The sequence below is a fragment of the Sphaerodactylus townsendi genome, linkage group LG02 (genome assembly GCF_021028975.2).
Source record: "Sphaerodactylus townsendi isolate TG3544 linkage group LG02, MPM_Stown_v2.3, whole genome shotgun sequence".
NCBI classification, from domain to species: Eukaryota; Metazoa; Chordata; class Lepidosauria; order Squamata; family Sphaerodactylidae; genus Sphaerodactylus; species Sphaerodactylus townsendi.
This window is the reverse complement of record NC_059426.1, coordinates 16,684,323-16,745,270: the sequence shown is the minus strand read 5'-3', so window position 1 is coordinate 16,745,270 and position 60,948 is coordinate 16,684,323. Positions and strand designations below refer to the sequence as shown.

Below are 60,948 nucleotides of genomic sequence, written 5' to 3'. Positions count from 1 at the left end.
TGGATTTAGATCCCCCCTTTCTCTCCTGCAGGAGACTCAAAGGGGTTTACAATCTCCTTGCCCTTCCCCCCTCACAACAAACACCCTGTGAGGTGGGTGAGGCTGAGAGAGCTCCGAAAAGTTGTGACTAGCCCAAGGTCACCCAGCTGGCGCATGTGGGAGTGCACAGGCTAATCTGAATTCCCCAGATAAGCCTCCACAACTCAAGTGGCAGAGCGGGGAATCAAACCCGGTTCCTCCAGATCTGAATGCACCTGCTCTTAGCCACTGCTCTTAGCCACTACACCACTGCTGCTTTAGTAACAGGTTCCCATGGGGGTGGGATTCAAACTGTGGCGTAGCGCCAATGGGGCTGGGCAGGGCACAACTGGGGCGGGGCAATCCTGGGCGGGGCTGTGGCAAGGACGCAGCCGCTGCGGCGGTCCTAGGACGGGAAACGAATGCACGCAGGCGCAGGCTGTCATGCACGCCGGTGCACCTCCTGCTACTTCAAGTTCTGCACGCTACTGCTGAGAGGAGGGCGTAACTAAGGCAAAAATCACGTGGCAAAATCACCAATTAGTAACCCCCTCTCGGCATACACAAATAATTAGTAACCTACTCTCGGGAACCTGTGAGAACCTGCTGGATCCCACCTCTGAATGAATGGCATTTGCCAACTTGTTTTTGGCTGTTGTCACCTTTCCTCATCCCCAGCAGGTGCCATATCGCCCATGACTGCCAACAGCAGAGAAACAACCGCTGAGATAAGCACACTCTTTTGTGTGTCTGAGCCTTAGGGAGGAGGACCAGATTGCCTTTCTGCTCGGCTTCTTCCACAGTTTGAAGACCTCCCTTCTGTAAACTATATGAAATACTGCCTCCGTTTCCTCAGTCCAGATGTAGGCTGCAGGCAGATGGTGTTGAAATCTTGGGCCAAGTTCTGCACAGAAGTCCTTTTTGCTTCTCCAGTTTTTATATTGCAGCAAAATCAGTTGTTTTGGGCTCAGAATCTGTTCCTTAGAAGGGTTTCATGAGCAGAGGTCAACGCCCCTTACTGATTGGTTCCCTACCCTGGGAAATGGACAATATATACCCCAAACATTCCCTTCTCTCTGGCACACAGTTTGTAACAGACTTCCCTCTGTGATACACCCCTGAAGATGCCAGCCACAGATGCAGGCGAAATGTTAGGAACAAGATCCACCAGACCACGGCCGCACAGCCCGGAAAACCCACCACAACCTGTTAACATCATGCTTTTCTTTGTTGTTCAGCCCCTTCTCGCTAGGTTTACAACAGACTGACTCCCCTTTTTAAAATGTACCTCCCATTTAAAGGCACACACATAACGTTTTAAATCACTTAAAAGATGTGAAATCCCTTGCTGCATGGGATTCCGCATCAAGGCAATGGGAGCAGTTTCCTGTTTCAGACAGCTGGGCACCTCTTAATTATTATTATTATTATTTTATTCGATTTTTATACCGCCCCATCCCCGGGGAGCATCACTAATCCAGTCCAGCCATTGATAACGGCAGCCTCAGGCCGATCCACCCAGAAGGAGCTATCAAGGGGACATTGACACTCATAATAGTATTCTCAAAAGACCCATCAGTGACCTCACTTTGGAATGTCCTGCTCTCCCCACCTAATTTTTATGGCAGTTACCTTCGAACTGCCCAGTCAAATCTGAGCTTCATATTTTGGACCAATTAGGCTCCTGGGAAAGTGGGTCCCCGTGTCTAACTATGGGGGGCTTCCCCATGAAAAGACCACCCCTGGTCCATGAAGAGTGTTGTGGGCTTCTCCCACGACTTGGACACCCCCACAAATTGCTCTCATTTCTCGTTTTGCTGCTGCTCCACCAACGCTGCAATTCCCAGCTCCTCCCCCAAACTGGATCCAATGGCATTATCCACTTCCCTTCCCCTGTTTTACTTCTTTCCCTCATCCCTTTCCCCCATTCTCCATTGTATGCGCAGGCTTGAGTGTGTAGAATCAGGTTTCAGGCACTTATTATAGGTTCTGTACATATCTGTTTCTTTTCCTTTTTGGAACTTATACCCTGCCCTATACGGAGGTCTCAGGCTGGCTTATAAAAGTTTGCTCTTTTTTTTCCTCCAACCAAGTTACAATCACAATCTCTATCTCTCTTATTTTGGGATACCCCTACCAAGTTCTATCCTGATATAGACGGACTGCAAGGTTTTGCATTATTCCTTCCTCAAATTGAACCCTTTTAGTTAATTTTCCCTTCTGTGGGTCTAGTTTGGGGGTAATGGATGCATATGGCAGGCTGCAGATCACTTTCTTTTCATATTCTTAGAAACAAAGGGCTAGGACAGTGGTGGTGAACCTATGGCACGGGTGCCAGAGGTGGCACTCAGAGCCTCTCTGTGGGCACGCACAGAGTTGCCCCCCCCCCCACATCTAGGCTGGCCTGGGCCGCTGGGCTTGATTATTAGCATTAAAACTAAGACCTAGTTTTGGGGAAGCAGTGTAGTTAACCCTGTTAAGTGCTGTTAAACCCCACTGATTTTCATGTGAAGAACTAAAGCACAATCCTTTACCTGGAAGTAAGCTTGGTTGCTGGCAGTGGGGCTTATTTCTGAGTAAACCATCCTAGGATCATGATTCACCCATTGGAAGAGTTGCGCAGTTGCTTCAAAGCAAAGCCACCGACTACCACCAAGCTTACTCCTGAGTAACGCATGCCTCCGAGCCCTTTTCTAAACTAAAACCTCAGTATTCAGGTTAAATTGCCGTGTTGGCACTTTGCGAAAATAAGTGGGTTTTGGGTTGCAATTTGGGCACTCAGACTTGAAAAGGTTCGCCATCACTGGGCTAGGACAATGAATTAAACATTGTCATAAAAATTATGCATTTTTATTCTGCGAGGTTCTGAAATTAGTGCAATTTCCTTGGAATCCCCTTCCTGACAGCATCATTCATTGCGTTGCTTCCTGGTGCGGGAGATTGATTTCTGAATATCATATCTTGCTCAGAAGAGATGCCATCTACAGGTGGAAGTAGTAAAGAGATAAGCAGTGAAGGGAATTGACAATAAGGAGTCCTTCAGTGTCGCACAAAATCTGGCATTCGCACCCTTATTTTTCCTCTCAAATGTGGTTGCTTTGAGAATGCCAGATTATTGGGTCCCCAGTGAGGTGGGATATCAATAAAGAAAACAAATACGTTAGTGGTACAGTGAATCTGCCAGCGATCCAGTGGCCTAAACTCTTTCTCTTGGCCCTGGTCATAGTATAACCGTCGTACTAATTCCAATGCAGGGGGTCAGGAATTGTGGAGCAAAGATTCTTTACCTGCTATTTATTTTGCATTTGTCATTTGAGCTGGGTTTAGCCATTCTGGTGGTCAGAGGGCCACTTCTCCTGTTGCCCAGCTTCTTCGCGCCGACATACGCAGTGGTTTGCAGAGTCTCTATGAACTGTTACCTGTTTCAGACAGCTGAACAGTCTGTGAATGGTGTGAATCGTACAGTTGGAAGAGACCCCAAGGGCCATCAAGTCCAACTCCCTGCAATGCAGGAACACACAATCAAAACACTCCCGACATATGTTCATCCAGCGTCTGTTTTAAAACCTCCGAAGAATGAGACTCCACAACTCTCTGAGGCAGTGAATTCCACTGTCGAACAGCCTGGACGGTCAAGAAGTTCTTCCTAATGTTTAGGTGGAATCTCTTTTCCTGCACCTTGTATCCATTACTCTGTGTCCTAGTCTGTGGCAGCAGAAAACAAGCTTGCTTCATCTTCGACATGGCACAATTACAGCCTGGTAGTCTCCTTGCGTTAGGGCACAGCGTTTTGGTTGGTGGGCCAGTATGATGCAGTGGTTAGAGCGTGAGATTAGGATCTGGGAGACCAAGGTAAGCTTGCTGGGTGAACTTGACCAGTTGCACCTGCTCTGCCTAACCTATACCACTGGGCTGTAGTGAGGATAAAATGGAGAAGGTGAGAACAATGAGAACGTAGTTACTTCATTTATACTCTGCTTTCTTCGTTGGGAAAGAAAGCAGGATATAAATGAATAAATAAAAAAGCACACCGGAAGGATGAGAGAAATGGCTGTGATGTCCAACAGGCTTCATTAAGGTACCCCAGTAGGGATAGGGGGCCTTTCAGGGACTTTTTCCAGGCAAGTTTCTTCAGATCCTGTCATAGCCTTCAACTCTCCTTAGCTTTCAAATCCTGCAGCCACCTACTTGAGATCAAGAGTTCCAAAGGAGGACAGGAGGAAACCACAATGTTGACTATCCAATAGCTGTCAAATTGGGGTGCTGTTGGTTTCTGGGCTGTATGGCCGTGTTCTAGCAGCATTCTCTCCTGACGTTTCGCCTGCATCTGTGGCTGGCATCTTCAGAGGATCTGATGGATGCTGCTAGAACACGGCCATACAGCCCGGAAACCACACAGCACCCCAGTGATTCCGGCCTTGAAAGCCTTCGACAATACAGCTGTCAAATTACTTTATATCACCTTGTTTTGGACAAGTCTGCAATAATAATCTTAGCTCAGGCATTTAACATTTCCCAGATTTGTTTCGCAAAATCCTGTTTAATTTTTACAAAAGCCAGCACAGATGTAGCTAGAGTCAGATCCCTTTCTCAAATGACCACACAGCGGCAAGAATCTTTGCAACAGGGGCCAAGTAAGCAGCATCGAGTTCTGATTATGACATCTTTCCCTTTGTGATGTTTGCCTTATTAGGCTCTGTTGGCACATTTAGAAAGCCTGTGAAGTGCACCATCAGTGCACCTTGTTAATTCAGGGACCCTTAAGTTAGTACTGGGGGGCCACTTAGCAGCACCCCAGGGACACCCTCATCCACACCCGTGGAAGGCTCAGTACTGGTACTGCTCCGACACAGAAGCCTACATGGACACAGATGAGGGTGTCCCTGGGGCAGAGCTAAATTTAGTTGGCTTCCAGTGCCACCTGTGCCTGGAATACGCCTTTTCAGGGTGCAGACATACGCCACCAAAAAGGATGGCATGAACTGTTGGCCTCAATGGGGCTTTTCACCAGCCAATGGGATTTTCTCAGCAGCTGTGCCACCAAACACCTCTTGGGAGGCAACATAGCAGTGCCGTGCCCAGGCACCGTGGATCTCTGCCCACCCTCCCTTGCGATTGGGTGGTGATCGGTATTTCATGATCAAGAATGAGCAGGAGCATACCAAGGTGATTCAAATGCAGCCACTGTCCTCAGTCACCTGTATAGCAGGATTACAAGATGTGCCCTCGGGAAACCTAACTGCAGAGGTAGGAGCTGGTTATGTCCCTGCTATCTTACCCTGTTCTCCTTATGGTATTATTACTTTGTTATGGGCTATTGCTGTTAACTTGCTGATTCGTTTTTGAGCTGCTGTAAGTGTTCATAATGTATCCTGAATGCCTGTTAGGCTGGGAGATGAAATAAACTATTTTAAATAAAAATCAGTTGTCCTCTTTATGGGTTCTTTCCCCTTCCCATATACACCACACCTAACTAGCATTAAATAACTGCATCAAAGACAACATTAAGAACATAAGAAGAAGCCAGCTGGATCAGACCAGAGTCTATCTAGTCCAGCTCTCTGCTACTCGCAATGGCCCACCAGGTGCCTTTGGGAGCTCACATGCAGGATGTGAAAGCAATGGCCTTCTGCGGCTGTTGCTCCTGATCACCTGGTCTGTTAAGGCATTTGCAATTTCAGATCAAAGAGTCTCAAGATTGGTATCCATAAAAGCATTGCTTTTAGTGGGATTGTTTAAGACATAGTTAGGATTGAAGTGCCAGTTGGTTTCCAGGAGTGTCCAACTCTAGTGCCTCCGATGTTGCTGCCCCAATCCCAATTGGCCATGCTGGCAGGGGCTGATGGGAATCGTAGTCCATTAACATCTGGGGCACCAGAGTTGGACAGTCCAAAACATAAGGTTAAAGCTATCTCCCTTCTCTACTGGGCAGTGTTCAATATGCAAATGACATTTTGTTTTAGTTTGCCTTGACTTTTTTATTGGTTTGGCCACCATAGCCAGTGAAGGTGACGTTAAGTCGACTATCGTCATCTTCATTGGGGAACAATGTTTTACAGCTACTCTATACTTTTAATTAACTTGGTTGATAATTTATTACCGTGAGTCACCAGCAGTTTGCTTAGCCCTCGTCTGTATCAAAATGGAAAGTATTTTCCCAGAAAATTTTAATGCGACTTTGGATTTGCCCTAGAGAAATGGTTGCTTTCCACAAGAAAAGGTAAACTCATAGAGGGATTTTGGTAAACTGAAAAGCGAACACTAAATCAAGCAGCTGTAGAATATTTTAGCGATCTCTCTTGGCTTTTAATAGTATTCAAAAGCTGTATGCACAGAGGAGATTCCGACACTATGCACCCGTGTCTCCTGCCTGAATTGGCACAGGGGCCTTCTCAGATGATGTAAATACAGCTAGGAGTGATCACAGAATCACCAGCCTTCTTCCCCCTCAAATAAGCATTTTGCATTTGTCTCTTTAGATATAGACCTAATTGTATGATGTACTAGTCTATGTATCTGCCAGATGCTTCACAACAGAACAGATGAAGTTAACCAGCACATAGACAAGAGCTTAATGGTGGCCATTTCCAACGTCCATAAATGAGAAATTTAAGGCTTTTTTCCTGCCCTGCAAAAACCAATCTTTAACTTTCAATTGTTCTTAAAACTTAATGCAGTTTCTGCCGTGCGACAGAATAAATCTTGGCGCTTCCAGCTTCTCCTAAACCGAGTTACATACTTCTAAGCCTGTTTCAGACTGCACTGTTAGAAAAAGTGTTGGGTTTTATACCCTGCTTTTCTCTCCTGTAAGGAGTCTCAAAGCGGCTTACAAACTCCTTCCCTTCTTCTCCCCACAGCAGACACCTTGTGAGGTAGGTGGGGTTGAGAGAGTTCGGAGAGAACTGTGACTGGCCCAGTAAAGGTGGTAAAACAAGCTGATTAACTCTCAACGGCCAGCGAGTCCACCGAAGTCAGTAAAGGTGGTAAAACAGGCAGAAAAGCCTGCTGAAAGTGACACCCCCACTTCTGTTGATGCCCAAGTCCTTCGTGTGTGGAAGGTTGAGGAAGACCTTAGCCAGGACTTTAGGGAGACGATTACTGTAAATGACAACACAGTAATGGGCTTAAGGGATACTGGGGCAGAGGTCACCCTTATCCAGAGGAAGTTAGTCAGGACTGACCAACTAGTGCCCAACATGACCTATCGAATTAAGGGGATACAAGGACCCCATTTTGTAGTACCCCTTGCTGAGATCCCCATAGCTTTCAGAGGCTATGAAGGAAGATGGAGGATGGGAGTACTAGATGAGCTAGAAGTGCCAGTGCTCACAGGCAATGACTTAGCCCAGGGGTAGGGAACCTGCGGCTCTCCAGATGTTCAGGAACTACAATTCCCATCAGCCTCTGTCAGCATGGCCAATTGGCCATGCTGGTAGGGGCTGATGGGAATTGTAGTTCCTGAACATCTGGAGAGCCGCAGGTTCCCTACCCCTGACTTAGCCCAACAGAGTAACACGGTGCAAATTGTGACTAGGAGCAGGGCACCAGCAGAAAGTGCAGCAGACAATTCATCTAATGCTGACTTGCCAGCTCAGGATGAAACTGCTGAGGACATGGTCCTCCAGTTAGGAGTCGTTCACGCCGAACAATTCCTGACTGAACAAAGGGTAGATGAAACCCTTTCGGAGCTATGGCAGTCATCCGGCCCAGCTGATTCCAGAACTACTGTGGAGGCGAAGACAGTTGCCAACGTCCTCCCAACGTGCCTTCATGTGGAGGAGAGGGGAAACACAACCTGGTTCTCTAGATTAGAGTCTGCCACTCCTACTACACCACGCTGGTATTGTCATTGTGAGAAGCCATTCAGTTGGGTTAATTCCACTGTTGCCTAGGGAACTAATATCAAGATATAAAGACATAGTTATTTTTTTCTGTGGTTTTGTTCTGCCGTGCTTTTTCCATTTCACATGCACTTTGCACTACTTCAGTAGAGTCAAGACAGGCTAGTTGAACTCTGAGGCAATACTTTTTCTTCACTATCGTTGATATTCCCAAAGAAATGTTAAATCTCTTGGGTGACTTACTGCTATAAGCTCATCAATGTCATACCACCCATGATGATAAAAGTTTACTCTCCTTTGTCCAGGGTTCTGACGAGATAACATGCAACAAAAAATCTTGCCGTACCGTTTCTATCCTCTAAGAGGCAGACTTTACATACAGCCAAACGTCACCATTACTTTCATTCATCACAATACATCCAAAATATTCCATACGTAAAACTTTTTAATTTTACATCATTTTTGTACTCCGTCAGTATACACAGCAAGTATGCATAGATGCCACAAATTGTGCTGAACATAATTATTAAACACACGCTAACCGTTGGCCTTAAATAAAGTTTATCGGCATTGATGTAGAAGGCATGAAGCCCAAAACCAACTACCACCAAGAGTGGGGGAGGGGAAATGGAAGAGAATCGCTCTTAAGTGCCTGGTGGTCTACAAGGCTTGATTCCTTAGCAGATGGACGGTTCTTCAATCGCCTTCGCCCCCTCTGTAACGGCTTTCACACATTTAGCCATCGTCTGTGATGCTCTGCTGATAGGATCTGTAAAGAGAAGAATTTATATGCAACTGTGAAAGTCACAGTCCAAGACTTGCTGTACAGCAACTTGACCAAACCCCAACTAGAAATGTGCTTCATGTGCCAGATTTAGTTAATGCCCTTGTACAGTGATGGCGAACCTTTTTGAGACTGAGTGCCTAAATCCCACTTATTTATCACAAAGTGCCAACACAGCAATTTAACCTGAATACTGAGGTTTTAAGAAAAAAAATGGTTGGCTCCCTCTTCCTCTGCCCCACCCGCTCGAGCCTCCAGCAGGTCCTGCAAGCACTGCTCTGTGCCTTTCTAGCATCTCTGCCTCCTCTGAGCCCCCCCTCCCTCGGGCAGCAGCCACCCAAAGCACAGGCACCAGGCCCGCCAGCCAAGTCTTCCCTGCTCACCGCAGTGCGCACACATCGTGCTCAGTGGCCCAGGGCAGCCTAGATGTGGGGGAGGGGGTGTGTGATTTTCCGCCCATCACATGACGAACTCTGTGTGCGTGTGCCCACAGAGAGGGTGCCACCTCTGGCACCCGTGCCATAGGTTCACCATCACTGCCCTTGTATCAAGGTACTGTTTAATAATGCACAAAATAGGACAAAGGCAGCGCTTAAAAATGAATAATTCTCATTTTCGTTTGGGACGGTCTCTAACCTCATATTACACATTCATGTGTTAAAAATACTACACATTTAAGTTTGCTTTAAACCGCATCAGTGATGACAGTACCTGTCATGTAGAAGTCTTTCACTGTGAGCTGGGGCGGAACAAGAGGATCAGTAAGAAGCTTCTGATTCACCACCTGCAATTGTAACAATGCACAATCACCTCTGGGGGAAAAAAAATCACTGTTTTTCACTCTCCACGTGGCACACTGTATTCTTTTCAGCACGCCACACGATCCCGTCTTCCAGCTGAGCCGGGCAAGTGCAGAGAACAGCGGAATGACGTCATACCTTGGACAGCTCATTGGCCTGGCTGAAGTAGTTGGCTCCTTCCACTTCATCGTATCGGACCAAGTTTGGAGAGACCTCTTCCAATCGGCTCCTTATTTGGTCCAGGCTGTCGTAGGGGAGGGTCATGCCAGCCAGCTAAAAAAAGGTAAAGCGGGCAGGGAGGGACAAACAGAAAAACATCAAGCTCTGATGCTGCTGCGATTTTAATGTTAGGGAGGATGGGTGGGTGGGTGGCCATCAAGTCATAGCTGACTTATGATGACCCCCCTTAGGGTTTTCCAAGCACATTCAGAGGTGGTTTGCCATTGAATGCCTCTGCACAGCAACCCTGGTACTCCTTGTAGGTTTCCCATTCAAATACTTACCAGGTTAAGGCTGAGAGTGTGTGACTGGCCCAATGTCACCCAGCAAGTTTTCATGGCACAGGTGGGGATTTAAACAGGGTTTCCCAGGTCCTAGTTCCGTGGTGGCGAACCTTTGGCACTCCATATGTTATGGACTACAATTCCCAACAGCCCCTGCCAGCATTGCCAATTGGCCATGTACTAATTCACTAATTCAACACCTTACCCACTACACCATGGGAGATCCAAAGTGACCAACATCATTCTCCCTTCTGCCATTTTATCCTCTCTGTGAAAGTTACCCAGTGAGCTCACGTGGTAGGGTGGTGACTCGAGCGTTTGTCTCCCAGGTTAGAGACTCAAATCCCCACACAAGCTGCTGGCTCATGCGGAGAATGGTCAACATTTGTAACTAGGTAGTCAAAAGGACTGTCACTTCAGGAGGGGGTTCACCGAAGTATTGCATTTGTGCTTAGAGCACGTGCAGTCAACAAGGTAACAGCTGGCAGGTCTGTTGTGCATAATGTCCCACTAAGATCGAGTTTGTCCCCAAGTGTTAATACAGTACGCGCTGTGTGCTTATTGTATCCTGCAAGCCAAAGCAGAATCCAGTCTGCCCCCTGGCTTTCCCAGGGAATCCTGAGGAAAGAACACACATTTCATCAGCTGCCTCACCCACTTCTTTTTAAACATTTTATTTACCAACAGAATTAGCATTCTATCTTCTTTGCACAATCAAGGCCACCAATATGCCTTAACCAGCGAGGTGCAGTGGTTAAGAGCAGGTGCGTTCTAATCTGGAGAACCAGGTTTGATTCCCCGCTCTGCCACTTGAGCTGTGGAGGCTTATCTGGGGAAACAGATTAGTTTGTGCACTCCAACACATGCCAGCTGGGTGACCTTGGGCTAGTCACAGTTCTTCGGAGCATTCTCAGCCCCACCCACCTCACAGGGTGCTTGTTGTAGGGGGGGGCAGGGAAAGGAGATTGTAAGCCCCTTACAGGGGAGAAAGGGGGGATATAAACCTAATCTGCTCTTAACAACTAAAAACAGAACATTATAAAACAGCCACGAAATTAATTTAATATGTTATAGATTTACGTGATCCCACGCTGATGCTGCAAGAAGATTCAAGTAAGCACTTTTTTTTGTATTGCAGCAGTATTCCTGCAAGCCCTGACTCATGCTCTGCGGCAGTTAATTTTCTGTACGCTCGCGGTACCTCAGAGATTGCTCTAATAATTCTCCAGTCCTCTCTGGCCATGCCAGGCGGCGTTACTGCAACTCTTGTTTGCTGAGCTCGGCCCTCGGTGTTTACGTAGGTTGCAGGTTTTTCTGTGTAAGCCGCTCCTGGGAGAATGACATCAGCCATAGGGGCTCCAACGTCCCCGTGGTGCCCTGAAACAAACAGGCATGGAAGCGGAATTAGCAGAGCCGGGAAACGCCACTGACCCAACCAGCCCCGTTCAGGCAAATGCACCCTCCTTTAACTAAAGAGAAGTCTGGATTATGTTCACAACTAAGTTCGCTTGTTCTTTCATTCCCAGGAGGAAAACACACTAACCCTCCCACCCCCTGCGTGACAAATACTTCATCGTTCTTACCCCAACATCACTATAGCCTTTGCGGCTGAAGTTTGCATTCCTGCCTCCTCCCATTTGATATCCATAATTGCCTTTCCGTAATTATACTCTTGATGAGCTTGTTAAACCACTACTAGCACACTGCTCAGGCTGTTCTTAGCAGATGTTAAGAGTTACGAAGCCTTTTAAACTACACATGAAACAGGAATCGCTGTGAAAGCTTTGAAGCCGAGTTGTCAATCAGAAACTTTCCCCAGTGAAAAGTAAGGTTCATTGGCTTCCGTGGGAATTCCCAGGCAGCGTGTGCTTAGTTGCACGTACTTGGGACGAAACCCTAAAGCACTCAAACACACTAAGGATGCTGAATTGCAAAAAGTGTCATCCATGTTTATTCACTATTAAACACTTTTGAACAGCGAAGAGTCTGTATGCTAACCTTCCTGTTAAGAGAAACACCCAAGAGTAGCACAAACCTACTCACATAGAGGGTAGCCATGAGGGTCTGCAGTAAAACAACTAGATTTGAGTCCAGTAGCACCTCAGATGTCTGCAAGATTTTTAGGATATCAGCTTTTGAGAGTCCAAACTCCCTTTGTCAGAAGGAAACCTGGACTCTTGAAAACTTATTCCCCCCCCCCCCCCAAAAAAAAATCCTGTTCGTTTCTCAGGTGTTACTGGACTCAAGTAACTCTACTCTCTGTTGAAACTGATGAGCCAATGCTGGAGTAAGCTCTGGATAGCAATCCACGGCAAAATTCCTTTATCAGACCTCACACCCAATGTCTGAGGTCGATTCCGCGACTTATGCTATCTAATCTAAGTTCGAAGCTTTGTTCGACGAGTTGTCAGGAATTGTTTTCCAGATGTTCTAGGAATCCATATTCCCATCAGCCTTTCACCAGCATGGCCAATTGGCCATGCTGACAGAGGCTGTTGGGAATTGTAGTTCCTGAACATCTGGAGAGTCAAGAGGTTCCTACCCCGAGAAGTGTTCGCACCACTGGGATCGACGTGGTTTTGTACCAGTCACTCCATGTAACCGCCAAATTTAATTCCAGTTGGGAACTACTACTTTCAGGAACCACGCCAACTCAGCCTCGATTCCAATAAAGCGGAAAGTCCCCATTCAGCCAATCATAGCTGAGTGTTTTGGGCATGACAGCTGGCCAATCAAAAAAACGCCACCTTCGCCCCTCCATTCCTGTGGCAGTTTTTTTTTAATAACGCGGTGTGGGGATAGACGGAACATGGCTGTAGAACAGTAGCCAATCGGAACAGAGCTAAGAGGCACAGGATGATTCTGGCCCGAAGTTGAGATCAAGCTGGTTGCAGTGGGGAACAACAATGGCTTCGACCTAGGTCACTACCCTTCTCAGGGAACTGGGTCGAACCTATTTTACTCATGTGCGGAATCGCCCTTACACGTGCTTGCCAGGAAGTAACTGAGTGAAAGCCTCATATTCCCCCCCCCCCAACTCATTTGTTTTTTATTTATTTTATTTATTTATTGTTTGAACTTTTATACCGCCCCATCCCCAAAGGGCTTGTTGAGATTTCTAGGAAGGCAAATAATGGACAGATCTTCATTGGAGATCTTCAGGAGGCATGTGCAGAGCAACACAGCTGGGATATGCAGAAATCAGGCTGCAATGTTCATGCTGCCCTAATTTTAATATCAATTTTAGCTTTAGATCAGCAGCTCCTGTCCTTTTTAAGTAAGAGCCCCCCCCCCCTTTTTTACATTACAAAATTTCGCACATTACCCTTAAAAGCTGTACTGTTAGCATCTGCTGATGGAGAAAATACATAATGACAAAAAAAGATCAAAACGCTTACTGCACATTGTGGTTTTGTGGGCCGTTTGGAGCCACTGCTTTAGTTCCTGAGTGCAGACGAATAATGTAAGAACTACACACCCGCCGCAGTTCCGCTTACCCTGATAGATGATAAAGCAATTCTTGGGCAAATCCTGACGACTAATGCAACCAGCGTCAGCCCCTAAGAGGTACAGTACTTTGGGAGGGTTCTTCCGGATTGCATCCACTCCTGGTTTGTAACCAAGGTCAAGAGCAGCTACTTGGCTGGCAACTCTGTATAGAAAAGATTACGATTTCACCCTATGTAATTTCTGGGATTGTCAAAAAGGCAAACCACAGGCCATTTCTGCCTTCCAACTGCAGAATCCCCCGCCCCAAGTTGTCCACTTATTCAATGTTTTGTGGAGATCAGTGTTCTGTAGGGGGAAGGCGGGCAAGTTCCCTTCCACTAATGGAAAACATAGCCGAGAGCACAGGTGTCAAACTCGCGGCCCTCCAGATATTACGGACTACAGTTCCCATCATCCCCTGCCAGCATGATGCTGGCAGGGGATGATAGGAACTGTAGTCCATAACATCTGGGGGGCAGTGAGTTTGACAGCTATGTCCTAGAGCTTGACCTCCATTTCTGTTAGTGGGAAATTTAGTCTGGCTCCAACCCTCTGCATCATGGGAACCATTCGCATCTGGATTTTCCTGGATACACATTGCTATGGTGCAGTGAGAGCACAATTTTGGGTACAACTCAAAATTCCCACAAGTTCTGTAGTTGCTCTGGGACGGCTGCAGCACACAGATCAGCACTGGGAATCTTTCATGCCCCTTCCGTGGGATCCCACAGAACAGCATCAAGCTCGAGCAAACCTATGAAGGATGTTCAGGACCTTCCACTCGGCACCAGCCCCGCTTTTGGTCCGAGCGTTTTGTGCGATGGCAGAAATGGCTGAATGAATAGCCGCTCCGTCCCCCCGCTGAAGTACGGCGCTGCCAACCACCACCATCGGTTTCTTAGCCTGATTTAAAATCTGAGTGGGAGAAGCAAGAGTGGAAAATCATTCCGGAGCTACGACGGGGCGACGACAAACCCATTTTCAAGACAATGATCTAAAAAGTCGGTTTCTGATTTGGTATGCAGCCAGCGGGCTTTGTGTTATTCTGTTTGCACAAGTGGGAACAGTGCAACACCAAGAGTTTATAGTGTGCCAGTCTGTGCAAAAAAATACCGAGACAGCAAGAATTAAGACCCTAGTGGCACTTTCCTAGAGAAGTTATTTTCAAACATTAATTGGTGACCTGCACATAGCACAGCAACTCCCTCCACCCCAAATAGGTTTGGGCCAAATTCTTCTCCAAACACTGGCAGACCAGTTTAGCTCTAGAAATGCATAAGGTAGAATAAATCTCACACAATGTATTGTTGAAGGCTTTCAATGTCGATTCAACTGGTTGTTCTAGTTTTCAAGAGGGAGCCTGTAGATCTTGTTCCTAACGTTCCTGCAGGCGAAACATTAGGAACAAGATCTACCAGACCACAGCCACAGAGTCCTGAAAGCCCACAACAACCACTCACACAGTGTATTTATTACACTTGACCCAATACATTTGTCTTGAATAGTACTACAATCACTCTGCACAGTGAATGACCTCAGCAAAAAAAACCTTGACGCGAAAAGATCCCTCGATTTGGGAGTTGTACAACCACTGTGGGTTCTGGGGTGTGTTTTGCATTTTTTAAAAATTAGAAGATACCTCGCTGAATGGATGTTTTCCCGAAGCAATATCCAGCAGGAGCTGTGGGGAATCTCCCAGATGGTCGTATGTGTAAGTCAAGTCAACCGGACTGCCCACAAGGGCGACTTGCAACTCATTGTGCAGCCAGCTGAAAATAGACCAAATGCAAGGTGCCGTTAAGACTCGGGTTTCTACAATGTATAAATACATCCATGCTTTCAGCAATTTCATTTTTGCAGGGGTTCTTATCCTGCAGGAGCTCCTTGTACCAAACTCACTGCACGGAAAGCAAGAGCCCTTAAGGTTTTACTAATGTAAGTTCTGATACAACCTTGCTTTGGATTCCCCTCTGCACTGCGGCTCCTTACCATGCATCAGAAGACAGTTTGGAAGCTGCTCAGATTTTAAGGAACAGACTGCTTATTTGTGTGTGTGTTTTGTTTGTTTTGTTTAGAGTACTTAGGAGGCTCACAAAATCCAAAACAATAATCCAATTGCAATAAAACACAATACAATAAAACCACACAGTACCATAGAAATGCACCTATGAAACCTGCTTGCTAAGATCTAGACTAGAACCTGCTTTCAGATTAGAATTCATTTCTATCAGCCCTTCTTGCATGGCCAATTGGCCATGCAGGAAGGGGCTGATGGGAATGGTAGTTCCTGAACATCTGGAGAGCCGCAGGTTCCCTACCCCTGATCTAGACCAATGATGGCGAACCTTTTCGAGACTGAGTGCCCAAATTGCAACCCAAAACCCACTTATTTTTCGCAAAGTGCCAACACGGCAATTTAACCTGAATACTGAGGTTTTTGTTTAGAAAAAACAGCTGGCTCCAAGGCGCATGTTACTTGGGAGTAAGCTTGGTGAAGCAATCGTGCAACGCTTCGAATGGGTGAATCACTACCCTAGGAGGGTTTACTCAGAAGCAAGCCCCATTGCCAGCAACCAAGCTTACTCCCAGGTCAAGGATCATGCCCAGGCCAGCCAAGGTGTATGTGTGGGGTGATTTTCTGCCGCCCCCCCCCCCCCCATGATGAACTCTGTGCACGCGTGCCCACAGAAAGGGCTCTGAGTGCCACCTCTGGCACCCGTGCCATAGGTTCGCCACCACTGATCTAGATATTAGACGCTGCCTGCAATAAAACCAGCTTCATTTGGTGACGGAAAGATAGCCAGGAAGGAGCACACCGGGCTTTCGTAGGAAGAGGGTTCCAGAGTTCCCAGGTCCCTAGTACTCGTGGGATGGAGAGATAGCCCTCCCCAGATAATCTTAATAAACAGGCAGGATAATGGGGGCGAAGGTGGTCCTTCAGGTAGCCTGGCCCAATGCAGTGAAGAGCGTGTTTGAGGAAGGAGACCTGAACACACATGAAGCTACCTCATCTCAAGCCAGGCCATTTGCCTATCAAGGTCAGGACTGTCTACTCTGACTGGCAGTGGCTCTCCAGGAACTCACCTGGAGGCCTTTCATGTCACCTACTGCCTGGTCCTCGTAATTGGAGATGCGCCAGTAACTGAACATGGAACTTTTCTGCAGGCAAAGCAGAACCACTGGCCCACGTCCCTACCCCAACTGTATGCACAAAGTTCAACGAATTGGATATTTGGCTTGGGGCTTGTATCTGCATTGTGCATTTCATGAAATTATGATACTTATACATTTTAAGCAACATGCACCGATTGGTCATTCTCACATTTATTCAAAAACGCTTAAGAACATAAGAACTAGCCTGCTGGATCAGACCAGAGTCCATCTAGTCCAGCACTCACTACTCGCAGTGGCCCACCAGGTGCCTTTGGGAGCTCACGTGGAGGATGTAAAAGCAATGGCCTTCTGCGGCTGCTGCTCCTGAGCACCTGGTCTGCTAAGGCATTTGCAATCTGAGATCAAGGAGGATCAAGGTTGGTAGCCAGAGATCGACTTCTCCTCCATAAATCTGTCCAAACCCCTTTTAAAGCTATCCAGGTTAGTGGCCATCACCACCTCCTGTGGCAGCATATTCCAAACACCAATCACACGTTGCGTGAAGAAGTGTTTCCTTTTATTAGTCCTAATTCTTCCCCCCAGCATTTTCAATGAATACCCCCTGGTTCTAGTATTGTGAGAAAGAGAGAAAAAATTATATCTGTCGACATTTTCTACCCCATGCATAATTTTATAGACTTCAATCATATCCCCCCTCAGCCGTCTCATCTCTAAACTGAAGAGTCCCAAACGCTTCTTTTTATCAGCGTCATGGCTGCAAAAGGCACGGTCCACTCAGTCTACCACAGCTGGGTAGGGTAAGGTAGCAATGTAATATCATTGCCATCAAGACATTTTACCCCAGAGTCAGCCTCTGGATTATGCTCATGGTTAGAAGAGACCAGCTGTCAACAACAGAAGCAAAAGGCAACTGGAACGGAGGGATTATAGGCACATGGTCTCCATCTGTTCTGATAAGATCGAGATGCCCTTCAAAGTTCTTATGAACCGACACAGATTTCCCAGGAGCCTTCTTTCCCTTTCTCAAACTTGCACTGGAAAGTAGGAGAGGCAAGCTCTTTCCCTGTTAGGATGTAAGGTTTTAAAACCTGAACACTGCGTAGCCTTAGGTACCAGGATCCTGGGATGCCAGCAAAAAGTCGTTCCTAGTAACTCTCCAAGCTTTTAGCCGGCACTCAACTTGCTGCCTCAGCAAGTCTGGGGAAGGGAGGGTGGTAAGAACTCCTTGGGGAGGAGCCGCTATTACAGTCCAATGATGTCAATGGGCCCAGAGGCTGAAGCAACTCAGAATGGATGCAATTTCAAAGCTAGGTTAATCTCCCGATATTCAAATCAATCCAATTATCTTGCCACGTCCAACATTCTATTTATAATGCTATCGCTCCACTAAACATCAAGATACCAAAAAGAAATTCGATACAAAAGTTTAGGACAGAATTCTGTGTTCAGTGGCGTTCGACCACAGTTCAACCCCTGCATGATTATCCAGTGGGAGCCAGGAAAGAAGGGGGGGGGCAGAAAGATTGCAAAATCCGCTGTAATGCAAAATCTGCTTTACAGAGGAGAGACATTGGAACAAAAACTTGTGTTTGGGTTCTCCCCCCTTGCCCTAGGAAACTTGAAACTATTCCAAGTTTCATTTTTAAAACAGAATGTGCCCCCCCACCCCCATTTTAAGAGTCTGCAGAAGGAATTATTATATCCTCGTATGACCAACCTCTTTCGAATTCTGGCATTGAATAGCGGCGCCTCAAAGCGAGGATTGGTGCCAACCAGAAGCAGGACATCGGCCTCTTCCACTCCAGCAATAGTGGTATTGAGAAGGTAGTTAGAGCGTAGATCTGTTCTGTAACAACATGCACAAGTCAATCATCTGTACTAACCAGGACGAAAAAGCTGAGCATGCAGTTCAGATGGGAAGGAATGAAATAGTATGGTAGAATCGCAGGATTTGAGAGTTAAAAGAAAACAGCAGGCTGAAATAGTATATTAGAAATTATAGGTTGCATTCCATGCATCAGAGGGACTACCCATCAGCCCCTGCCAGCATTGGCTGATGGGAATTGTAGTCCATAACATCTGGAGTGCCAAAGGTTCGCCACCACTGATATAGGATGTGACCAATACGATGTTTTATTTTAATTAGATGCATGAAAAAAAACCACACGCACTGCTCCACCATGCAGCATTTCTAGTTCTCCCATGGAAGTTCTAGCTCACAAAGCTCAGTCCAAGAATGCATTCTCAATCCTTCATTCAAGGGACAGCAGGTACAGAGGAGAGCAAAGAGGATGACTGGGGCCTGGAGACTAAGCCCTAGGACAGTGGTGGTGAACCTTTGGCACTCCAGATGTTATGGACTACAATTCCCATCAGCCCTTGCCAGCATGACCAATTGGCCATGCTGGCAGGGGCTGATGGGAATTGTAGTCCATAACATCTGGAGTGCCAAAGGTTCGCCACCACGGCCCTAGGAGGAAAGGCTGAGGGAATCTGGAAGGTTTAGCCGGGAGGAGCTGAGCGGGGACATAACTGCTCTCTTTAAGTATCTGAAAGGCTGCCACTTGGAGGACAGGGAGCAAAGGATGCGATTCACAACAAGAGGTATACATTATGGGTGGAAAGGTACCGGCTGGAAATTAGGAAAAAGAATTTTGCAGTCAGAGTAACTCAGCAGCGGAATCAACTGCCTAGGAAGGTGGTCAGCTCCCCTTCTCAGGCAGTCTTCAAGCAGCAGCTAGATCAGAGGTCTGCAACCTGCGGCTCTCCAGGTGTTCATGGACTACAAATACATCTGGAGAGCCGCAGGTTGCAGACCTCTGAGCTAGATGATGAAGGAGAGTTTGGATTTATACTCCCCTTTCTCTCCTGTAGGAGACTCAAAGGGGCTTATAATCTTCTTTCCCTCCCTCCCCCCACAACAAACACCCTGTGAGGTAGGTGGAACAGAGAGAGCTCCTTAGAGCTGTGACTAGCCCAAGGTCACGCAGCTGGCGTGTGATGCTCCTTCATGTGAACATTTGCCAAAGATGGTTTAGGCAAATCCTACACTGGGAGGCCCCTTCCTTCTATGAAACCCACCTGTTTCCATCGTCTTACCCAGCTCCTGCAGTAGGGAAAACTTCTTCAGTGCACAGATTGTCAGAGTTTACTCTGTTCAACAGATCTTTGAGAGCCACCAGCGCTTCGGCGTCCACCAGCCCTCCAGCAATGGCAGCTACCTCATTACCTTGGGAACCTTGGAGCTTTACAGACAAAACACAAGATGCCATGAGGTGAAATGTTAAGTTTGCCGGGGAAACATATATTAAGTTTTCTCCGAGAAATAAACCAACTGTCTTGGGCAAAAAACAAAAAAACAAAAATCCTGGGACTGGTCCACTGTTCCACTAGTGGAAGTATATCTTTCCTGACAGAATAGGTTTGTGGCACTGGACCCCTGACCTTTCACAAGACAGTAACAAAACTGAGAAGATGACAACATTGTTCTGATTGCACAACAGCGATATAGTAGCATACTGGTAAAACAGCATGATAGTTCGCATAGGAAAAAAAACCAGAATAAGCAGCCAACTGTAAAACCTGAAAAGCTATTTCATTTCAAAACCTTTTGTAAAAACTGAAGTGTGACATCACATTGCATCACATTTGCAGTGTCACATCACACTGCAAACAGCACCACCCGCCACTGGTCACAGGGTTCAGATGTACCATAAGAGGTCTACCCAACTAATGATGTCACAGGGTTCAGATGTACCATAAGAAGAAGAAGTGTTGGGTTTATAAAGAAACAGGACACAAAATGTAATTTTTATACTTTGTAATAGACCCTTATCAAATGATTGACTACCTTATGTTTAGCTGATCTACTGAAGAAGATTGTTTTTTGGAAAACATGGACTGATGTGGATCCCGTTTTAGACAGTCCGAGAGAAGAAGAAGAGTTGGATTTATATTCCCCCCTTTCTCTCCTGTAAGGAGACTCAAAGGGGCTTCCAAACTCCTTTGCCTTCCACCCTCACAACAAACACCCTGTGAGGTGGGTGGGGCTGAGAGCGCTCCAAAGAACTGTGACTAGCCCAAGGTCACCCAGCTGGCATGTGTTGGAGTGCACAAGCTAATCTAGTTCCCCAGATAAGCCTCCACAGCTCAATTGGCAGAGCAGGGAAATCAAACCCGGTTCTCCAAATTAGAGTACACCTGCTCTCAACCACTACACCATGCTGGCATAAGAAGTCTATCCAACTAGTTAGCTGTGTTTCACAGCCCGCTGTCAGAAGTAAACGGTCTTACTGCTCCGGCAACACGAGACAAGGCATCTTCCCAAGATGAGTAGGTGAACAGGCCGTCTTCGTTTCTGACCATTGGCTCGATGAGGCGCTGGCGTTTCAGACCATCGTAAGCGAATCTGCAGAGTTCAGATGAAGATCAGCAGCGGGCTGAAGGATTAACTCATTCATTAGCCATCTAACACCAGTGCACTTGGTTTATTTTGGGCTATGAAATATACTATGTTCGTAGCAAGTATACTACGATCGCAGAAACCGGGATATTTTCAGCACAGCTATCATACATAAAGCTGCTTTATACTGAATCAGTCCCCTGGTCTATCAAAGTGAATGATTGCTTAAATTGGCCTTGGCTATCCGGGGTCTTATGCACAGGTCTTTCACATCTGCTACAAGACTGTTTAATCTGGAGGTGTAGAGGAATTGTCATATTAGCTCAGCCAAAGTCATGAAGGTTGTGAGTTTTGGCATAGCAGTCCTCAGAAAATTGCTTGACTTAGCTTTTTCCTGATGCTTCCCACTTAACGCTGAAAAACAGTTAATTGAAGATCATGGACCAGCTGCATCAAGTTCTCTAACAAAGGATATGTTTGACACCCAATGAGATGATGAGTCATACTACCTTTTTGGGTTAATTGGTGCCAATCCCTGATTAGGTGATGTTTTCTATAACTGCCTCTTCAGGATGAGTTCAGTTTATCTGTTATTTCTGCTATCAACAGTTGTTTTGTAGTTATGTCCTTTTTATGCTTAGAGCTGGTATAGGATTTATTGCTTGCTTAAGGACTTAACGTCAGTATTTTTCAAGGATGTATTTTATGTCTGGGTTTTTAAATGCTGGCCCTTTGTGGACTGATTGTTTGCCAGCATTTTTGGTTTATTAAAAGGACTTTATAGTCAATAAACCCTTCAAAAATATTTTAAAGGATTTTCTGTCTCCGAGTTGTGAGTTTTCTCAAGGTCCTGACCTACGCAGAAAGGAGAGAAGTTATCTCTTCCTCTACAGGAGGTGTCAAGAATCGAACTGGAGACCTTCTCCGTGCAAAACAGATGCTCTACCGCTGAGCTATGGTCCCCACTTCTGGAAAATGACCAATATTACTTTAAATTAACCCATGTCAGTCAAAATAATAGTCCCCTGGCATCTTAAAAACTTTCAGTAAGATTCCATGAGCCAGAAAATGCTTCATCAGCTATGAAAAGATGATCAGTATCTCTAATTCTGAACAATGGCCTTCAGAGAGCAGATTTTAAAATCCATGTAAAAGGGTTATGTAGAGATAGAGGTTTTTGCTTTGCTTGTGTTTCTTGCAAATTCATTAATGACCCAGTGCTCTCCCAGGGGACTATCTCTTTAGGGTTTGGGATTTCTCTGAACAATAGGGGGGGGGGTTCACACACGGACCCAAACAAAGAATGCCATCTTAGATCTTACAAAATCTTGTAGGATCACAGTTGGCATTATAGGGTTGCTGAGCACTTGACCCTGGGTGTAGAAAATCCCAGCATGAATGCAGGTTGGAAGAAAGCGGGGGAGCTTTGAAAACAACCTGGGAGGAAGAAGGTGGGGAAAAACTTGGGAAAAGAGAGAAAACAGGGGCCAGTGCAGAGATTTCCTTCTGTGAATTTCATTGATAGACAACTCATTTCATTTATTCATCATTTACCATGACAGATTCGTGCTTACAGTATACTGGGCCTGTACAACCAGCACTCCAAGAGTCAATGACAGATAAGCTGACATATTAGTTCTTCAATTAAGTAGACACCTGCCAACTCTCTGGGTTTGTATCAAATTTAAAGAAACAGTTAGGACACACATCCTACTTAAATACCAGTGATTTCAAGATCCCCCATGGTTAAGGGATAAAAAGTAGATTAAAAGTTCTTTTTAACAATCTCTTTGCGTTAACCAAAAAATGTCAACATTAGTTTGCAAGAAGCTCTTGAAGAGGTTCTAAATTGTAAAAGAAAAAAGACTGAAAGAAGTTCCACAACCGACACCATTTGTACACTATCGAAGTTCACTTGACAAAATATTGATGTAGAGATACCTGGTTTTATCTGATATCCACTCCTCATTGATATCTTCATGCAATCTGGGCAAAATTCTCATCACCTCTCCCGTTCTAGTACTCACTACAATATTACTCCCTACTGCATCAAGGACATCGATGGACTCCGTCTTCCTGAGGGAAAAGCAGAAACCGCCATACAAATATGTTTCTGAAGACCTGAGATGTCGTAACTAAAACCCACGCAAGGCTTCCACGTTTCCAGCAATTCGTTCATTTATTTACTTAATTTATACCCCATTTTTCTCCTCAGCGGGGACCCAAAATGGCTTACATTGCAGAAGAAGAAGAAGAAGAAGAATTTGGATGTATATCCCCCCTTTCTCTCCTGTAGGAGACTCAAAGGGGCTTACAATCTCCTTGCCCTTCCCCCCTCACAACAAACACCCTGTGAGGTGGGTGGGGCTGAGAGAGCTCCGAGAAGCTGTGACTAGCCCCAGGTCACCCAGCTGGCGTGTGTGGGAGTGTACAGGCTAATCTGAATTCCCCAGATAAGCCTCCACAGCTCAGGCGGCAGAGCTGGGAATCAAACCCGGTTCCTCCAGATTAGAGACACGAGCTCTTAACCTCCTACACCACTGCTGCTCCTCCATTTTATTCCCACAACAATACTGCGAGGGAGTGGCTGTTGTGGGTTTTCCAGGCTGGTTGGCCGTGGCGTGGTCGTTTTTGCTCCCAATGTTTTGCCTGCGACTTGGCACCTTCAGAGGCACATCACAGTAAGATGCACCACTCTCTGCAGTACAGTCTGTGCGGAAGGTTAGGCTGCAATTATGTGATTGGCTCAAGGTCACCCAGAAGGCACCCATGGCACAAGTGGGGATTCAAGCCTGGTTCCCCGAATTCCTAGACCAACACTCTATCCACTACACCATATCAGCCCTCCAATTTAAACTATGCATGCTTAATTTTTTTTATTTTTCACAGTGCTGCCACCAGCAACCACAGGCAGAATCTGACAAGTGCCGCTAGAGGACTGGTTACAGTTTAATTATTACAAATCACAGACCACTCCTAATTGACTCCTCCCGTTCTTCTCCACCACCACCTTTAAAAAGGTTTGAACTGAATTAATTCAGCCTTTCTCCCTGATTGGGACCCAAAGAGGCTTATATCACTCTCCTCACCTCTATTTTATCCTCACAACCACCCTCTGAGGAAGGCAATGCCAAGTGTGAGTGACTGGCTCAATGTTACTTGGCGAGCTTGCAAGGCACAACTGGGGATTCGAATCCAGATCTCTCAAATACCAGTCCAACACTATTCACCACCACACCACTCAGGACGCAGAAATCTCCAAATCTGAATCTTCGCTTCTGAGTATAGCAAACGGTATTTAAAAAGTTTAAAGTGATACTGTGGAATACTCACCTTGTCTCCCAGGGACGAGAAGTAAAAGCGTACGGCTTGGAGGTCAGGGCGCCTACTGGGCAGATATCAATCACGTTGCCGGATAATTCAGACATGAACATTTTCTCAATGTAAGTGCCAACTTGCATCTCATTTCCTCTTCCTGTCGTTCCTAGATCATCAACCCCTGCAATTTCGCTGGCAAATCTAATGAAGGAAGAAGAAGAAGAGTTTGGATTTATACCCCACCTGTCTCTCCTATAAGGAGACTCAAGGTGGCTTACAAACTCCTTCCCCTTCCTCTCCCCACGAGGTAGGTGGGGCTGAGAGAGTTCTGAGAGAACTGTGACTGGCCAGGCTCACCCAGCAGGAATGTAGGAGTGTGGAAACACATCTGGTTCACCAGATAAGCCTCTGCCACTCAAGTGGAGAAGTGCAGAATCAAACCCAGTTCTCCAGATTAGAATTCACCTGCTCATAACCACTATACCATGCCGGCTCTCTATAACAAAGTAACACATTACATACCAAGTAAGCTTCCAGGCTTCCCCCCACCCCCTGACAATGCTGTTCACATCTGGTTCACCAGATAAGCCTCAGCCACTCAGGTGGAGGAGTGGGGAATCAAACCCAGTTCTCCAGATTAGAATTCACCTGCTCTTAACCACTACACCACTCTCTATAACGGACAAGTAACACATTACATACCAAGTAAGCTCCTGGGTTTCCCCACCACCACCACCCCCTGACAATGCTGTGTCTCCTAAGAAGCTTCTGACTGCATGGACTAAAAAATGAAAAGCAATCATAACAGCTCATCAGCATCCCTACTCTACATATTGTGTAAGGCTTTCACATCTGGAATCAACTGGCTGTTGTGGGCTTTCTGGCCCACGTGGCCATGGTCTGGTAGTTTTTACTCCTAACATTTCACCCACATGCTTCTGAAGATGCCACCCACAGATGCGTGAGAAATGTTAGGAGCAAAAACTACCAGACCACGCCCATACATCCTGGAAAACTCAGAACAGCCTACTCTGCATAGATTCGAGCCTGGAAGCACCTTAAGAGACCGAAGGTACGAGCTTCCGAGAAACAGAGCTCCTTTCATCAGACATCTGAATGAAGTGAGCTTTGATTCTTGAAAGCTCCCCCCCAAAAAAAATCTTGTTCACCTCTTAGACACTTCGACTCGAATTTACCTGCTCTATCACAGACCAACACAGCTACACTCTAAAATCAACTTTACACAGTTTCAGTTCTTATGAAAGGTCAACCAAGACAGTCCCATGCCTGGGCATCTAATTTGATTCACTGAACAGCTTCACGAAGATTAAAACAATAGAATTAACAAAATGAAGCTTCCGCTACCTATAACATACGTCACCAAATTAAAGTCACTCCAGGTCAGCTTATTCTCAGCTCTGAGAACGTACTCCAAACACCGGCTCGAAAAGTCACTGCATTTGTTACTGGCTGCCAAAAGACAGGCTACTACAGAAACGGTTAGGGTTTATTTAACTACGGTCTGAACTCATGCTTTGAACCTGGTTTGCTAATTTCAGTCGGTCCTGACTGGTATTGCATACGATACAAATGCGGACATTTCTAGCTTCATTCTGAACTGTTTCCTGGCACTTCTCCCATTGCAATGCCAGCTGGGTCTCTGCAGAAGAGGCAGAAAAAGAATACCCAAAATGGACTGAAAACTGCATTCGCCAAGCGAACCCAGATCTGACCGACTGGCTGTGAATGGAAGCCTGGTTTCCCAAACTAAGCCCTGTTTTGCACTCAGTTTAAACAAAGCCGTTAAGATCTGAACTGCTCACTGAAAACATGCAGGTATTTTGTTTACAAGGCTACTCTTTCCTTCTGACTTCATATCAGTTTTTGTACCAACGTGATTTACATCATGTAACAGCCATGACACCTTTATGTGAGAAATCGTCAGGAGACACCTTTACTGATTCTTGTAACAATCTCCACAAAGAATCCAGTAACCAAATTCAACTGGAGAAGGGAAATTCAAAAACACCCTCTACTTACGGCATCGGTGTATATTACATTTTGGTGGCAAAGGCAACAAGGGACTAGCTACCTGATGCATCGGGTACATTGTATGCAACGAGTCATGATCGTTTTCACTAGAGGACCAATATTCTTGTCTTCAACAGCACGTTTTCCTTCCAGAAATCTGCTCCTATCACTGCCAAACATCATCGATTGATCCTAAACAAAGACAGAAATAAAATGAACACATCTGTCAAGAAAACACAATTATGCTCGAGGTAACAAAAAAAGTCTCCAAGGAGTTATACCTGCAGGTCACACTCCCCGCCTTGATCACAGATTGGACAGTCCAGTGGATGATTGGCCAACAAGAATTCCATGACACCCTCTCTGTTGGGAGTCAGGAAGTAAAAAAATAAGAATCACTGTTTATACCTGCCATTTAACTCATGAAGCTTTATATTGCTTATACACAAAATACGCTAATTGATTTAATGTTTTAATCTTATTTCTTGTATTCTCTCCATTTAGAAAACTATTAAAGTAACTTATTAAAATTAAATCACTTTGTTTTGCCCACACACAAGCCCATTACTCCAATTCTGGAAAACAGAGTTAGATTCACAGCAGACTACAAAGAGGTTTGCAGAGGCACAGGGAGCTAGAAAAGAGAGAGAGAAACTCACTGATCACTGTGCATGCATCCTATGCAGCCCAATGGACTGAACCTGCCTATTTGGTGGCATGAGTCGATGCCAGTGAAAGGGAGCATTCCCAGACTGAAAGATGTCAGGAAGTTGATTAGAGTTGACTTTGCCCCTGGAAACAACCCCATAGATGCCGGTGCAGAATAGCATTTACGCCAACGATGGGGTTGTGCCGATTCCACAGCCATTCCCCCTCCCCCCCCACCAATTGCACTATAAGAGGAGATAAAACATATACCTTACCTTGCTTTACGGGACTTCTCAGAATTTGTCAGGATATTCCATCCCTTCATCACTGGCATGGCACAAGCAGCTACTGGCTACGAAACCCATTAGAAAGATGCATCTTTAATGACGATATCTCCGGGTACATTAATAAAATTCACTAGCCAACATTCATTTCATTGTACAACAGAGGTTGCACTCATGATAAAAGATTCTTGTACATTATTTTCAGTACTGCACAGCTTGCAAAACTGCGAGCAAAAAAGTTACATGTTTTTAGAAGACATGTAAGTAACAGTGCAATCCTAAGGACTTACTCCAGTCTAAATCCATTCAATTCAATGGGCTTAGGCTGGAGTCACTCTGCATAGGATTGCTCAGTATGTAGGTCCACAGAGCCTCACGTACACTATCACTGTAATCCAAGGGAACTGTGCTAATTTTTAGACACATACCACTCCCACTCCTGATTTAATTAACAGGGTGCTAGTAGTGGGTAATATACCACTGCCGTGCCAAAACTAACAACTGGTTCAACAAAGCTCACTTAAGAGAACTCGCTAACACGAACCAACTGAAGAACATGACTCAAAGTGAATGCCATGTTTGCACCAAAGACCACAAAACGCAGATGAACATTCACTTTGAGAGTCCATTGGATACAATCCTGTTGTTCATCTGGGGCAAGTCCGTAGGTAACTTGGCAACCATGGTTTGCAACAACAGAGCCAAAACCAGGTTTCCCCATGTCTAACCAACATGGTAAGATAGTTGGGGAAGACTGCATCTCGTCCAGAACACCATGAAACTATTGGCTGGCACTGATTTTATCATGCCAGTGCTTCAAGGTTTTCCTTAGATGCCTGTGTTCTTCCAAGTCATGGCACTGGTGTCATCCACTTAAAGCTATAGCAGCCATGAACCATGATATTTACTGCATCATGAAGACTGAGATCTTCTTCTAGGGCCCTATTGTGCAGTAACCTGCAGCTTATGCGATTCCCTCCCTGCAGCACCTGATAAACTAATATATTTGTTTTCTTATTCTCTTTAGACCCTTGAGCTGTGGAGTCTTATCTGGTGAACCAGATTAGCTTGTGCACTCCCAACACATGCCAGCTGGGTGACCTTGGGCTAGTCACGGTTCTTCAGTGCTCTCTCAGCCCCACTCACAGGGTGTTTGTTGTTTGGGGGGGAAAGGGAAAGGAGACTGTAAACCCGTTCGAGTCTCCTTACAGGAGAGAAAGGGGCGATATAAATCCAAACTCTTCCTCATTTAGCCCTCTAGTTTGAGGGCTTCTGCAATGTCTCAACACTTTGAATTAATAAACTAAATTAAATAATTCCCAACTTGTAGGGTTTACAGGGTGGGAATCCCTGCCTCAAGTGCTATACAGTATTGGATATGCAAATGGTACAAGTGTCTAGACCAGTATATTATGCGAAGTTTTTCAATGGATAACTGATAGGAAAGGCTGTTTGGGAGACACCCACAAATAAGAAGCAGTGCATATGTTCGCCCTAAAAGTTCTTCTGTGGTATACCACCTGCCTCTACCCTACCACTAGTGCTGGAAATCCATAGACACAACCAGTGGTGGGATCCCAAAATTTTAGTAACAGGTTCCCATGGTGGTGGGATTCAAACTGTGGCGTAGCGCCAATGGGGCTGGGTGGGGCACGACAGGGGCGTGACCGGGCATTCTGGGGGTGGGGCATTCCTGGGTGGGGCTGTGGCAAGGACGCAGCCGCTGCGCCAGTCCTTGGGCAGGAAACGAATGCACGTAGGCGCAGGCTGCCACGCACGCCGATGCACCTCCTGCTAGACTGCTTCAAGTTCTGCGCACTACTGCTGAGAGGAGGGGCATAACTAAGGCAAAAATCACGTGGCAAAATCACCAATTAGTTACCCCCTCTCGGCACACACAAATAATTAGTAACCTACTCTCGGGAACCTGTGAGAACCTGCTGGATCCCACCTCTGGACACAACTCACAAAACAGGTACAGTTCCCAGCCAAAATGGCTTTTCAAAGCAGGAAAAAGGAAATGAGCCAAAGAAAGAGAGAATGTTGGTAACTACAGAAATCGCAAGGTTCGACAGGCTGCAAGCAACACGTGGTTACCCCACGTTCTGTGGGATTAATATAAGCGCATGAAACACAAGTTGCAAACAGTTCCTTACAGAAGCCAACAAAATTTATCTGACATCAGCAGGCTCAACGTCAGTTTCTTTCTGAACAAAAGCCAGCATTTAGGATGACACAACATTATAGCTCGATTTCTATGTCTAGTTCAAGCTAGAGATAATTTCTGAAGAAGGTATATCCTGCAGCTATCAATTAAGCTTGACAGCTGCACTGTAAACTACTGTATTCAGAATAATGTCAAGAAGAAGCTGTTAGCAGCAGACATGTTATCATGGTTAACTGACACGCAAGCAATTTTGTTGCTAGGCATTCTGCAAAGGTCAAGCTTGCAGAACCCCACACCTTTAGCATAAAAACGTATTAATCACCTTGGGTGCTTTTTCTATCTCCACAAGACACATCCTACAATTTCCAGCCACGGACAGTCTGTCGTGATAGCAGAAGCGGGGAATCTGCATTCCAACCTTTTCACAAGCCTAGGAGGAGGGGAAAGACAAATATTTACTTTTTAAAAGGAAAACATAAACAAAGGCTTAGGAAAGTTTATCATCGGTTGTAAAAGGAGGGAGCCTGTAAAAGGAAAATGTCAATAGATTTTGAAGGAATATTTAAGCAAGCATTAATGAAAACGGTCAGTGTAGAAACCAAGAGGGGCTTCCCGATTAGGTCCTACATTCAGAAATTGAAAATGAACACAGGGGCATTTTAAAAAAAGAGGAAATAACTTCCACATAGGTGCTGGGCTTCCCTTGCTTGCAATCTCTGACGGCCTACTGCTCCTATACTAACTGGCTAAACAATGCTGTGAAACATACACGTGCAGTAATATAAGGTATTTAAACAGTGGCATTCTGTGAACTGTTGCCTTAGTATATGAGTCTGTTCAGACATAAAACATGTTTTATTTCAACTGTGGTGAACTTCCAGTTCATAGATGATCACCAAATCCTGGATTTTCTTGGCAACTCTTGGGTCCAACGCCCTCTCTCCGTTGCCCCAACAGAGACCAACCTAGTTTCCCAGTCTGTTTTGTTGTGCTCAACAAAGTTTTGCTAGGCCGTTAAGGTTGGCCTTATTTATTTGTATTATTTATTGTTAGGAAATTTTTTTGCCCACCCTAGACTCGAAGATCTCAGGGCGGGTGACAACTTAAGATAAAAGTTTTAAAAAATGGATGAACCTAAAAACAATTACAAACAATAGAACAGTAAAACTTATTAAAACCCATTTAAAACTATTAAAGCCTATCAAAATTCATGAAACTTATTAAAATTCATCAAAAACCTGTTCAAAGATTGATATTGCCAGAAGGGGGAAACCATCTCTTCAGACAATGGCCAGGGAAAATAGGTGTGTCTTTACTAGTTTTCTAAATGCTCATAAAAAGGATGCTTGACGCACCTCAAGGGGGAGATCGGTCCACAGTCTCGGGGCCACCACTGAAAAAGCCCTGCCCAAAGGCCTGCAGCAAAGCAAATTGTTTTATGCTCAATGTTGGACACCGCCCTGAGCCCCTTGGGGGAGGGCGGTATAAAAATGGAAGGAAGGAAGGAAGGAAGGAAGGAAGGAAGGAAGGAAGGAAGGAAGGAAGGAAGGAAGGAAGGAAGGAAGGAAGGAAGGAAGGAAGGAAGGAAGGAAGGAAGGAAGGAAGGAAGGAAGGAAGGAATGAAGGAAGGAAGGAAGGAAGGAAGGAAGGAAGGAAGGAAGGAAGGAAGGAAGGAAGGAAGGAAGGAAGGAAGGAAGGAAGGAAGGAAGGAAGGAAGGAAGGAAGGAAGGAAAGAAAGAAAGAAAGAAAGAAAGAAAGAAAGAAAGAAAGAAAGAAAGAAAGAAAGAAAGAAAGAAAGAAAGAAAGAAAGAAAGAAAGAAAGAAAGAAAGCACAGTCAATAAAGAAAGCCAAGATTCCTTGGGGGTTGCCCCAGGCATGAATGTCTGGAACATTTATTTACTTACTTATCTGATTTGTACCCACAATTTCCTGAAAAGGGCTCAGTGCGGGTAGCGACATGCGTAAACATTTATAGAATCAAACGCACCATTAAAACTGTAAAACCTGAAAATATCGACGGTACCTTAAATAGCTCTTATTCCCCACAACATCTAAGAGGGGAAAATATTCCACATGGTGCAAGGCCACCATGCCATATTGCTAGGACCTGCCCATTACCAGGCAGACTCTGACGTGAGGGCGAGGAGAGTCAGTCTGTCAGCGACAGCTGGTGAAAGCAAAAGTAGTTTTGATGTGCAATGCCCTGCCTCTCTATAGAAGAACCAGGCAACCAAGCAGGACTAAGTCAAAATGTCACACTGATAGGCAATGCAAAACTTTCATTAATAAACCACCTTCAGAGCCTGGTTTCAAAGGCGACAGCTAGCCACAGTTCGTACAGTGCCCTGCAGTTGGATTATATACTGTAGTTAGTTTAAACTAAACTATGGCTTTGCATTGTATCTGAACCAACAATAAATGATGACTTAGCATAAATTGCATCCAAACAGATAAAATGCAGCCTTTTAGAAATTACTGTTAGGCGAGGGTCTTCAAACCACACTCTTTGCACCCCTGTTCTCCGTGATAGTGCCATTCCGACCTTTGCCAAACCCAGTTCTGAAAATCTTGTATGCTACTGAGGAAAAGTTTCCTCTCTCCCTTCAGAGCAACAACTGCAGAAGTACTGCAAAAGCCAGAAAAAGAAAGATGATGTGCCCTGTTTTTCTTTTGGGAGGTCACACAAAAAATACTGTACTCAAAAAACAAATCTGAGTGGAAGACACACATACCCACCCAAAAAATCACACACCTTTATTTTAAATTGGTAGACCTAACTGTAACCTGAAGATGACTCCCTAATTTTTTTATGGCATATCTGAAAAAAAATAGTTTTGCATTTGAGTAAATAATGTATCTGTTCAGATATCTCTTTCAGTTACCTTAATAATATTCCAGGTAGAGGAGGGGGGGGGGCGGGGCGCTGTGGGGAGAAACAGGGACAATAATACAAATAGTTCTGGCAATCTGGAAATGCACACTAGTTCAATTCCATATAGTTGCTAGAACTAATTTACTTCTAATTTGCTGAGATGGGCAGGGGAAAGTGATACTTCCAAAGCAAAACAGAACAGGAACTCCGCACCACTTTAACGAACAACATTTATTCCAGCATAAGCTTTTCTGAGTGAAGAGATCACTTCATTAGAAAGAATACGCTAGAATAAATTTTGTTAGTCTTCAAGGTGCCACTGGAGCAGCAGTGGCGTAGGAGGTTAAGAGCTCATGTATCTAATCTGGAGAAACTGGGTTTGATTCCCAGCTCTGCTGCTTGAGTTGTGGAGGCTTATCTGGGGAATTCAGATTAGCCTGTGCACTCCCACACACGCCAGCTGGGTGACCTTGGGCTAGTCACAGCTTCTCAGAGCTCTCTCAGCCCCTACCCACTGCACAGGGTGTTTGTTGTGAGGGGGGAAGGGCAAGGAGATTGTAAGCGGCCCAGGCCAGCCTAGATGTGTGTGCGTGTGGGGTGATTCCCCCCCCCACATGATGAACTCTGTGCGTGCCCACAGAGAGGGCTCTGAGTGCCACCTCTGGCACCCGTGCCATAGGTTCGCCATCACTGGGCTAGGGTCAACTGGCAAGTTGAAAGGGCAAACTCAGGCTTCTTGGCGAAAAAGGGTTATTAATAGCATAAGAGCCAAAAGGATATTCCATTCCAGTGTGTAGTCTGATGTTCAAAATCAAAATGTTGTCCTTGGGGCGGGGGTGCTCCAAATAAAGCCTTGGGGTGGGGGCGGGGGGCGGGGGGGGCTCCAAATAAAGAAGCAGCAGTGGTATAGGAGGTTAAGAGCTCATGTATCTAATCTGGAGGAACCGGGTTTGATTCCCAGCTCTGCCGCCTGAGCTGTGGAGGCTTCTCTGGGGAATCCAGATTAGCCTGTACACTCCCACACACGCCAGCTGGGTGACCTTGGGCTAGTCACAGCTTCTCGGAGCTCTCTCAGCCCCACCCACCTCACAGGGTGTTTGTTGTGAGGGGGGAAGGGCAAGGAGATTGTAAGACACTTTGAGTCTCCTGCAGGAGGGAAAGGGTGGGATATAAATCCAAAATCTTCTTCTTCTATTTTGCTCCTGCAGACCAACAAAGCGATTTACAAAGCTGATTCTTCTCATGAAATTTTCCAATGAAGCCCCTGACAATCTACAGCAAGAGATGACATTTTTTCACAGCTAAGAGAATGCAACAGCACTACTACTGGGAAAGGCTGATTGGAATGGAAAAAGATACGTAGACCCAGAGTTCCTTTACCTGAAGCACTGTGGTTCCTGGAGGGACCATAATGGGTTGCCCATCGACAAAAACTTCTATGAGGTTGCTGGCTGCTGTAGCTGTTGAGCGCACTAAGGAAACAAGAACATAAAATGTTTTTACCGTTCAAAGCCAGTGCAAATATTTTGGATTTGCTGGCCCAAATCAGAGAGACGGTGACAGGATGAACAGCTGAAGCTGCCCCTCGTCTGAATGTGAATGGCCAGTTATACCACTACTGAAAACCAGCAAAGGGATTTTAGCAGAACACTAAAGGGTTGTATGTTGTTTATGGTAATACGAATTGTATTATTATTTATTACGTTTGTATACCGCCCTCCCCCAAAGGGCTCAGGGCGGTGAACACAGAGTATACAATCAGAGCACAAGGTAAAATCAACAACAACCAGGAACAATTAAATTGTGGCTCTGTACATTTTAAAACTAAACCCCGTTAAACCACAGCGTTCCAATTACAAAACACAATAGATGGCGTCCCACATCCTAATCCCCTTAAGAGGGGGGGATGGCAGGGTCTACTAATGTTATAAAGAAGGGGGGGGGCATCAGCGGCCAGCCTCCCCAAAAGCCCGGTGGAACAGCTCGGTTTTACAGGCCCTGCAGAACTCACTAAGATCCCGCAGGGCCTGGACAGCTGGAGGAAGAGCGTTCCACCAAGCAGGGGCCAGGGCTGTAAAGGCCCTGGCCCGAGTGGAGGCCAGCTGCATCATTGAGGGGGCGGGGACCACCAGCAAATTGGCCTCTGCTGAGTGCAGAGGCCGACTCCGGACATATGGGGCCAGGCGGTCCCGCAGGTATGAGGGTCCCAAACTGTGTAAGGCCTTAAAGTGCTGTTAGTAATGAGTGCTGTTAGTAATGTTTTGGTGAGTCGGATGGATGTTCAGAACGGCATGGGACAACACCTTGAAAATGATTCGGAACTCGACCTGAAACCAATGCAGGCGGCGCAGCACAGGTGAAATATGGTCTCTATGGGGTTCTTGCTTTTGCCACATTGCTTTCTAATTTCTGCAACCAAGTTTTTGCACTTATGTCATGTTCTGTGCTGTTTTATCGCTTAATCCAACTTGCATTGCAGTCTTCGTACAATATTTATTTCATACTATCGATGCATTGCTGCTAAATGTTGTAATCTGCCTTGAGTCTCAGTGACAAGTGCAAACAATAAATGAAGAAAATAAAAAAACCTGGTGCTTTTTAATGTCTGATGGTTTGACTTGTGCTGATTTCAGCTACTGTTTTGCTGACTTTGAGACTACAAAAGGCATTTTCTTTAGTATAAACTACTTCAAAACTAATTCTGGTTTTCAAAATCAAGCAAGTGTCTGATGTTTTTTTCTCGGCTGAAATATGAACCTAGCACAGACTTTAATACAAAGTCCCCTAAGAGGAACACATGAGACCGACTCACCAAAACATTACTAACAGCACTCATCAATGGATTTGTTTTTGACCAAAGTCAACTTTCAATAATGGATCCCGACCTTACAAATTCACCCAAATTTGGGGAGTAGAGGAATCCACCTATGGAGGTAGCCTGGGGCTATGCTGGCGGGTGTGCCCTTCCTGGGACACTTAACCTGGCAGAGAGGTAAATCTGTTAGTGGGCAGCCGCCTGGCCCTTCATGGCAGCCAGATGTGATACAGAGCACCGCATCAATGTACCCTTTGCCAGTGTAGCAGGGGCATTCCAGAAGTATGGCCATGAATGGAACCGGTTTCCGTCCAGCCTTTGTCAGCTGGAATACCAGGGGGTTGGGCTTAAGCCACCCTTTTCTAGGGCTTTTTGGCCACAGGGAGGCTTTTTCTGGCTTTTTGCCTCCCTGCGCCACCAAGAAACCCTCTTGGAGGCAGTGGGGTGGTACCAGTGGTGGGATCCAAACATTTTAGTAACAGGTTCCCATGGTGGTAGGATTCAAACAGTGGCGTAGCGCCAATGGGGCTGGGCAGGGCACGACGGGGGCGTGGTCTGGCATTCCGGGGGCGGGGCATTGCAGGACGGGGCTGTGGCAAGGATGCAGCCGCTGCGCCAGCCCTTGGGCGGGAAATGAATGCACGCAGGTGCAGGCTGCCACGCACACAGGTGCACCTCCTGCTAGACTGCTTCAAGTTCTGCACGCTACTGCTGAGGAGCGGAGGAGGGCCGTAACTAAGGCAAAAATCACCAATTAGTAACCCCCTCTCGGCACACACAAATAATTAGTAACCTACTCTCGGGAACCTGTGAGAACCTGCTGGATCCCACCTCTGGGTGGTACCCAAGTGGTGCTGTGTCCTGTGGCCGGGGGCTCTAGATTGGACTGTCTGTTCCTTGTCCCATGCCGTTCTGAACATCCAATATCTACTGCCACCCATAAAATTCTCATGATAGCCAAATGCGCTGCCTTGACGAGGAAAAACCTCCAAATTAACTAAATCCAACAGAGAGTATCACATGTTGAGTTCTGAATAAGACAACTTACCACATCCTTGAGTAGCGTGAGTGACACCATTCAAGGCCTTGCAGACAGCAGGTAATCGCAACATGATGCTAGAAGTAAACAGACGGAAAATTAAGCGGCTAGAGGAAGAAAATTAAATGATAATATTTTAAATAGCAAGTATACAGAGCAATTGTAATATATAATTAAATATATCTGCTTTTCTGCTCACTCACGCATACTCTTCAGCATCAGGACCCCAAACTAGACTTCTTCCATTGCTTTACCGAATCAAAAATATCTAGTTTTATTTTGTAAAAACAGTTCTGCATATAATACAAGAATCATGAACTGAGATTTACTGCTGGTCTCTTACTAAAGTCACTGGAAGTATAAAGCAGAAACGCCTCCTGCCAATCTGAAATAAAAGCACACGGCAAACCTGATTTAACTCTCTACAATTAAAAAGGTGTATCACTTTCCACTAGCACAGGGGTCAGCAACCTGCGGCTCTCCAGTCCCATGCTGGCAGGGACTGATGGGATTTGTAGTCCATGAACATCTGGAGAGACCCCTGCAGTAGTAATACAAGAACTGGACCCCACGGCAGTCCAACTCTCTCACATGCAGTAAGGATACACTGTTTTTCAACAAGAGTTGGTGTAGTGGCTAAGCAACCAAGCTAAGGGGATGGAATCCATGGAAAGTACATCGCTTCTGCCAAGAAATCAAGCAGAGCGCTTGGTCTTCAGAGGAGAGGTTTTGAACGGAAAGCACATGCGTTGCATGTAGAAGGTCCCAGTTTTCATCCCCAACATCTCTGAGGATCTCAGGTGGCTAGTCTTGGGAAAGAACTTGCCTCTCCACTTGAGACCAACAGACTGAAGAGGACATCCATGTAGCTTACTAGCAAACTGTAATACAGCAGCAGACTCTATTGGTCCAATGTTGATTCAAGCAGGTGTTTTGATTCAGGCCACGCTGAAAACTCTTAAGTTTCCCCAAGGTTAACATAAGAAGAGACTTGCTTGATCATACCAGGAATCAATCAGAGGGTCAGAATGACCAAATGTGAGATAAAGAACCGTGTGGGAGAAGAAACACTGGCTTGTCCTTCCTTTTTTTTATTCACAGCTTGTACCACCTTTTTAATAGTCTCCTCACAAATACAAAAGCATTAAAAATAAGCAGAAAACGCTTTGTACAGAGTAACATAAGGCATAACATATAATTGCTATTAACACAGTGAGGAAAGCTTACATCTGTTGAAGGAGTTTCTCCATAGGGCTATTAAGCATGTAACTTTTTTGCATGCTTTGACATGTGTGCAGAGGAGTCAGGAACAAACTACCACATGGTCAGAACTGGAGGCAAGCAATGAGAACATAAGAACTAGCCTGCTGGATCAGACCAGAGTCCATCTAGTCCAGCACTCTGCTACTCGCAGTGGCCCACCAGGTGCCTTTGGGAGCTCACATGCAGGATGCGAAAGCAATGGCCTTCTGCTGCTTTTTGAATGAACACATCCCAAACAAGCTCCAATATTCCTTTAGTCCCAAAAACCTGCCAGAAAACACTAGATGCCCTGGCCTGGATAGTCCAGGCTAGCCTGATCTCTAAGCAAGGTCAGTCCTGAGGGGGGTGACCACCAAGGAAGTCCAGGGTTGTGACACAGCAACTGGGCAGCACTTCCTGTCACCACCAAACACTATACAAATGGGCACATAGTTTGACTTTTGGAATGTGAGCATCTTGTTCTGTTACAGGCAGTTATGTTTAGAGAACACCTCCCTAGCCAACAATGCCATCCCTCTGTATACAATGGGCAAACAGGTTACCCTTGAGAAAGCACAACCCTTTCACTGAAAGACAGCAAAACTCAAAAGTCAGTCGGACAGAATTTCACAGCTGGAGTAATTATACCGGAGTGGACAATTAATCTAAAGTGATTTTTTTTCTGTCCTATTTTATAGCTTCTGGTCTGGCCATGTTGCCTGTGTGATGTTTTAGTTACTGCATTTTATTTTCCTGAATCTGTCATCGTGTAGTGGTTTTTAGGAATTGGTTTTAAGACTTATTGCATAGATGCTTTTTAAAGAGCTGTATCTAAGAAGTGCAAGCGATACAATAAATAAATAAAATATATGCTAGAGCATATGCTCTCACGGCCAGAATCAACAGGCTGTTATGGGTTTTCTGAGCTCTGTGACCGTGGTCTGGTAGTTTTTGTTCCTAACATTTTGCCCACATTTATCACTGGAATCTTCAGTGACGCGCCTCTGAAGAGGCCAGCCATAGATGCAGGCAAAACGTTAGGAGCAAGAACTACCAGACCGCAGCCACAGAGCCCAGAAAACCCATAACAGCCACATGGCTGGAGTAACTTTGCATAGGACTGCTTTGTTCATCTCTCAGGTCTTCTATTCTGATCTTTAAAATAACGACTCTGCAGCAACAACAAACGCTTCCCAGTGAAGTTCCATCAGGAAATAACTGGACCAGAATTTACCAGTCAAAGGAACAAGGACAGCATTTTCATCCCTAGCAGAAGCTGGGAATTGGCCACTTGCATGCACAGAGGTTTTGCATAGGAGGCTTCTTGCATCTCATTGGCCTTTTGGGACCATGCAGTGGCAGGTGGCAGTTCTGAGCACTGCAATTCAAAAAGGATATTGGCAAGCTGGAACAGTCCAGTGGAGGGCAACCAAAATGGTAAAAAGTCTAAAATCCATGCTCTTTGAGGGGAGACTTAGGGAGCTGGGTTTGTTTAGTGTGGAGAAGCAAAGGTTAAGGAGTGACATGATAGCCATATTTAGCTATTTATAGGGATGTCATGTTGAAGATGGAGCAAGCTTGCTTCCTGCTGCTCCAGAAACTAGGACAAGCAGCGATGGATTCAAGGTGCAGGAAAAGAGATTCCACCTAAACATTAGGAAGAACTTTCTGACTGTCAGGGAGTGTGGCGGAGTCTCCTTCTTTGGAGGTTTTTAAACAGAAGCTGAATGGCCATCAGTCACGAGTGCTTTGACTGCATGTTCCTGCATGGCAGGGGGTTGGACTTGATGGCCCTTGTGGTCCCTGCCAACTCGATGATTTTATGTTTATGTTTCCACACTGCTGGATTCAAGCTGCTGATTACAATTCAGACATCTTCCCTGAAGGAAGGACTTTTCCTTCTGGGGAATCCTCTCTTTTCACAACATGCCAGTGTCCCTGCCTGGCAGGGGGCTAGACTGGATGGCCCTTGTGGCCTCTTCCAACTCGGTTGCATGCAGAAAATGTAGGGCAGGATTCTCTGGCCTCTCATGCGATGGGCTCCTGTCCCCCAGGGCTACCCTTTGCAATATCAATTGTAGCTTGAGCATCCTGAAATCCAGATTGACACCGGAGAAACTCTGCAGAGCTAACCTGGCGGCCTCTCAGGCCCCTTCCACGCATGCAGAATAATGAACTTCCAAGCCACTTTCACAATTGTTTGCAAGGGGATTTTGCTATTGCACACAGTAAAATCCAGGTGCACAGTGCATTGAAAGTGGATTGAAAGTGCATTATTCTGCACGTGCGGGCCAAAGTGCGGCCACGGACACTCTTTGCTGTCTCTCTGCAAAAGCCCGAGGAGGGGGCGCTTCCCTGCCCCGCCCCCCCAACAACAAACGGTGTAGGGAGAGACGACACCGCCCCCCGACCCCTGTCAAGGACATCGCCAGGTCATCTTCTGCGCCCACCCCTGCTGGCCACTCTGATCATGCCTCACCCACCCCTCTGTGGGGAGGGGGCAATTTCTTCCCCCACCCCTCCGAATTACCTCCTGGGCCCGGGCGGACCTCCGGCCCTGGTGGCGACCAAGCGGGCTCGCCTCACCAACGTTCCCCCTCGCCGATAATATGGCGACCGCTTCGGCAATTTCCGCGCAGGGTTCGGCTCCCTTCGTCTCCTCAAGCGACGGGCAGAGCTCGGCAATTTCCGTGACGCGTTCAAGCTACGGCCAGATTTTCCGTGACGCGTTCGGCTCCCTTCGTCTCAAGCCGTGGTCAGGTAGGACGACAGCTTCGGCAATTTCCGTGACGCGCTCCACCGAAGCGAGGCGCGCAACAGACCAGTAATACAACTTCCTGTTTTATGAACGGCCGCCTATTTCCCCGCCCTCTTTTTTTCCCTTTGATATATTTGTACCCTCCTACACTTAAGCCGCTCAGGGAAATTGGGAGGGAAGGGCGCTTTTTTCATTCCCTTTCCGGCGGAAGAATACCAGTACTGCACATGCGCAAAGCGATCCGATACCCTGGATACTATATAAGGCAAGCAGGAAAAGGCGCGTCCTCTTTTAGGCGGCCGTTGCTGTTGCCTGGGTGTCTTCTTGGCCGTGTCGGCGCCATCATGGGCTTCGGGGACCTGAAATCTTCCGCGGGGCTGAAGCTCCTCAACGATTTCCTAGCAGACAAGAGCTACATTGAGGGGTGGGTGAATGACGAGGTGATCCTCTGCGCGCTCATTGGGGGGACTTGGGCTGGTCTGGAGGACAGACGTGGCCTGACTTCCGAGTAGACCTGCATAAGGTCGGGGTTCTGAGGTGTGGGGAAGGGTGAGGGCTGAATCACGTGCGTCATTCCATTCATTCATAAATAATGGCTAGCTTTAGAGTAAGCATAGGTGTCAAACTTGCGGCCCTCCAGATGTTATGGACTACTGTTCCCATCACCCCCTGCCAGCATCATGCTGGCAGGGGGTGATGGGAACTGTAGTCCATAACATTTGGAGGGCCGCAAGTTTGACACCTGTGAAGTAGGGGTTTGTCCAGCTCTGGCCCTCCAGATGCTCATGCTGGCAGGGGCTGATGGGAGTCACAGTCCATGAGCATCTGGAAGGCCAGAGTTGGACACCCCTAGAGGCTTTGGGACTCTTCACTCTTAGAAAGATGAGCTGTACTGGAGATTGATAGTTGCAAAGGATTAATGGTCGAGCTGGCTGGCATGCAGAATGTCCATTGTAGTCTCCAGCAGGTCCACTTAAAGAGATTAGGAAGTAGATGCTGCTGCCAGTCTGAGCAAGCAATACTGATTGGTCTGATTCAGTATAAGGTACAGGTGTGTATATTTTAATTGAGGTTTAATTGTAACTGCTATTGCCTTTTGTTCACATTTATTAATTAAAAAACAGTAGACAAATGGCTTATTCTATACATGGAACAGCCTGGTTGAGTAGGTTTGATGTAGCGACTTGATGAAAGCCAGGGGGTAAACTTCATGGTGGGACCTAGCTCCTAACCAGTGACTTTTATGGCCCATGTGTTGACTTCTCCTTCAACACTCCTTTTGTGCATATTCACACTGAACAGAATCATAGCAGTCCTGGTTTCTGCTGCTTTGAGCAATGCGGCTACTGAGTGCAGAAATGCTATATTTGACGCTACGGAGCTGCTCAGTGAATAAGCAATTTCTGCTCAAGTTTATTTCAGTGCTGGCTTCAGGGAAGCATTTTCAAATGTCTTATTGCTTTTATGTGTGGCTCAATGAGATGGAATAACTGCCGTATTCCAACCTTTCACTCTTTGACAGTACAAATGGTTTGAGATGTGCCAGCAGGCAGCATTTTTGCTCTTCTGACATCAGTATTATCTTTGATCACATTCACATGGAGAGATAATTATTAAAATATGTGTAGCTTGCCTTCCCCTCATGGGTCAAGGTGGCCTGCAAGTCAGTTTTAAAAACAGACAAAAAGGCAGTAAATCTCTCTGGTTTACGTGGAACTTTTTAGCTTCTTCATAAACTATTTGCTAGTAGCAGAGATCAATGTATGTCAAAATACCCGCACTGTTTGTTGTGCCGAATGTATACCTTGTTTGACCACGCACATGTTTTCATGCAGGTATGTCCCATCCCAGGCTGACATCGCAGTGTTTGAAGTGGTTGGAACCCCTCCTCCTTCTGAGCTGTTTCATGCCCTCAGGTGGTACAACCATATTAAATCTTATGAGAAGCAGAAGTCAAGGTAGGCCTTGCTTGGGGCCCTGAAATGAGATGGCGTTTGCACATCATTGCTGGTAGGGGCTGCAGTCTTGGTCTGGACAACAGTCCTTGAGGTGTACAAATATGTCTGCATCTGAAGTCTTGTTTGCTGCTCGGCATTGGCACTCACTTCTCTGGTGATCATTGAATTGATAAGGTGGTAGAAGAGTCCAATACCTTATTTGATTACTGTGGGGCAAGGGTCGAAAACCTTGACTGTCAAAAGAGTCATTTTTGCCCCTCCCCCCAAAAAGAAAAACTGTCTGGAGCTGCAAGACATATTTGAGCCTTGTAGTAAAGGTGGCACAGCCTGTTAAGTCTAAATGAGCCAGTCAACATTACTAATAAGTCTTAATTCATGCAAGTGCAGCTTATTGTTTGAAACTTTAACATTACAGAGTTGGCAGGTTCAAGTCAGTATAACTCTTAGCATAAACTGTTGGAGAAATGCTGCAAAGGAAGACTGTCGGCCTTAATCTCACAAATGTGGGATTCCTACCTGTAGATGGACCGCGATCTGATTCATAAGGCTTTTTTACACATTGCCAATCCCATTTGCCTACGTCCCTCAAAAAGGGCAAGGGGAAAAGTGGTAAATGTTATGCCACATTACTTACTAGCATCATCAATGATAAATGCCTGTGTGCTGTCCTCAAGCCCTGGTCCCCTTTACACCTCAAGTCTAGCCTTTTCCCTACAGCTGTTGCATCAACAAGATTACCAATCCACACAGTTCCATGGGACATCCCAGTGCCAACCAGCCTCCTGCCTGGCAGTCGCCTGACTTTCTTCTTCATTTCCCACAGCAGCTTCGGCCGCTGAGCTCTCCTTTTTTGCCAGCCTGCCATTTCTCCTTTTGTCTCCTTAGCCCAGACAACCCCATTTTTCAGTTTTGTCAAAGCTGCACCTTCTCCAGGCAGCCTGGGTTCATGGGGATCATACTGGACCCATCCAGAAGGAAGGGTTTGGTGGCTGTGGGTTTGGTGGCTGTGGCCTGTGGAGACAGGGGTGAGATCCAAAAATTTTAGTAACAGGTTCCCATGGTGGTGGGATTCAAACTGTGGCGTAGCGCCAATGGGGCTGGGCAGGGCATGACGGGGGCGGGGCTGTGGCAAGGACACAGCCGCTGTGCCGGTCCTTGGGCGGGAAACAAATGCATGCACCTCCTGCTAGACTGCTTCCAGTTCTGCGCGCTACTGCTGAGAGGAGGGGCGTATCTAAGGCAAAAATCATGTGGCAAAATCACCAATTAGTAACCCCCTCTGGGCACACACAAATAATTAATAACCTACTCTCGGGAACCTGTGAGAACCTGCTGGATCCCACTTCTGGGTGGAGATAATCCATTTGGAAACATGTTTGGCGTCTTCTTCTTTGCCACTTCTGCCTGACTCATGAGAGCAGGGAGAAGCAGGTAACACGCGCACAGAGGTCAATCACGAACAGAACCAACTGGGGTGGCAGGCACGGTGTCCCTCCTTGGAACCGTGGCAAAACGTTAAAGTAGAACAGTGATGGTGAACCTTTTCGAGACAGAGTGCCCAAATTGCAACCCAAAACCCATTTATTTATCGCAAAGTGCCAACGCGGCAATTTAACCTGAATACTGAAGTTTTAGTTTGGAAAAACCGGTTGGCTCCGAGGCTCGGGAGTAAGCTTGGTGGTAGTTGATGGCTTTGCTTTGAAGCGACCGTGCAACTATTCCAACGGGTGAATCACAATCCTAGGAGGGTTTACTCAGAAGCAAGCCCCATTGCCGAGCTTACTCCCAGGTAAAGGATCACGCTTTAGTTCTTAATATGTAAATCAGTGGGGTTCAACAGCGCTTAACAGGGTTACTTATACTGCTTCCCCAAAATTAGTTCTTAGGTTTAATGCTAATCATCAAGGCCAGCGGCCCAGGCCAACCTAGATGTGTTGGGGGTGGGGGGCGACTCTGTTTGTGCGTGCCATAGGTTCACCACCACTGAAGTAGAAGGACCACCAGTTGTCGCAGCTGCTGCCTACAGCACCCTTTGGGGATAGGGCGGTATATTAAATCAAATAAATAATAATAATAATTAAGCAGCCAATCAACAGCTCCAACTCCTGGAGTGTACCTCCTGCCTGGCCTCGCAGACAATTGGCCACTAGCTTCTGGGCCAGGCCACACCTCCTCCACTTCTCTGCCTGACTGGCCGTCCACCCAATTAGGGAGCCGTCGTAGAGCTGCAAAACATCCACATGCAGCTCCACAGCTGTAGGTAGCTGATCCCCTGGAGAGAAAAAGCCTTCATTTATTTAGATTTTTCCCGCTTTCATCTCCAGCGGGGACTCAAAATGTCTTGCAATGTCCCCTCCTCTGTTTTATCCTCACAACGATCCTGCAAGGTAGATTGCGCAAAGAGAGTGAGTGAATGACTGGCCCCAGGTCACCCAGCGTGGTTCCTTGGCAAAGTGGGCGTGCAAACGTGGCCTCTCTCAGGTCCCAGCACTTCAACCACTGCACCACGCATGGAAGATCCACTCAAATTTCATTGATGTTCAAAATTTGTCCTGAGTGGTGCCTGTTTAAAGACTTCGATAGTGACGTTACAGTATCCAAATTCATTTCTATTGATGGTGATTGAAGAGAAAAACACGGGAAATAAAAGTGTCACATAACATAACAGCTCAGCAAAAGATCCTTGCCTTGCTATTCCTAGAAACAGATTTTCCTTAGAAAAGATACTTCAGAATGAAGTATTCAGTGTGCCAGTAAGGAACTCAAGAGAAAAGAGGAGGTGGCCCCATTGAAACCTCCATCTCCCCCCCATCCTGCTACCTTTCTCCTCCTCTCCTCCCCTGCTTCCTTGCTGCCATCTCTCCTTCCTTCTCACGCTACTGCTGCCATCACAGTCCTTGCCTCCTTCATGCTGTTGCCATTAATGGAGTTGCTAGGCGGCACACAAAATGGCAGCTGAGATCTCAACCCCCCCTTCCTGCAAGCTGCAGTTTGGGAGGTTTTTAGAAGTCCCCTCACCTTTCCAAGAGGCAGCATGGGGTAGTGATTAAGAGTGGCAGGTTCTAATCTGGAGAATTGGGTTTATTTCCCTGCTCCTACACATGAAGCCTGCTGGATGACCTTGGGCCAGCCGCGGCTCTCTTGGCACTCTCTCAACCCAAACGAAAACAGGCAATGGCAAACCACCTGAGAACGTCTCTTGCCCTGAAAATCGTACCGGGTGGCCATAAGTCAGCAATAGCACTTTCACACTCATACAAATGCACACACGCCTTTCAAACGTTATCCCATTTTCTGAAAACCTAGAGGCTCTCTTTGGTTTCTAAAAGGATCTTCCAGGTTTGCACATAGCCCCAAGAGTTCAGATTGTTTGTCTGCACTCTAGGGCCAGGTTCAGAATTGGGCATATGATAGCACTCTGTTTTGCCCTGTTTTTTGTCCCTTAATATTGTTACAAAACATTTTTTGGGACAAAAATGGAATGACCACTCATTCTCTACCATACAAGTGAAATGCTGATACCATCACTGAGTTGAATATGCCTTTTGTGTTGCATATAAACTGTACAGCATTTCCCCCAAGTATTATCAGATTCTGTAAAGGAGAGCAAAATTGCTGAAGTCAAGGATTTGGAGATGTTTCAAGCATAATTTACTCCAGTTCAAAAAAGTGCTGTATCAACTGTGCGGAATTGGGTTGGAGCTTCTGATCTCTCTTCGATCAGCAGGTGGAGCTCTTCCTATGCTTTTAAAAACCATCTCTTGTGTTCCGTTTAAAAATAGAAAGCTTTCTGGTAAGCACTTTGCATTAGGGAGTGTTTTCAGTTTCAAAGCAAATCTAGCTTACTAAGCAGAACCCCGGGATAATTGGCTTATATGAACCATTAGTAGTATTCGGAAGCTCTTCTTACTGAACTATCAACCCTGCATTGGAAGAAGCGAACAGAGAGCTCTGAGACTTAAGATACAACTGCAGAACTACAACAGATGGTCAGTTTTCCTATTATATTTTCAAGTTGGAAATCTGTGCCTGTTATATGACAATAATTCCAGAATAGAAATAAATGTGTACCATAATATATATCTTTTACAGTCATGGACCACACCAGTTTAGATTCCAGGTGGAGGGCAGGGATCTCCTTCCAGACAGGCAAAGCAGTTAGGCAAAAGACAAGGCTAGCAGTGTCCATGGCTTAGAAGAGCGTGAGTCAACTCAGAGTTGCACTGTTAGTAGCTGAGTTGCTAGACTGCCAGTGCCTTTGTTTCCAGCATCTAGAGTTCGGCCTTTGTTTTTAGATTTTCAGTTTAAGCGGCAGCTTGTTCATTGACAAAACCCTTGGCAAGTTGTTGCTAACTGGATTCTCCAGTTTGTGAAATTATAAGGAAGTCGCTCTAAAGTGCTGTCTGTTCTCTAGTCTGCCTGGAGTGAAGAAGGCTTTGGGGAAATACGGCCCTGCAGATGTTGAAGATGCCACGGGTACCGGTGGAGATGGCAAAGACGATGATGACATCGATCTCTTCGGCTCTGATGAAGAGGAGGTAACTCAGCATCCCACCCATTCCTGTTAACCTGGTTGCAGAGATGATGCATGTGGCAGTTTGAGATTAATTGTTCCCTCTTAATAGAACCAGCAAAACTCCAGCGCCTGGGATGAAATGCAGCCGTCCAGAACTATCTTGGGTAGAATTTGCAACCTGCATTTTTTAAAAAAGCTTTCAACGGATGACATGATGAACAAAACCAAATCACCATCTTTCGGCTGAAAATATGATGATTTGTTTTACCTGAATAGTCCAGTTGTGCTTTGTGGTTGTGGTTAAGACAAGTTACTGTCTCCCGTCTGAACAAACAAGGTCGTATTGTTTTAACAATAAAATAAGACTTAATCATCATCTTTTTCTTCTCTACAGGAAAGTGAAGATGCGAAAAGGTTAAGGGAGGAGCGGCTTGCCCAATACGAATCAAAGAAAGCCAAAAGTATGTCACGGACCTGTCTGTCCTTTGAATTCACTTATCTAGAATTCTTAACTAGCTTAATCTAAATCATTCGCAATCTAGTTTAGACTTGATTTCCCTGTAGCCTTCAATTGGTTAAATTGCTAGCTCGCTAGCAGTGATATAAAGGCTCTAAAACATTTCAATGTTTTTTACAAGTGAATATGTTGTTTTTCGTCTAATGATGAAAAACAGCTTCCTGCCTAAAGGATACCACAGCTACTGGCCTGAAATTGCTCTATACTGTAGCAGTTTCAGTATTCCAACTGTGGGAAATCAGTAGTTACACAATGTCCCAATTCTCCTTTCTCAAGTGAGCGAATTGGATTTCAGTGTAACAGACAAGACAATCTTCATTCTTGTGACCTTTTAAAATTGGATACAGGAGATGAGATTAGTTGCAATTTAGATGTCCTTATGAAAGGTTATTTAGCAGATAGTAGCTTTCTGGAGAACTGGATGAAATGAACCCCAAAACTCTTGGTTTGGAATGTGTAGGAAAACTTTTGTGGCAGTTTTGTGAGCTTTTATTTGATTTCTCTAGAACCAACGCTCATCGCCAAGTCCTCTCTCTTGCTGGATGTGAAACCTTGGGACGATGAGACAGACATGGCCAAATTGGAGGAGTGTGTCAGAAGCATTCAGGCTGACGGCCTAGTCTGGGGATCTTGTAAGTATTGATAAAGGTTGCGACTGGGAATTAATGGTCTTTGTCTGTACTTTCTGAGGGAGGGGATCAAGTAACACTTAAATAAATTTTCCCAATAACTTAGTAGGAGAGAGATCTTGCCCTCAAGCATATCAAAGTTTACAAGTCAGCGGCCCTTGCCATATCTTTTTATGGGCTGAAATCCCGTGAGGGTTTCTGAAGGGGCAAAAATTCTGAGACCTGCTCACAAACTGGCCAACAGAATGTAGATTTTAACAGATGTCCCTTTCCCTTCTAGCCAAACTGGTTCCAGTCGGTTACGGAATCAAGAAGCTTCAAATTCAGTGCGTAGTTGAAGATGATAAAGTTGGAACTGATATGCTGGAAGAGAAGATCACCGCTTTTGAAGATTTCGTACAATCAATGGATGTAGCTGCTTTCAACAAAATCTAATGCCTGACAACATCCAGAATAATAAAAAATTGCAAAGTTCAAAGCATGTGGTTTTTGTTGTTCATAAGCCGGCTTTAGTTGCACAGTTATCCTTGTCCATTGAATGCTCATATCTGAAGAAGGCAGGCTTAAAAGAATAAGCACGGAAGCAGTGAGTCAGTAAAACAGAGGTGACTTTTTATTCTCGTGTTGAAACTAGTCCTTGAAGGCTATTTGAGGGGCATCGGTTAGGGAAATTGTATCCTTTGGATGAAAAATTGTGTATACCTCCAGGAAGCTATTCATTGCATAGCTATCTGCTTAGTAACTTTGCAGCTATCGTGTTAGAATCATATGCTGTGTTTTGCAATCCACGGTGTCCTTGCCAAACCATAGTGAGATCACAATTCAACAATGCTCTGGGGAGCAAAGATTTGGGACTTTATCGAGCATCTCTGTGGAAAGAGCTCGTGTTCTAAGCTAATCGCTCGATGCGATAAACTTAATAAAATGGATAACTCGAGCCAATTAAGACGTTTGTAAGCCGCTCTCCGTGGAGCCTGGCTGTCGGGAAGAAGCTGCATCTGGGTCACGCTCAACTACAGATAACAGCCCCTCTGGTCAGTGATGTAAATGCAACAGGTTAGAAGTTCCTGCTCCAGTGATACTCTGCGTGGAGGGTTAGAATAACAATAGGCATTTGTAAAGACGAATGGGTGGGACAAAGCCCACAGTAAGATTTTAATGAAGGCTACCTTCTCGGAACAGTTCAGAGTGCCGTTACTGAGTATTGTTGAAGGCGTTCACTGCCAGAATCAACTGTAAGGGCCTGTAAGACAGTTGCTCCACCAGCCAAATGGTTGCGGCAACTACGGTTAGGAGCAGCAGTGGCGTAGGAGGTTAAGAGCTCAGGTATCTAATCTGGAGGAACCGGGTTTGATTCCCAGCTCTGCCGCCTGAGCTGTGGAGGCTTATCTGGGGAATTCAGATTAGCCTGTACACTCCCACACACGCCAGCTGGGTGACCTTGGGCTAGTCACAGCTTCTCGGAGCTCTCTCAGCCCCACCTACCTCACAGGGTGTTTGTTGTGAGGGGGGAAGGGCAAGGAGATTGTAAGCCCCTTTGAGTCTCCCGTAGGAGAGAAAGAGGGGATATAAATCCAAACTCTTCTTCTTCCCTCTTGGCCTCTTCGGCCATCTTCTGCTCCCCCACCCCCACCCCCCCGCTTCTCGAGGGGGATAGTAACCTTTTGAATGAACTTTGCCATCTAGCTGAATAGATTTTAGTATGGGCACATCTGTACTTAACCATCATTTATATATTTATTGTCAAAGGCTTTCACGGCCGGAATCACTGGGGTGCTGTCTGGTTCATCCTCTGAAGATGCCAGCCACAGATGCAGGCAAAACGTCAGGAGAGAATGCTGCTAGTGTTGAAGTAGCGGATTTACTCGGAGTAGACCACCTTGTAGGACGCAATGTAGACAAGAACTGATTGACACAGTCACCAGTGCAGTTCTATTTATTGCTATCTACTAACAAAGTGCTTCGCCAGACCACAGGTGTTTTCAGGTACAAATCACACTGCTGTCTGTGCTAACTATATACAAAAGTGGTACCAATCAGGTGCCCTCACCTTATCAGGTTTGCACACGGTACTAATCTGCACACGGCACCTGCTAGAAGGAGGGTCCAGCTGTTATTTAGATTTTGCTCATCTAAACATTTACACATGTTCTGACAGCTAGAACACAGCCATACAGCCCGGAAACCACACAGCACCCCATTTATATATTGTTTTTAATGTTCATAAATGTTGGTAGCTGCCCTGAGCCCATAAGGGGGCAGGTGGCGTGTAAAATTAAGGAATGGCTGTTGTGGGTTTTCTGGGCTGCATGGCCGTGGTTTGGTAGTTTTTGCTCCTAATGTTTTGCCTACGTATGACTGGTGTCTTCTGAGGCCTATTAGTAAGAATTATCATGGAGAGAAACACATCTTACTGTGATATGTCTCTGAAGATGCCAGCCATAGATGCAGATGAAACATTAGGAGCAAAAGCTACCACACCATGGCCACACAGATGATAAACCCCCTCCAACAGTCTACCATTACAAAGTTAATAAGTTTCTTGAGGGAAATTGACTCTGCTGAGTGCACTTGTTACAAGATCATTCCCTTGGGCATAGGGTAGAAGAGAGCTTTAGGGTTCAGAATTCTGTTCCAAAGTCTGCATCTGTAGATGAGCAGGAGTGAGTTAACATCTGGATGGGGGGGGTTCTAAAATGTGTCGCGGGCTTTAGGCAAAGTGTGTTAGAATGTAGAACAGCTTCACAGAGCACTTTAAATTGCTGTGTTTGAGGTCCCCCCCCCTCTGCAAATGCACCCAGAGAGCTCTTTAACTCTGTTGTCGAGACAGCTGTTATCAGCAAGAGCAGCCTAAATCTACATATGGTCAGAATTCAGACTGCAGGGTGCCCGCTCCATCTCTAGCCTTTCTGTTTTGTGAAGATAGCTGGAACCCCATTGTCCTACTGAGATGGGAAGAATGAGGTGGAATTAAGGCTGACAAAGGGAAACGGTGCCAAATGCAGGAACCATTCGCATCCTTCACCTTGGCTAATGTTATTTCAGGTCTTATCTGGGACAGTTTTGTTTGAAACAGAGGAGAGGCGGCGCTATCTGCAGAGACCGAAACATTTTGTATTAGTTCGTGATCTTGCCTGCTTGGTGCTGAGATACGTTGGCATTTCCTCGGTTCTTCTGGCCTTCAACTGTTTCAAAATGGTAGGTAGGTTGGAGAGATGGTTTGGTGCGGTGGCTACGAGCCGTAGACTAGTCTGGAGAACTGAGTTGGATTCTCCAATCCTCCACGCGAGCAGTAGACACTTACCTGGTGAACCGGCTTTATTTCCCCACTCCTCCGCATCAAGCCTGCTGGGTGACCTTGGATCAGTCACAGTTCTCTCAGAACTCTCTCAGCCCCACCTAAACGTGTCTGTTTTGGGGAGAGGAAGGGAAAGAAGAGTAGAAGAGTTTGGATTTCTATCCCCCCTTTCTCTCCTGTAGGAGACTCAAAGGGGCTTACAATCTCCTTGCCCTTCCCCCCTCACAACAAACTCCCTGTGAGGTGGGTGGGGCTGAGAGAGCTCTGAGAACCTGTGACTAGCCCAAGGTCAAGGTCACCCCAACCCAAGGTCACCCAGCTGGCGTGTGGGAGTGCACAGGCTAATCTGAATTCCCCAGATAAGCCTCCACAGCTCAGGCGGCAGAGCTGGGAATCAAACCCGGTTCCTCCAGATTAGATACACGAGCTCTTAACCTCCTACGCCACTGCTAGTTTATAGGCCATCTTGAGTCCCCCAGAGAAAGGCAGGGTGTAAATCCAATCTCTTCTCATTTGGCAGGCATGGAAAGAGGAGTGTTGCAAACATGGGCGTGTTGGATTTTGACCAAGAAAATTTGGAATCACTTCTCCCCCACCTCTCTCCAAACGACTAAGCTCTCTGAGTACCTTTGAATAGGGGCGATTTTACTTGGTTTTTAAACAGGTAGCAAAATGTGGGGAGACATGGACCGCTGCTAGGGATGTTTATATCTTTGTATAGTCACCAGTGTGAACACGGCTTTCCTGCTAACGGAAAACCGATTATGATGTTAGTTTCTCATAAACCTGGTGGCCTGTCCAGGTTTAGAAACAAATTACATACGGTGCTGGGGAATTCTCTAAAGAGCCTTTTCTTGTACAAGCTGGGTGCACGGCACTCCAGTTTGGATTGGAGCTTTGTGTGTGGATGGTTCGAATCTCTCCCCAACACAAGCCCTATTCACAAGTCACAGGAAACATACAACAAGGTCCTGCTGCTTGCTATTTAAAAATACACATGTCGAATAATCATCGTGTTCTCTTCAACACACGGGCAGTTGACTGTGTGAAGCAAGGCCCACTTTTAGCTAGGTGCTGGTCCCTTGTTTCAAAAGCAAAATGAGCATATGTTGGCTCTTTCTTACAAACAGATGTACACCTGTATTGTCGAAGGCTTTCACGGCCAGAATCACTGGGATGCTGTATGGCCGTGTTCTAGCAGCATTCTCTCCTGACGTTTCACCTGGATCTGTGGCTGGCATCTTCAGAGGATGAACCACACAGCACCCCAGTGATTCCGGCCGTGAAAGCCTTCGACAATAAATATATAAATGATGGTTAAGTACAGACGTGCCCATACTAAAATCTATTCAGCTAGATTCAGCTAGAAGATGCCAGCCACAGATGCAGGCGAAACGTCAGGAGAGAATGCTGCTAGAACACGGCCATACAGCCCGGAAACCACACAGCATCCCAGATGTACACCTGTAAATATGTAAGCAGGGCTATGCTGGCTGGTTGACAAACTAGTCCTGCATATCTGTTGTAGACCCCTTATTGTTTTATATCAATTATAATATTCAAGCCTATTTTCTGGTTCCCATAGTGTCTCCACCAGGAAGTAAAGAAGTTCTAACATAAGTTTGCTCCCCTGTGCAAGGAAGCTTTGAGCGGCTTATTTTCTGTTTCGGTTATCTGCAAATGCATGCAAGAAATTTTGGAAAATGAGGTTTTTTAAAGAAAATGTACTGACAGTGTTCTTCTGGAAAAGGTGCTGACCTCAGGTGCACGAGAAAGCAGGTGCGCGCAGCAGGCTCCAGCAGTTTGTGTATTTCCCCCCCAGGCATCAGTAAATGCTTTTCTCGGCAGCTAGAGGGGAAAAAAACGAAACGTTCCAGCAACGTGCTGAATAACTGTCTTGTTGCGTTAGCCTCCTGCTTCAGAAGAGCAGAGAGAGAAGTGAAAATACCACATGGCTCAGCGGCATCGAAACACTTGTTCTGCCGCGAGTATAGCGCAGTTCACGCTCTTTGGCGTGTTGCTGGATTGCTTCTTTATTGTTTTTCTTCGGTGGAGGTAGAAACTTTCAGGCTCATTTGCCACGGTCAAAGGAGGCAATGTCTCACAGCGGCTTCTAAGAAAGATGGTCTGGAAAAAAAGAGTGCATCGCCGCAGAGTCAACTAACCCACTATTGTAGTGACTGACATTAAAATGAATATAAAAGGATTAAAGAGGTCCGGAAGCCCTTGCGGCTGACCAAAATTTCCTGGTTTCCGTACAGGCCAGGCAAAGCACACACACTGTATGCAACTCAAGACTGTTGAGGACCCAGAATTAGAAAGACTTGATTTACACACCTTAGCCTTTACCTGACAGATAACTCCTCTGGAGAAAAGAGACCAAAGGGTTGCTGTGGATAGTTAGCAGGTAATGGGTACCGGGTGTAAGCTGTCAATTTGCTGCTAACAAGGTCTGATGTAATGTTAAAGGGTGCTTATGAATTTTACTTTAAATGGATTAAAGATTTTTCGAAGGCTTTCACGGCCAAAGAGTAAAGGTCGAAGGCTTTCACGGCCAGATTCAACTGGTTGTGGTGGATTTTCCAGGCTGTGTGGCCGTGGTCTGGTGGATCTTGTTCCTAATCTGTGGCTGCATCTGTGGCTGTGGCTGGCATCTGTGGCTGGCATTTTGCCTGCCAGCCACAGATGCAGGCAAAAGTTAGGAGACCATCCACCAGACCATGGCCACGCAGCCCGGAAAACCCACCACAACCAGGATTAAAGCTTGTTTAATTAGGGTATGTATTGGAATCAAGATTGTGTTAGGGAATAGTTATTATATATATATTTAAATATATTTTGATGTAAAGTATGTTTCTTTTTTATACTACGGATTACGAATGAATGGAGTGATTTGTGTTATGCTGAGTGCCTGCATGAAGATTTCTTGTATGAGCCCCGGAACTTCAAAGAACTACTGAGATCAGCTAATACTCCCTATTCAGGATGGCTGGAATGGAAGAGAGATTTGAGTTTGAAGTGTAACATTCAGGTATTAGTTTTCTTTCTGATAAGGGGCATTTCAGTCCCAGTCTCCTCCTTTATAAATGGCCTGACTTTCTTTGTCTAGGCCAGGGGTCTCTAACTCTGGCGCTTCAGATGTTCATGGACTACAATTCCCATCAGCCCCTGCTGGCATGGCCAATACTGTCCCTTTAGAAAGGCTCGGGGCTTACCAAAAGTATTTCATTTTTTAAAGAGACTGGGGAGAACTCCTGCCCAGATGTGGAATCCAGCAGGTTCTCACAGGTTCCCAAGAGTAGGTTACTAATTATTTGTATGTGCTGAGAGGGGGTTACTAACTGGTGATTTTGCCACGTGATTTTTGCCTTAGCTACGCCCCTCCTCTCAGCAGTAGCGCGCAGAACTTGAAGCAGTCTAGCAGGAGGTGCACCGACGTCCGTGGCAGCCTGCGCCTGCGTGCATTCGTTTCCCGCCCAAGGACCGGCGAAGCGGCTGCGTCCTTGCCCCGCCCAGGAATGCCTGACCATGCCCCCGTCGTGCCCTGCCCAGCCCCATTGGCGCTACGCCACAGTTTGAATCCCACCACCATGGGAACCTGTTACTAAAATTTTTGGATCCCACCACTACTCCCGCCCCTCCTTTGCATGCCTCCCCTCCCTCCCCTTCCCTTGCATGCCACCCCTCCCTCCCCTTCCCCTCCCTCCACTGGGGTGGGTGGGCCATGACCAGATGCTGGACCTCCTCCCTCCCCTTCCCTTGCATGCCACCCCTCTCTCTTCCTCCACTAGGGTGGGTGGGCCATGTCCAGGGTGGTCTGGCACATCACCGCCCTTATGTCACCTCTGTCCCAGGCTTTCAGCTGCTGCCATTCCTGTGGGGTTGGGAAAGGACCTGAGAGATTATAGCACTTGAGCCATGAAGCTTTGATGAGGTCAGGCATTTTTCTGCCGACTAGCTCTGTGGTTTTGTTAATCTATGTTTCCTGAGCCCTTCCGGGGGGTGGGGGGCAGTCTAAAAGTTTAATTATAAATACATAAATAGAAGGTCTTGATGTGGATTTGTGCCTGTAAGACCATACATGTAAGATTCATTGATGTATTTACGGTGTACTGAACAATAAACTTATATACTGTAATGGTTTCTGTCGTTGTTTGGAAACAGTATAAAACCAGAGACTCTACGTCGCAATATGGACTTGGTTTAGTTCTTCAAGACTTTGTGTTCTTATCAAGGGTTTTAGGATACACGGCTGTTTGCTGCTTTCAGTGTAATTGTGTTTGGTATGCAGCCTCCAAGTGGGATGAACCTAGGGATCCCTCCAGAATTTACAGCCCATCTACAGAGATCACCCTCCGGGAGAAAATGGCTGCTTTGGAAGGTGGGCTCAGTAGCATTGTGGACCCCTCTGAGGTCCCCTGTCCTCCCCAGACTCCACCTCCAAATCTCCGGGAGTTTCCTAACCCGGAGCTGGCAACTCTACCTTACCCCCATGTCCCTCTGGGGGGGGATGGGACCTGGCAACCCTAGAACCATCATCCAGATGAATCTAATTAAGAAAAAGAAGACGACGAGTTTGGGTTTATATCCCCCCCTTTCTCTCCTGTAGGAGACTCAAAGGGGCTTACAATCTCCTTCCCTTCCCCCTCACAACAAACACCCTGTGAGGTAGGTGGGTCAGAGAGCTCAGAGAAACTGTGACTAGCCCAAGGTCACCCAGCTGGCATGTGTGGGGAGTGTACAGGCTAATCTGAATTCCCCAGATAAGCCTCCACAGCTCAGGAGCAGCAGTGGCGTAGGAGGTTAAGAGCTCGTGTATCTAATCTGGAGGAGCCGGGTTTGATTCCCAGCTCTGCCGCCTGAGCTGTGGAGGCTTCTCTGGGGAATTCAGATTAGCCTGTACACTCCCACACACGCCAGCTGAGTGACCTTGGGCTAGTCACAGCTTCTCGGAGCTCTCTCAACCCCACCTACCTCACAGGGTGTTTGTTGTGAGGGGGGAAGGGCAAGGAGATTGTAAGCCCCTTTGAGTCTCCTGCAGGAGAGAAAGGGGGGATATAAATCCAAAGTCTTCTTCTTCACTCTTCTTCAGGTGGCAGAGCTGGGAATCAAACCCGGTTCCTCCAGATTAGATACACGAGCTCTTAACCTCCTATGCCACTACGCCATGTAATTCCACTCACAGCAAAATTAGCACAACCCAGCAGGCAGCTCTGGTGCTCAGGGAGTGTCAAACTCATTTGTTACGAAGGCTGGATATGACATAAATGTGACTTGGTCAGGTTGGACTCTGGGGTGGACATGCCCCTCCTCCCCCCGGCCACATTTTTTACACCCCAGATCTATCAAGTCTGATGGCCAGAGAAAGGGTGGTAGGAAAGCAGATCTCCTAGACTAGGGGTCTGCAACCAGTGGCTCTCTAGATGCTCATGGACTACAATTCCCACCAGCCATGCTCGCAGGGGCAGATGGGAATTGTAGTCCATGAACGTCTGGAGAGCCACTGGTTGCGGTCCCCTGTCCTAAACCAAGGACTTAAGGCTTCTATGTCAGTCTGTTATGTAGGATGCTTTGCTGACTTCAGTACGTGCAGGGAAGGGCTATCAGCTTGGATACTGGGCATGCTGGGAACAGACATAAAGGGCACGACCTGATACAAACCACACCTGGCGCCCGATGAAGTCTGCAAAGTCTCCCTCTGCCTTTCTAGCCTGACATCTAGCCTGATGAGGAATTTTGGTGAACTGAAAAGCTTGCCTACTGCTGTGTTTTGGTTGATTTTAAAATAAAACATTACTCAGCTCTGGAGCATTGACTTTTTTGGGGGGTCTAGAAAGCTACTTTTAAAAAGCCTTCACTGAATGTACACATAAGGGTTATTGCCCCCCCCCCCTCCAAAAAAATGTTTCTGTCCGTGACAGCTGGGACTGAACAGATTTTTTTTTCATATGTTATAGCTGCCCAAAGATGTTGGAAGAATTAAAAACAGTAGACCATTATCATCCAAAAGGGAAGAGGGCCAGGGGTGTTTCTAGCAACGCCCAACTTGGACGTGTGTACCAGAGAACTATCAAGCTGTGGCCTCAGCGTGTGTTTCTCTGGGTCCTCAATGGGACGTGATGCTGACTCACTGAGGGCCAGAGAGGGGGGGGGGAAGGCATCCTTTTATTTCTCTCAGGACCCTCATCCTTGTAGAGTAACTTTGAAGACGGCCAGGCCCGACTCTGGGATGAACCAATCCCATTTTTATCAGGCCTTGTCAGTAAACTCGACGTATATGTTGTTGTTTTCATACCAAAGCCAGATTCTCTGACAGGAGTGCCAGCTGTTCTGTGGCCAGTTCAAGCCCACCCACAGAAATCCAAACAGAATTACAGATACAATTACAGTGTGTTTTTTTCCCCCCGTTGTCCAAATTTTCGCCCCAAATGGAGGCATAACTCATCTGCCAAATAGCAATTCCATCTGTTTAAAGTGGTTTAGAGAGAGTCCACTCTAATGATGCACTTTGGAGAGCGTGGATTTATTTACTTTGTTCGTTTATACTCCACCATAGTAACTGTTGAGACTCAAGACGGATTATGGAGTTGTTTGTGTGCATTTTCACCCTTTAGTATGCATGTGTAAAAATGCCAGGTCAGGATAAAGGGGGATAACTGGTTGACACAAGAAGGGGGTTGCCAAGAGATTTGGGGTGCAATGCTTGGAGAAGGTGGAGACTGGGAAGAATGTGGCATCACTTCTTGGCCATTATCTAGGAATTTCTCCTAATCCTTATGGTTGGGGTGGCCAACCTATTGCGCTCCAGATGTTCATGGACTACAATTTCCATTAGCCCCTGCCAGCATGGCCAATTGACCATGCTGGCAGGGGCTGAGGGGAATTGTAGTCCATGAACGTCTGGAGCACGATTGGTTGGCCACCCCTACATGGTAATCCCTCTCATCAGTTTCACAAGGGCAGGAGATTTGGGCCAAAGACAGAGATTTGCCCAGTGTAGGTGGACAAAGGGCAGGTCTGCACAGGAGAGAATAAGGAAAATTATAATATGTAACAGAACGTATGGAATGAGGGAACCAAAAGGAAGAAACGTTGCAAACCTAGCTGCTGTTGGCTGTATTATCAATATTTAACAACAATGTGTACAGGAAACTCCATATACCCTGAAACCATCACCTTAAGTGCAACATATACAAGCAATTTCTTATATATGATAAATACAATAAACATGCTGCACAATTCTGATTTTTGAATATCATTCGTGTACAATTATTTGAATGTCATTCAAAAATCAAAATTGTGGAGCATATTTATTGTATTTATCATATTTAAGAAATTGATTGTATACAATAAATATGCTGCACAATTCTGATTTTTGAATATCATTCAAATGAACTGCCATCAATCTTCTGTCCTCCTAAACCACAGGTGTCAAACTCGCGGCCAGTGGTGGGATCCAAAAATTTTAGTAACAGGTTCCCATGGTGGTGGGATTCAAACTGTGGCGTAGCGCCAATGGGGCTGGGCGGGGCACGATGGGGGCGTGGCCAGGCATTCCGGGGCAGGGCATTCCTGAGCGGGGCTGTGGCAAGGACGCAGCCACTGCGCCGGTTCTTGGGCGGGAAATGAATGCACGCAGGCGCAGGCTGCCACGCACGCCGGTGCACCTCCTGCTAGACTGCTTCAAGTTCTGCGCGCTACTGCTGAGAGGAGGGTGTAACTAAGGCAAAAATCATGTGGCAAAATCACCAGTTAGTAACCCCCTCTCAGCACACACAAATAATTAGTAACCTACTCTTGGGAACCTGTGAGAACCTGCTGGATCCCACCTCTGCTCGTGGCCCTCCAGATGTTATGGACTACAGTTCCCATCATCCCCTGCCAGCATAATGCTGGCAGGGGATGATGGGAACTGTCGTCCAAAACATCTGGAGGGCCGCGAGTTTGACACCTATGTCCTAAAGGATGCTACCTGCCAGCCACAATCTGCATTTCTGTAGCAAGAGAATCCATATGAACAGAGGAAGCTGCTTTATATCGGTTTAAACCATCAGTTCATCAAACCATCAAGGTCAGTATTGTCCATTTAGATTGGCAGAGTCTCTCCAGGGTCACAGGTGGAGGTCTTTCAGATCACTTGCTACCTGGTTCGTTCACCTGGACTGAACCTTCTGCAAGCCAGGCAGATGCTCCGCCTCTGAACCACAGCAGATCTCCTAATCCACCCTTGAATGTGACGGGTGCTTCTTCCTAACTAGCAAAAACTGGCATTGAGAAGTCTGCCTGATTGGCTCATGGGGCAGTCTTTCAACCAACACAACAATTTCCTTCACTTATACCCCACCTTTGTTCCCAGTCGTAGGGATCCCAGCCTCCAGCAGGGAGGGATCAGGGGCTCCAAAAACAGCGTTAAAACTAAACCTTTAAAAGAATTTTTAAAAGACATTGAAAATCCAAATTGTAACACAAGTAAGGAGGATTCCAGTTGCCAGATGTTTAGTCAGATTCTACTTCAGGCGATAAGCTACTTATAAGCTTCAGTTAATAGAAACATCCAATGGTGGTGGTAATGTTGACCCAGGTGAGTTCAACACTTTCCACTTGGGTCTTCTTCAGCCACAAAAATACAATTAAATACAGAGAATGACAAGGCATCTAGCCCAAAAGTGAGACTTCGATAGAGTTACAGGCCATATGCGTCTAAGCAAAATACAGAGATGTAGGGGTGCGCCAGCGATCCCAGCAGGGCCTCAGAAAGGGCACAGGAATGCCTGCCCATCTGTCCCCTTCTGGGCGCACACGCACACCCATCACAAGACTCCCATGACTCACGGGTCACAAGATATCCCAGACAAAGGGTCACAATACCCCCAGGGGTGGATTTGGCCCAGACAGGAACTTTTCCTCCCGTACGTACGCAGCCCCAATGAGTCATGAATTGTGCAACCTTCTCCCACTCTCCCGCCTTCCCAAACCCTTAATAAAAGGTGCCAGGGACCCCAGCTCGGCAGATTAGCCAGAGCCACGGATCAGCCAGATCCACGGATCACGCTAGATCGCCACTGGCTTCTCTCCACCGGATCCTGATATCGCTGCGTCTCGTCTCTTCATTGCGTCGTCCGTAACGACTTCACAGAGACTTTGAGTTCTAAGTGTGTATTTTGGGATCCCCTTTCTGTTTGTTATGTGTTATCCAAGTTTTGTATTTTTCTTTATTGTGGACCTTTTGATACAGACTTTTTAATTACTTCTATTAAAGGTTTAGTTTTAACGCTGGTTTTTTGAGCCAGACAGAGGTTTTCTTTTTGCAATATTTATGCTGTTTCTGGCTTATCTTGTATACTGGGACCTGGGGCTCCCCCAATACAGGTTACCTCCAGACTACACTGCTGAGTTCCCCTGGAGAAAACGAATGCTTTGGAGGGTAGGATTGTACCCCACAGGTGTTTCTGTCCTTCACAGGCTCAATCCGCACATCTCCAGGGCAGAGGCGGGATCCAGCCAGGTTCTCACCAGTTCCCGAGAGTCGGTTACTAATCATTTGTGTGTGCTGAGAGGGGGTTATTAATTGAGTCTGCTTTTCCGTTAGAAATTCCATTAGGTCCAAAGATCATAAAGTCCTGTTGTTTCCTATGCAGCTGGTTAGCGAAGGTAGAAAACGGGGTAATCCTCCCTGTTGGGCTGTTTTAAAAACATGTTTTAGAAATATGGTCAAGTTCCTTGTTTAAGGAAAGTATCCTTCTTTTGATTTCTAGAAACAAAATGAAGTATTTGGAAGTATTAAGTATTGGACAGGCAGTCAATTCGAGGAGAAGTAGTTGTTTCTGTTGGCAGTGGACGATAGGACTTGCTATAATGAGTTTAAATTATGGACAGAAAGATACCAGCTGAAAATTAGGAACTT

General features: G+C 46.2%; 2 protein-coding genes and 2 non-coding genes across 4 annotated transcripts; 3 read left to right on the top strand and 1 right to left on the bottom strand.

Annotated features, from left to right (window-relative positions):
• Positions 1-8,286: 8,286 nt before the first annotated feature.
• NDUFS1 (NADH:ubiquinone oxidoreductase core subunit S1) lies at positions 8,287-40,108 on the bottom strand. The gene is made up of 19 exons (XM_048485397.1): positions 39,899-40,108; positions 36,136-36,203; positions 33,653-33,744; positions 29,722-29,829; positions 27,224-27,300; positions 26,582-26,663; positions 26,362-26,492; positions 24,285-24,470; positions 22,893-23,027; positions 20,843-20,957; positions 19,649-19,794; positions 18,267-18,395; positions 15,075-15,204; positions 14,190-14,350; positions 13,444-13,598; positions 11,148-11,323; positions 9,582-9,716; positions 9,355-9,427; positions 8,287-8,628 (listed from the first exon to the last, which is right to left on the bottom strand). The coding sequence occupies exons 2-19, from the start codon at positions 36,197-36,199 to the stop codon at positions 8,537-8,539; spliced, it is 2,187 nt and encodes a 728-aa protein (XP_048341354.1). The 5' UTR covers positions 36,200-36,203; positions 39,899-40,108; the 3' UTR covers positions 8,287-8,536.
• Positions 40,109-40,373: 265 nt separating this feature from the next.
• On the top strand, positions 40,374-48,224 carry EEF1B2 (eukaryotic translation elongation factor 1 beta 2). The gene is made up of 6 exons (XM_048485398.1): positions 40,374-40,550; positions 41,962-42,084; positions 46,499-46,622; positions 46,995-47,061; positions 47,624-47,749; positions 48,027-48,224. Exons 1-6 carry the CDS (start codon positions 40,471-40,473, stop codon positions 48,179-48,181), a joined length of 675 nt encoding a protein of 224 aa, XP_048341355.1. The 5' UTR covers positions 40,374-40,470; the 3' UTR covers positions 48,182-48,224.
• Positions 46,804-46,880, top strand: LOC125427613. Its single transcript, XR_007243730.1, has one exon. It is a non-coding gene; the product is annotated as a small nucleolar RNA SNORD51 (small nucleolar RNA).
• On the top strand, positions 47,291-47,426 carry LOC125427618. Its single transcript, XR_007243735.1, has one exon. It is a non-coding gene; the product is annotated as a small nucleolar RNA SNORA41 (small nucleolar RNA).
• Positions 48,225-60,948: the final 12,724 nt, after the last annotated feature.

What these genes read in the sequence shown, in the direction of transcription:
- EEF1B2 (XM_048485398.1), top strand. Translation starts at nt 40,471, where the DNA reads ATGGGCTTCGGGGACCTGAAATCTTCCGCGGGGCTGAAGCTCCTCAAC. An exon ending in TCGGCTCTGATGAAGAGGAG is followed by an intron (nt 46,623 to 46,994) that starts GTAACTCAGCAT and finishes TCTTCTCTACAG; the next exon opens with GAAAGTGAAGATGCGAAAAG. An exon ending in CGAATCAAAGAAAGCCAAAA is followed by an intron (nt 47,062 to 47,623) that starts GTATGTCACGGA and finishes TGATTTCTCTAG; the next exon opens with AACCAACGCTCATCGCCAAG.
- NDUFS1 (XM_048485397.1), bottom strand. Translation starts at nt 36,199, where the DNA reads ATGTTGCGATTACCTGCTGTCTGCAAGGCCTTGAATGGTGTCACTCAC. An exon ending in TCACGCTACTCAAGGATGTG is followed by an intron (nt 33,745 to 36,135) that starts GTAAGTTGTCTT and finishes TTGTTTCCTTAG; the next exon opens with TGCGCTCAACAGCTACAGCA. An exon ending in GAAAGACTTCTACATGACAG is followed by an intron (nt 8,629 to 9,354) that starts GTACTGTCATCA and finishes TTCTCTTTACAG; the next exon opens with ATCCTATCAGCAGAGCATCA.